Source organism: Vigna umbellata, chromosome 5 (assembly GCF_029865625.1).
Source record: "Vigna umbellata cultivar VRB3 chromosome 5, Vumbellata_1.0, whole genome shotgun sequence".
NCBI classification, from domain to species: Eukaryota; Viridiplantae; Streptophyta; class Magnoliopsida; order Fabales; family Fabaceae; genus Vigna; species Vigna umbellata.
Window position 1 is genome coordinate 25089187 of NC_142169.1, and position 72089 is coordinate 25161275.

A 72089-nucleotide genomic window follows, 5' to 3' on the forward strand; every position below is an offset into this window, starting at 1 on the left:
AATGGACAAGAATTTTTGGAGGTGCAGAAGAAACAGTGAAATTGTAGGAAGAATTGCTCTTCTATATTTTAAGGTTATTGAATAAATTTTTTATTTTTTTACTTTAAATTAAAAATAACAATTATTAAAATACCCATATATTTAAAGAATGATTTTTTCTATAAATAGAAATTTTTTTGTTAACTAATAAGAAGTTAAGTTAACAAACCTGTGTGTATATACATATATATATATATATATATATATATATGGGGTTTGCTAATGTTTTTTCAGGTGATATATTTTAATAATGTGTACCGGGTTTTAGTAGACAAAAATACTCTTATATATCATGTATTATAAGTTTTAAGATTAAGGGTATTTTAATAATTTTTATTCTCAAAACTAAAAAAAAAAAAAGAAACCTCTCAAACCCTTACTCACCTCTATCATTCTTCTCCACCCTTTCTCTTTCATCTCTCTCATTTCAACATTTTCTTTGTCATTCCTACTGTAGTCCCAATTGAAAAAAAATCAGAAACACTTGTCATTAAACAATTTGCCTTTGTAAAGAGTTAAGGTTCATTCCAGATCTCTTCAATTTCACCGTCTTCACTAACCTCTATAATTTCATCATCTGCATATGTTAAATCATTATCTCTAAAAAAACTCTCGAAGCCAAAAATTAGATAAAATTATATGCGACAAAAATTATAAAATGAAAACTCATTATAAAATCATTTTTTGTAAGAAATTGTTTAACAAAGAGTATTTATGATTTTTTCCAAACCAATTACCAATTCCTTTGATGTCATTATGCTTGTGAAAATTAGATAAGACAAAAATTATAAAATAAAAACTCATTATAAAATTATTTTTTGTAAGAAATTATTTAACAACGAGTATTTCTTATTTTTTCCAAGTCAATTACAATTACCAATTCCTTTATATGTCATTATGATTGTGAAAATTAGATAAGACAAAAATTATAAATGAAAATTCATTATAAAATCATTTTTGTAAGATTGTTTAACAACTAGTGTTTCTGATTTTTTTCAGTTGGGGCTACCATAGGATGACATAGAAAATGTTGGAGTGAGAGATGTGAAAGAGAAATGGTTGAGAGGAATGAGGGTGAGTAAGGGTTTGGGAGTTTGTTGTTTTTTTTTAGTTTTAAGAATGAAAATTATTACCTTAAAACTTAGAATCCATAATATATGAGAGTATTTTTGTCTACTAAACCCGGTACACATTGTTAAAAAATACCAACTGAATGTACGCAAGTTAGCAAACCCATATATATATATATATATATATATATATATATATATATATATATATATATATATATATATTTAAAGAAAGAATTCTTGTACATAGAACTCTTACAAAATTCAAAATAGAATTGTTTCACAATTATTTATAGTCTAAACAAAAAGTCTTAACTCAATGTCCCTAAAAAAGAGAGCATAAAAGTGCAAATAAATAATATCCACATTCTTGTAGAAATTGAAATATAAATTTATAAAGATTATAATAAAATAATGAAAAAAACAATTTATTCTTACTAGCGTGAATATAGGTTAATTTGTCGATGAAATCCGATTGAATGTATCACGTTTTTGTTATTTCTTTATCTGAAGGACTAATTATGTGGTTGGTGTTTGCACGTTATCATTTTCTATCCTTCTTGATTGAGATAATGCTATTTATATAGAAAAAAATAACAACATATTTTGTAATTACAAAAATACCTAAACAAAATATAAAATAAGATGAATAATTAATGAGAATTAAAATAAAATATAAAAAATATTTCACTAATGAAATATTATGTTTTGCAACCACACAGTAGAAAATTTACATTAAAAATGAAGATAGTAAACTATTTTCACAATAATAATTAGTTTTCTTTTATAAAAGGACAATGATTAATTATATGCATTTGTCATATGCAATTATGCATTTCCAGTCCACATCTAAAGTTTTATCCTATAAAAAATTATACAAAAAAAATTAATATTATTTATAGATTAGACTAAAACATTGTAATTTTTCACATGCGTTTGTCTATTGGATTTGAAAATAAAAAAATGTTTTGGTTCCAAATATACCTTTTTCAAGTTACTGTTTTTTGACTTAATTTGTTTTATATTTTAGAACAATACCTTAAAATTCAAAAAGATATAGTTATTACCATTTGAAAGAAAATCAAGTCTGGTGTAACAGTTAGTTTCAACTTTCAATCTCCAATTTAAAAGAAAAAGTTAATTTGTATGGTCTGTCTCCAGGAGAAGGAAAATGAGATACTTTCCCTATCACCAAAAAGCAAAGGCACAAAAAAAAGTTAGTTGAAGTCCCAATTTTCCAATTTGATTTTCCTCTGCAGATTCAATTCATAGTTGAGCTCTCTCTATCGATTCATTTGTTGCATTTTCCGAGCTGATTAGGTGAGTTACATTTTTCTGCTTGAGATCTTTCCTAGACATTAACCATGTGGGCATGTTTTGTTTTGTGCTGAACTCAAGAGACTAAGCATATTGTAATAATCAAATTTAGTCAATTTAAATTTCGTTTTAGCTTTTGTTTTATATTATAGCTCGTTGGTTGGGTGCACCAAATCCTTAGCTTGAGATTGATTGCTGTGTTTGTTGGCAATGGAATGTGCCCCCAATTCGTGAAGTTTGGTTTTTGAAGTGGTGCTGTTGTGGAGATCCGGGAGTTGTTTCGTCTCTTATGCCCCATGAGGAGTTTCTTCCCTGCAGAATCCTGTAAAGAGACGCATCCAAATGCTTTGAATCCTCAGTCTTGGCTTCAAATTGAAAGAGGGAAACTTCCCAAGTTGTCATCGTACCCTTCCTCTGCCTCAATGTGAGTTTTTCTCTCTGAACGGGTCCTTTATTTCAATTGAAGTTTTCCCTTTCTGCCAATTTAATTAGGTGTTTTTGTTTTTTGGTGGGGTTGGGATGGGATTTTGTTTGCTTTTATGTACTTTAGAGAATCTCTGGTCAAGGTCCCTCAGCCAGCTGTACGGCCTTTCTATAAGCCTGCTGATTATGTGGAAGTTTTGGCGCAAATCCATGAAGAGCTCGAGTCTTGTCCTCCACAAGAGCGGTCGAATCTGTTTTTGTTACAATACCAGGTCTTTAGGGGCCTTGGGGAAGTTAAACTGATGCGTAGAAGCCTTCAGGGAGCTTGGCAGAAAGCCAACACTGTTCATGAGAAGATTATATTTGGGGCATGGTTGAAATATGAGAAGCAAGAGGAAGAACTAATAGCCGACTTGCTTGCCAATTGTGGTAAATGTGCGAAGGAGTTTGCACCTGTAGATATAGCATCTCATCTTCCATTTGATGTAAATGTAAGTTCTGTGGGGAGAATGACCAATGAGAACTGCATTTCTCAAAATGTTACTTTTACAATTGGTGATGAAGAGATAGTTTGTGATAGACAAAAAATTTCTGAACTTTCGGCACCATTTAATGCTATGCTAAAGGGGTATTTCAGCGAATCACGTGCTGAGACTATAGATTTGTCTGAAAATAATATCTCTCCATTTGGTATGAAGGCAATAAGTATTTTCAGTTTGACTGGCGGTTTGATTGAGGTCCCCCCAAATCTTTTATTGGAGATATTAGCTTTTGCAAATAAGTATTGTTGTGAAAGACTTAAAGATGCTTGTGATAGAAGACTTGCATCCTTGGTTTCCTCCAAAGAAGATGCTGTAGAGCTCATGGAATATGCTCTTGATGAGAATTCAACTGTACTTGCTGCATCCTGTTTACAAGTACTTTTGCGTGATCTTCCAAACTGTTTGAATGACAGTCGGGTAGTAGAGATATTTGTTCATGCTAATAAGCAGCAGCTAGCAGTAATGGTTGGGCCAGGTATATTTGCACTTTTCTGTTTCTTAAGTGAAGTTTCTATGAACCTTAATTCTAGTTCCGACAAAACAGTTCATATCCTGGAACGGTTAGTTGAGTTTGCTGAGAATGACAAACAGAGAATCCTGGCTTTACATCAATTGGGATGTGTAAGACTCTTACGGAAAGAATATGATGAAGCACGTCTTCTTTTTGAAGGGGCCGTAAACGCAGGCCATATATATTCTGTGGCAGGTTTAGCTAGGCTTGACTTTATAAAGGGCGACAAGTTTTTATCTTATGAGCTGCTGAGCTCGGTCATTTCATCTGTTACTCCACTTGGATGGATGTATCAGGAAAGGTCATTATACTGTGACAGTGACAAAAGGTGGGATGACCTTGAGAAAGCAAGTAATTTGGATCCTACACTTGCATATCCTTACATGTACAGGGCTGCCTCTTTGATGAGTACGCAGAATGCTCAAGCTGCACTAGCAGAAATCAATAGGATTCTTGGGTTCAAACTTTCACTAGAATGCTTAGAAATACGATTTTTTACCCATCTGACTCTTGAGGACTACAAAGCAGCTCTATGTGATGTTCAAACAATTCTTACTTTACGTTCAGATTATAGAATGTTTGAGGGACGTGTTGCTGCATCCCAACTCTGCACACTTGTGCGTGAGCATGTTGAACGTTGGACAACTGCTGATTGTTGGGCTCGGTTATATGACTGTTGGTCTGCAGTTGATGATATTGGGTCTCTGTCTGTTATATACCAGATGCTTGAATCTGATGCGGCAAAAGGTATTCTGTACTTCAGACAGTCATTGCTTCTCCTCAGGTATGTTATGAAATTTTTGAAGGCTCTTGGAGTCAGTGGTCAGGGACTTAGTTTTGCTAGAAATCATAGTAGGTCCAAACCTCCATATTTGGTATCTGTCATTAATTTTTCCAGCCTTGAACTTAACTCACTGTCACGTGTATTAGGAACCTAACACGATACTTGGTGTTTTATGCTGACAATGTTGAATCATATTGTAAATTTCATGACTAAGAACATGACATTGGTAGCTACTTTTGATCTTCTGGCTTTACTTGCACATGGAAATCTGTTTTTTTGAAGTTGTACATCAGTGATAATAAACTCAACCATTAAGGAGGAAGTATCCATAGAACATTATATTTTACTTTGAAATACACGTTATCCCTGTAAAATTGTGTCTGTAAAGGAAGCTTCTCTGGTTTCTGGGTCTTTATCTGTCTAAATACTGACTTTGATATGATGCCTCTATAAATCTGATGTATTTATTTGACTTAGGTTGAACTGTCCTGAGGCTGCTATGCGGAGTTTACAGTTAGCTCAGCAACATGCATCAAGCGAGCATGAACGACTTGTATATGAGGGGTGGATCTTATATGATACAGGTCATTATGAGGAAGGACTCCAGAAAGCAGAGGAGTCTATTAGTATCAAAAGATCTTTTGAGGCATTTTTCCTGAAGGCCTATGCATTGGCTGACTCTAGCGTAGATCCATCATGCTCACCGATTGTTATCTCACTTCTGGAAGATGCCTTGAAGTGTCCTTCAGATAATCTGCGCAAAGGTCAGGTATGGTTCTATTGTACCACTTCTACAAAATTATTTCACTAGTTAGAAACTATGAAGAGAAATGGAAAATTATTAGAAACGAATGAGAAAAATGAACAAATTTGTTGAGTAATTGAGAACAGGAGAGAGGTGGTCTCTTGGAGGCTTTCCCCTTCATAAATGGTTTCTCCTTTAACACACAAATTGTCATATTTACTTGACGAATCCCTCTAATCTGATTTTAGCAACAACCACTTCTAACTAACTAATGGACTAATTGGCTATCAATTGCCCGTATGCAGTCCTCTTTATACATTCTAGCAATACATCCCAATTTACATTTGTTTGCTAAAAGACTTCCAATGGACTTAACTATCAACTGACTCCCACTTTGGCTATGTACTAACACTACTTTCTCTGCATTTTGTGTTGGGGCCTTATGTGTAATGGATGGCCTTAACAAGGGTTGACCTTGAATTAGCTAGGTGAAGCTGGCCAACCAAGTGTTGTGTTAAGAAGTGAACTTTAAGTCTAATTTAACTCCACAAAATCTAGTTGTAAAGTGAGGTTGATTCCACAAACATCAAACTTCGCTTGGATAGACTCTAACCAAGCTCTGATACTGTGTTAAGAAGTGGACTTTAAACTTAACTCAACCCCACAAAACCGGTTTGTAAGATGAGGTTTACACCCACTTATATATTGTGAATTGGCCTTATCTCTAGTCAGTGTAGGACTTCCAATATTTTGCATGAAATCTAATATTGTAGTCTGAAAAAGATATATATTTTATGCCCTTTTTGGTGTTTGATTGGAGTAGCCTTTCAACAACCAGCTTATCCTTGATTGTAGTGGCTTTGGCACCCATAGAGGAAGAAGTGTACTCAGAGATTCCACTTTGTTTTAAGGAATAAAATATGTAGGCTGAAGAAAGCCTTGTGTAGACTTAAGTAGCCCCGTGCTTGGTTTATGAGACTTATTCACGCTATGATTTCATTGGGGGTTTCATTAGAGTCAAGGTGACTATACTCTATCAAACATTTCATAGAAGGGAAACTTACTCTTATCTTGGTCTATGTAGTTAATAATAATATGATTGTTGCGGGATGATGAACATGAAAAATTGATCTTCAAAGAAAGGCTTGTTGCTTAGTTAGATACGAAGGATCTCAAAAAATTAAGGTACTTCCTTGGGCTACAAGCCATCTAGTGGGAAAAGCCATTTTTTATCTCTCAGAAAGTATGTTCTAGATCTTCTCAAAGATACAAGTAAAATTGATTGCAAGGTGACTATAGATCTATAGAACAAAACCATATAATTATGAGTGATGATGATAGCTTTGTAGCAAATAAAGGTCAATATAAGAGGCTTGTACGAAAGCTCATTTACTTAGCTCACATCTAACCAATGGTCAGTTAGTTCATGCATGATCCAAGAGAGTGACACTTATAGACTGTGAATCCTTCAATATCTGAAGCCAGGTCTAGGAAAGGGATTGTTGCTCAAGAAAGATGGAAAATTAAATATGGAAATGTATTCATTGGTGCAGACTATGCAGGCTCTGTTACCAATAAGAGGTTCACCTCAAGATATCACATGTTCTTAGGTGAAAACTTGGTGACTTGGAGAGGTAAAAACAAAATGTAATTACAAGGTCCGGTATGGAAGCTGAATTCAGAGCTATGGAACAAAGTGAATGTGAAAAACCTGTGATCTTTATTGTAATAATAAATCAGCTATTAGTATTGCTTATAATACAATTCAACATGAAAGTATAAAACGCATCAAGATTAATTGACACTTCATCAAAGAAAAACCGGATAATGGTCTTATCATTACTTCCTACATCCCTTCCAAACTTCGGCCTGCAAAAAGGCCTTTCCACACAATAGTTTCTTAATCTCATATGCAAGTTGGGTATCCCTCTGCAACAGATTCCGGTGATTGTTTGATGTAAACCTCCTCTTTTAAGTCACAATGCAGAAAGACATTCTATTGTTCTTGTGATGCAATATCCATTGATAAGAAAAGACAGACAAAAAGTATTTTGGTAAACAAAATAATCTGCCACCATAATCATGGCCAAAAATCTGGTCATAAGCTTTAGTCACAGCTTGAGCCTTTAATTTTTCCTTCCATATGTCTGTTAGGGCTCATGATGACAATGAAGTCCCCTTGACAACCAACTGTATTTTTTTCGAGAAGTGCCTAGAACAGAATATAAGATTGGAATTTAAGACTGTCATCTCATTAATTATGGTCTGTCTCCATCCTCGACAGGAAAGTGTTTCTTGGACAGTTCACTATCTAACTATATTTTGATTGTCATTGATCACTTTCAAAGTTGGCTTTTAACTGTGCGGGTTCCTTGGCACCAAGTAATTTTATCAAACATCTTTGAAACATCTTGCAGAGAATAATTTTGATTCTAAGTATGTCTTGGGAATTAAAAATAGAAATACAGGTGCAATACCAAAGCCACACATAAAAAATAACATACCAATCTAAGAATTTTACATTTTTGTTTTTCATGATATAATATAAATATGTGAGATTAATATTACGAAATGATGAGGAAGTTAATGAGGATGTTACACATGATACAAGTAAGATGCTAAAATGGAGAAATACATCGAAAATTATTATTTATAATCATAATATGCTTACCAAGCTCAGATATAAGTTTTGCGGCTGTACATTTGGTTGTAGTATGTGGTTACGAATGTCGGGCTTTAAAGGGCCGAGAAAAATGTGGGAGTAGAAAAAATTGAGAATGTTAAGATGGATGCGTGGCCATAAGATAGGATAGGATTTGAATGATTGTATGCAAAGAGACATTGTTGTGGCACCAACTGAGGTAAAAATGATAGGAAATTAATTATGGTGGTTTAATCATGGACATATAAGACCACTGTAAGCACCAACTAAGAGGAGACTGTGTGGTTTTTAATCTGTGAAAAAGGGAGAACTAGACTGATATTAGAGGAAATTGTTACCAAGAATTTCATTGTAAAAAATGTCTCTAGAGATTTGGTCTTTCACACAGAGTCATATGACATCATGTGATGTATGTAACTAGTCTTACTCCCCGGGGTAAGGCTTTTGTTCTTACTGCTGTTGTAGTTTCTCATTTGTTATAATTGGGGTGCCTGAGAACGCAAAGTAAATGAAGCCTGTGATGTAAGAGTCAAATGCATTGAATTTCTGCAGTAAATGAAGCCTGAGAATTCAAGTAGGCATAAACAAAAATTAATCAGAGAAGAACTTGAAATAAGACAGAGATGGAAATGTTACAATATAGCAAATTGATAAGTCAATGAAGATTCACCATAAAGATTGTCATCTTTGATAAGAACCTGAGTTGGAGACGTCAAGGAAGATTCGCCACAAAGAAATCCATCTTTGATGAAAATCAGAGTTCGAGACGTCACAATTTATCAAATTGATAAGTCAAGAAAGATTCGCCACAAAAAATTCAATCTTTAATAAGAACTAGAGTTCTAATCCAAGAACCAAGATAATCATCTCTCAATGAAAAACCAATTTTCATATAATGATCATCCAAGGTGTCTATAAATGTTTAAGCCACCTAATAAACCCTAAAAGAAAACTCAAACAACGAATCAAAAAATAACTTGAAAACTCAAAAATCGACTTGGACTCGTTGCCCAATGAATTCACTCACCTAGCGTGTTAAATTAAAAGAAAAATACAAATAGATTTAATTGCATATAACTATTCTATAATTGTGCTCCAAGCCATTATTTTCATGTTCTTCGAATTCCAATCTTCACGGAGCATCATAAGCCTCAGGTAGATTTGTTCTTCCAAGCATTTGCTCTTTGACAAGCATTTGCTCTTTGACTTTATTATAGGTCCTTTCAATTGAAAAAGTTCTTTCTCAAGTTCTTCTACTATAGGATCAAGGGATAATCTTCTATCACTCCTTCCTTCTTGAAGCAAATTTGTTCATACCACTTGAAGATTCAGGAAATAGTCCTGAATCACTTTCCTTCTTCACTTTGATAAGAACTTGTTTGAACAGGAGGTCCAAACTTGATAATGACGGGAAGTACAAGATATTGAGGCCCAAAAATTGCAAGCTTTATTATTGATTTAAATAGGAGTTTTCCTGTGTGAATTACTAGAGAGAAGTATTTTCTAATCCTCACGAATTATTATTACGATTTACACAATTTAATTAGTTTTAGGGATTGACTCGCTACACCCAATATAGTAAAGCATATAATCTCTTTCCTATTCTATATGCAGAATGTATAGTCTATATACTAGGAACATCCAAACATTGAATTGATGAACTATTTATCAGGCTTAAATGAAAATGCTTATTTACCCCAATCTCTCTGCATTCTAATTTCTGGATTTGTACATTCTTGTATTACGTGGTTATAAGTTTTGGCCAGTCTGTGGAAGTCCAGAATAAGAACTATGAAGCGATGTTGTTTTAGCTGAACTGATGAACTCGTAAAAGTTTTCGGCTATTATACTTTTACAATTTGCAATATCAATATGTTTCTCCAACTTTGAACATAATTAATTAGTTGATTAACGACTTGCATTTTCATTTCCATTTAATTTTCAGGCACTGAACAATCTTGGAAGTGTTTATGTTGACTGCGGTAAATTGGACTTGGCTGCTGATTGTTATATCAATGCCCTTAAAATTCGACACACCAGAGCTCATCATGGTCTTGCGCGTGTTCATTGCCTCAAAAATGACAAGGCTGCTGCTTATATGGAAATGACCGAACTAATCAAGAAAGCAAAAAACAATGCATCGGCTTATGAGAAGAGGTCTGAGTATTGTGATCGTGAACAAGCAAAGGCAGATTTGGAGATGGTCACTAGATTAGATCCTCTTCGGGTGTATCCTTATAGATATCGTGCTGCAGGTTAGTGTTTTACCTAAGGATAATAAATATGCAACATCTGGGCCTTTTCTGCTCGAGTAGATGAATGCAACCATGCATCTGCGTGAATATTTACGTGCACAAGTGGCATGTTTTAGGATCCTTGTTAAACATTTTTATTTGCCAGTGATATAGTGTATTTGAAAGAACAGAGATTCCAGTTTTAAAGCATTTACTACATGTTGAGTGTTGGTTATTGTGATGTTATAAAGATCCGTTCCTTTAGTGATTATCTTAAAATTTCCAAATATTAGATTTTGTCCATTATTGTTGTCATTGTTTTGGCCGCCATGTTTTAATGTGAAATAGATAGATTGCTGAAGTGTTTTGGTATCTGTGGTTGCAGTATTGATGGACAACCACAAGGAAGAGGAAGCCATAGCCGAACTCTCGAGAGCAATTGCATTTAAAGCTGATTTGCACCTCTTGCATCTACGTGCAGCATTTCATGAACACAAAGAGGACGTGTTAGGTGCGCTAAGAGATTGTCGTGCTGCGCTCTCAGTGGATCCAAACCACCAAGAAATGTTGGAACTTCATAATCGAGTCAATAGACACGAGCCGTGAGTTCAAAACATGATCACATAGTAGATGGAATCAATTGCACGTTCAAAATATGGCTGCACTGAAAAAGTTAGTCATGCCTTCAGGAATTGACATTATAGTGATGACCACCATTTGATGAGCTGAGTCATGAAAATCAAATTTGTAACATAGAAAATATAGTTAAATATTGTTATCTTGTCTATAGTAATGAACGTGTCAACTATTACCATTTTTTTAGCCCCAGGGGAGTAGTCCCAATTTTGTAATTGTTAATTTTTTTTTTTTTTGGGGGTATATTAACGTGTTGTTTATCTCCCATTTGTTTCTCGGTTAAAATGGTGTGCAAGGCAATATATTAAAATATTTATTTGCTGCATTATAACATGGTCTTTAACCATTGGTAGTAGTAACATGGATGAAGTATTCTTAATCCATAGAATTGAATTCTTTTTTTTTTCTCTGAACAACCTACTTTTATTTACTTGGAAACTTAGAAAAAAAAAATGTAAATAAAGCCATGAGATTTACTAGCAAGCTTCACCTATGTGAGTCGTAGGTTTTTTTGGTTGATTTTCTTTACCTTTCAAAATTCAAGATACTGTGGGTTATTTCTATTTTTCGAGGATATATTTCATAATTATCGTTCTGCCTTTATAATATAATTGGGTTGGTAGGTATTTAATATTATTTTCGAGGATATATATATATTATATTTAAAAAAGTGACCATAAATGAATTGTTATGGATAGAATATGATCATTTTCATCCTTATGTTTAAAAATAAGTTTAATATTCAATTCTATATCTATAAAGATAGTCGTTTAAATTTTCGGTGTTATATTTACTGTACAAATACTAACTTTAGGAAATTGATATTAAGTAGATATTGAAAAATATTTTCAAATTTTTTTACAAACAAACTCAATTAAATGTTTATGAGATTATCTAATATTTTATAAATGCTACAAGAAAAATTAGATTTACTGAACAAAATTCATCAATAAGCATAACAATGTCAATACAAATAAAATTATTGACACCTCGTTAATAAATTTTATCATTGTTGATAATTATCGAAAGAAATATTAATTGTTAAAAAAAATCACTAGTAAAATTTGTCCTAGATAACACCATTTAGTTTTCTTTCCCTTCCTTTTCTTTTTCTTCATTTTTTTTTCATTTTTTTTCTTTTCCATCTGCCTCTATTATTGTCGTTCATTATGGTCACCAGTGTCCTTCATCGTTGTTGGAGTTGTGTCCATCACCTTCATTGTTGTTGGAGTCATTGTTAAAAATTAACGTCGATTGTGAAGAGAACCCATTGTTAAATATTTACATACTACTTGAATTTCTGTATTCTTGTGGAGACATACAATGACAACAATACAATGACAAAGAATACAAATCCTCTAAGTCAATTTCAATGTGTTCAACTAAATGATTTGAAATAACTAATGTAGACAATCCTAATACAATGAAAACATATTTCAAAATCATACAAAGTATAATGCATTTTCTCAATGCAAACAAAATTTCAAAAGTTATCAAAGTAAAAAAATATAAAGGACACCCAGAAACCTACCATGATAAATATAATCTAATGAAAACATTGATAATAACACAAAAATCAAATCAAATCAAAACATGTTAATAGAGTTACAATGAAATTTTCAAAGTGTGACACAATTAATAATGAGATAACGAGTGACAAAAAGAATACAATAGACCATACATGAAAGAATACAATAGACCATACATGAATTGTTATGACAAATACAAATATAAATGTTTACAAAAAGGAAAAAGGAAAAAAAAACGAAATATTCACTATAATTACATATTGATCATACTATGATCAATGTTTTTGAAACATTTATAGCGATGTAAGTATAACAACACTTCAAAAGCAATCATCATCATATCATATGTTTAACATTATTTACAAAAGTGTCATAAAACAATTTTACACAAGATTATAAAAATTGATTTCATACTAGTATTTTACAACATTCTTAAAATTATTTCATACTAGTGTTTTACAACATTCACTCTGGCGGGATATAATTAAGCTATTACTGCTCTTTGGTTATAAATTTTAAACTTTAGTGAGTAAAGAACTTACAAATATGAATTATGTTAAATTGGTCTAGCAAATGCATTGATTCTACCTAACACTATTTCGTTTTACATGCAATAATTTATGAGGAGCATGTATATTCCTATGCAATAATTCATTGCGTGATTTTGCATGTAGAATTTTTATTTTATAGACGTCTTTAATCAATTTCTTGAATTGAAGTTTACATGTTGTAGTTTATCCTTGTGCTAGAACTTTTCGGAACATGGTTGACTTTGAATGACTCCTACTAAAATACTAAAAGTATTGTGGTAAGGATAAATTTGTTGTTTTAAAATTATTTTCTTATTTTGACAACACCGTATTAAACATATTGTCTTCAATAAATGGTATTATGTGTCTGAATCATCTTAAAATAAATTTCAGTTAAACGTTTTACAACTTGTATAGGGTTAAATACATGTGTTTGAAATTGACGATAATTAAATTAGGTATTTTTTTATTTCTTTTATAAAGTAAAATATTTAATGTTAATAAATAATAAAGCATAAAATTAAATATAATAAATAATAAATAATAAATTCTTCTATTAAGATATTTTTTATTTTCTCTTCTATTGTTTTTTAAATTTCTCATAAATTATACTCATCTCTCACTCTCATATGCTTTCTTTTGTCTTGAAAAAAAAAAGATAGACACAAACTCATTATTTTTACTCTTATTTCCCTTATGTTTTCTTTTATTCTTAAAGAAAAAAAAAAGATAACTTTCTCTGGTTTCAAATGAAATATTAATTTAATAGTTAGCATCTTTTTATTTTATTTTATGAGCCTTTTGAATATAAATTTTTATGGATATAAAAGGAAAGATCATGTACTATGTGTTTTTCCATAATTGAATTTTAATTATAACTTGATTATACCATATATTTTTCTTTTAGTAATCACGTCTCTCCATTTTTTATTAGATTATGATAAAAAGTATTAATCTTAAAATATTTTTAAAAGTAAAAAATAGGTAGATTAATGAAAAATAAAAAAAATAGATTCATTTTTTAAAAATAATAAAAGAACGTTGATGGAAACATTTATATTTAACTTCTTCGTACTAATAATAATCCAATTATTTAATTAGATGAATCTTTCTTAAAGTTCAAAAAATTACTGGTGATTTATTTCGTATTAGTTACTTGAAACATAATTATATTTTCTACATTAAAGATTATCAAAATAAGATCACAAAAATAAAATAGGAGATGAAAATTTCTTCTCAACTGTAAGAACCCATTTAAAACCCACAAAAAACCCCATTTGAGTGGAAGCCAAATGTCAAGGAAGAGAGCTGGAAATCAGAGAGTGGAAAACAAGTGACAGAAAGAGGTTGGGTGTTCGCTAATGACGGTAGGAGTAAAATTCTAGGTTTTCAAAAGTTCACGCCACTTCTGCATGCACCCTTCTTCCCCAAAGCTCTGAACTTTCATTTTCTCCTCCTTCTCTCTAAGATTTCTTCATTCTCCCTCTACAAAATCTTACTCTTTTCTTCCTCCGATCATCAAACAAACCACACCTGAGTACTCCCAGCGTCGAGGGCGTTCATTTGAACCGATCAGTTTTTGATTCCGAGCTGGTAAGTTCATCTCTCCCTCAGCTGTGTGTTTTTTGTCGCATGCAAACCCAGATTTTTGGTTGCATGAGTCGATCCTCTCATTATGAGTATTTCTGGTCTTGTGTTTGATTTAGTTTCTTAATGCGTGACTGTAGAACGCTAAGGTCTCTGGTAGAGGCGAACCATATGCTACATTTGTGAACGTTCGGTTACGCTTAGAGGTAAGGGAAGCTTATATAATTTGATTTAGATTCTTGCTTTGTATGGATGCATGTTCGTTAATATGAAATATGGTTGTTACTGCATTGTTGGCTGTATGAGTATATGAATCTAAGAGATGAGAAACTGGAATGATATTGTGTTGATGATTTGGTTGATGATGAAATATTGTATGTTGTTTAAAAGTATTGATGATTAATGAAAGCCATGAAATGGGTAGGGATGTTGTCGAGAGTCAGTATTGACCATTCAATTATACTTGAGTATTCGGTCTTGGACCAAGCGTTTGTTTTAGTAGCGTTCGTTCTTCATAACTGTTTGGTATTAGACCAACGCTCGTTCGATATAGTGTTCGATTTTCTTGTGGACTCGGTTGGAACTGTATTCTTTCATTTGGAGAGAATTCTAGTTTAGGACGAGCGTCTTCGTTTTGTAATATTCGTACATGAGCGTTCGGCCAAGGGTAGTCGTTCCTTGGTATTTGGTTATAAACTTCAGTATATCTATATTCATTTGTATATTTCGTTCGATCTTGAACACTAGTTAAATGATATCGTATATGTATTAAGCCTTTATTCTATAAGTTTAGTAGTGTTTGGTCTCACACCAAGCGCTCGTACTAAGTAGTGCTCGGTCTTACACCAAGCGCTCGTAATAAGTAGTGCTCGGTCTTACACCAAGTACTCATACTAAGTGGTGCTCGGTCTTAAACCAAGCGCTCGACCTTGATTTAGTAATATGATTTTTAAAATAAGATCATTGGACCAAACTCAATAGCGTTCGATCTCTACAGTGCTCGGTCTTCGACTAGCACTCGTTCTCCTTGATGTTAAACTCATTAATAAAGCTAAGTATTTATATCGTTCGGTTTCTTCATATAATTACGTCCGTTATTATTATTTGATGTCCTATAGTATCAGTTTCTAATGGTGTTCGGCCTAGAGTGTTAGTACTCGGCCTAGGCTTTACGATGTTCGGTTTGAACTCTCAAGAGTCAGTTCATTAAATTGGCTCACTTGGTAAATAACGTTCGAGTCTATTAGCCTCTGAGAACTATTATTGTATTCGGTCCCTTTCACAATAAGTGAGTAACTCTCTCGATTTGATCTGTTTTGAGTTGGAGACATCTCGGTCTTACTTCAAGTGTTCGGTCTTGTTCCGGATTAAAAATTAACGTTTGGTATTTGGTATCCTACGAGATCTTTATTCAACTTGGTTCAGCTGAGGTTTTAATAATGAAAGATGATGGAATATGATATGGATGAAATGACTTTGGTTATGAAAGAGTGTTCTGGAGAGGAATATCTCATGATTTGATATTGGAATGGTAAAGTATGAATGTGGTCAGACTAAGCTGTCGTTCATCCTGACATTCTAATGGTCACCGAGTCTCAAGTAGAGAATGGTGGCGCATGTGGTGAGAATAGCAGGAGGCCTGGTTGCGTATAGCTTGGGGTTCCAGCTATCAGACTAAACTCATGTGTAGACTTGGGTTTCCAGCTATAGTGAGGGATGAAGGGCTAACCTCGTGTGGCGGCTTAGGTTTCCAGCTATGGTAATTTTGATGGTTTTCTAGATTACCTTTCCATGAGTGCACGAACGTCGTAGCTACACAGAATTCATACAGTCCAGACAGTCAGAGTAAAAAGAACCGACTTTGCATGCATTGTTATATGATTATGGTTGGGAAAAGTATGATTTTTGTACATAATGGTTTTTATTAGACTTGTGTTAAATATATGTTGATATTTGAATTAAATTACATAAGCTTACCCTATTTCCTGTCTTGTCATGTATTCCCGTTCGTTCGTCCTTGTCATTGCGATGATCACCTTATGGGTGAGAGCAGAAGGAGAAGAGATTGCTGGAAGAAGCATTGGAAAAGACGGACGTAAAGGTCGAAACTTAGGACGCTCGGTCAGTTATTGGCCTACTCTTTTGTAGGAGCGTTCGATCATTCGTTTACTTTATCTTTTGATTTGACCGTTCAGCATAGGAAGGGTTATAAGTCGTTCGTTCTATATTTGTAGTCATTTGCACAGTTTTAACTCTCTGCTATTTTTGTAAGGTCGTTCGGCCATAACCGTACGTCCTATCTTTTGTAAAAACTGAGCTATGATATTATTATATGTGATATTTCTATTATATAGTTTTACACTGTATTTTTGGAATGTTACACCAATAATATAATTATTTGTATTGAAAAAAATTTAAATATTTTAGCTCTGATTCAATCATGAGTTTAAGAATATAACAAACAATAACTCTTATATATATATATATATATATATATATATATATATATATATATATATATATATATATATATATATATATATAATGTTTTTTATAATTACATAAATTAATTATATATTTATTGTATTAATGATAGTAATTAAATATATATTTTAAATATATTATTTTAATTTTTTAAAATTTATTGTTCAAAATCCTTCACCGTAAGATTTAGAATAAAAGACTTTTGATATCTAAATATATTAATGTTTAGATTTAAGAATTACATTTTAACTTTTTATTGTTTGTTTTTTTTAATTTTGCCCCTAATGTCTCGTCTCATGCCACTACTTTTTAACTAAATTATTAAACACGTTTATGGTTTATGGATTATTCCGATATAAACAACCTTATAGTCATACTTTTATAAAAAAAAATCGAAAGTATTTTAATATAAAAAAATGGACCTTACAACAGTTAGGAGGTTATTGAACAGGAAAATACCAATTATAAGAACTTAAATGTTTCCTAATTTAATATCAACCAGTACTTTTCAAAACCCCAAAGTTCAAATAATTCATCACGGGGGAGTGGTTGTAGTTTATCGACTTTGATTGTCATAGGAACCGTGGTTCATTGATAATTAATTAGAAATAATATATAACATATTTAATAATAAAATAATAATTATATTATTTATTTCATAAGGTAAAAGATAATTTCAACTAAATAAATCAGGTAGTAAATATAATTAAACCGAAAAGGTAAGAGTTTACCTTAATTTTGACAGAAAAGAACGAAAAATAGGTGATAAATGCATGTCTTCAAATAAATATAGAATATTAATATGGTATTTTGTGAGATAGACTGATTTCTTCCAATTTCTAAAATAATTTAATTTGTAAAAAGTGTGGGTATAATTGTTTATATATCAACATACCTTGATGTGATAGGATGACGTAATAATATGACATTACCGGTGCAGTAAAAAAATGCTAAACAATGAATTTACATATGTTATTTATTATAAATTTAATTAAAAATTATTGTGGTGACTTTATATTAACTTTTAATTCCATGATATAAGCAACTTGTCTCCATTAGGTTGGGAACATGTTGGGAAAGTGAAAATAAAAAAAAAACAAAAAAAAAAAGAAACCATCCTTTCAAAAGAGCAGAAAGAAAAGACCATTAATAATGTACCAAACATAAAAGAACCACTAATTATAAAGGTACGAAATTAAAAATCACAAGTCTACTGATAGAAAGTCTAGTAGTAGCTTCGAGAAGTTTCATCATATTTTATTTCCTTAATATTCAATAGATTTTTCTTGGTAGGTGTCGTGAGGATATTTTGTCCACGTCAACTTCACAGTATAATAATACTGGCACAGTTCAAGAACAAGAACTAAGAACCACGACTTCTTATTTTTTAATTCAAGAAAAGTAAAATGTCTCAAAGAAGGTGTGGTTGCATAATATAATAATCTGTTAAAAGGGATGATATTCTGAGTGAGTGCCTTAATATGATTAAAAAAACACAGCAAGTTGGACTTATGATTATGTGAACTGGATTTTCTGCATGGCTGAGTCACTCTCTCACATTCCAAGGATTTAGATAGGAGTAGAGTCTTGATGTGTCACACAACAACACATCTTAGTTCCATGTTTTTCCTAAGTTATTTTTTCTTAATTATATTATATTTATTATAAAAATATATATCATTCTTTCAAAAAGTTTCACATATACAAGACACTGTCAATTAATTATTTATTTTTCTTTACTTACAATATTTTAACTCAAAATATTAGGTAATGCTGTTGAATCTAATTTGTCTGACCTAAGTACTAAGACTCACTTTGAAAATGTAAATATTTTAATCCTTAAATTTCACACATTGTACGTATATTTAATGTTATAGGTACTTTTCGTCTTTTAAGATATATAGATATTAGCTTTCCTTTTTCAGTTTTATGTTTTAAAAACAATCTGAAATAAAACATCATATAATAACTAAAAATGTATAGAATATTATTACAGACATCTATTTTCCGAATCATTTTTAATCATAAAAATATTTATCTTTTTATGCTAAATAAAGTATTACCTTATATATCTTAATTTTTTCAATATATAAATTTAAAAAATAAAATAATTACATTATGTAAATGATATAAAATAAGTGGTGATGGAAATAAAAAAACTGTTTTATAAAATAACAAAAAAAAATTATTAAAAGGTTGGCATTTATGGATGGACAAGTAACTGGTTATGATAAGCAGATATTTTCCCGACCAAAGACTGATTTTTTTGGGGTGAAATTGAAAACCTAGGATTGGTTTGATCCACACTTTAAAATAATGGATTGAACAGGGTTTTTCAGCAACAAAATATCCTTGTAAGAATTTGAGTGTAAGCATATAGGTTGAGAAGTCTTCATTCAAAGAAAGATAAAGGAAAGAACAGAAACTATCGTTTGAAGGTGGGAGGAAGACACCAATAATTCATCTGCCAAAAACTTAAAATAATCAACAAGTGATACAAAAATAGTAGATTCGAGAACATTGTAGAAGGTTCATTGGGTTGATTTGAAAATATTAATAGATTTAATATTCCGTCCACACAGAGGACCTAAAGAATATTAAAATATCACGTAAGAAGAGAGAAGCAATGCGCTCTAAACGATACAAGTTAATTTTTTAACGGGTGAGAATAATATTATTATAGTGAAGAAGATGATGATGTACAATTATATATGAATATAAAATTACAGGTTGGAAATTTTAGTGGTGAAGAAGCTTCTGGATTTGTGGTCTGCAAGGATGTCTGGATCTGCATGGCTGAGTCACTCACTCACTCACCCACTCGGATCGAGGAAATTGATATGGAGTATGTGTGTGTGATTTTGGAGCCTTATCACCCACTACTTTGCTTCTCGATAACTTCATTAATTAACTAATTAAATATTTTATCTTCACCTTTCTTCTTCTTTAGTCTGCTTACAATTGTGTCTTTCTGCTTCCAACTTTCAACCCTCCAAATATTTTGCTTTTACAATTTTGGTTTAATACCCAATTTTGTTTCCAGTTTGGTTCGGAAATCTCAATTTAGTCTCTCTTTATAAAACTAATTGTAATGGATCCTTACTTGTAATTATGTGAGTCAAATTAGTCCCTTCCGTTAAATATAGGCAAACGGAGTTAATGGGCTGATGATGTGGCAGTAGTTACTGGTTAGGTGTCTAACACGTAATTGTGTGGGTGCTTACGTGGTGTTAGGGCAGCTGATTTTAAAATTGGGTTTTAATTAGAAATTGGGTTTATTTAATTGGGTTTATCTACAACACCATCTCTCCAATCTCTCGCCTCCCTCAGCAAAGAGAACACTGTTGAGTCCGAGTCTTGTTTCTCCTTCTTCCCTATCATTTTCCATCGCCTTTTTTCTTCCATATCACAGGATTAGGGTTTTCAAAAACCCTTTCTTCTTCTCTTCGACGTCACTCCTACAACGGGGAAGAAGGGGTTTTCCGTGCGATTCGATTTTCTTTCACTGTGAGATGTTTTCTTCTTCTTCTCATTGCAGTTCAGTGATCAAATGGAGTTCCATAGTGAAGTTTCTCTTCTTTGTGGTTCTGTTCTTGTCGCCAAGCGACGCAGTATTGGGGGATTCGGACGAATCTGCTCTCCTTCGTCTGAAGGCATCGTTTTCCGACCCCGCCGGCGTTCTCTCCACATGGACCTCCGCAGCCGGCACTGACTCTGGCTACTGCTCTTGGTCTGGTGTCCTCTGCAACGTGAACTCCCGAGTGGTCGCCGTCAACGTCACCGGAAACGGCGGCAACCGCCGCAACGGAACCTCTCACCCGTGCAAAGGTTTCTCTCAATTCCCTCTTTACGGATTCGGAGTTCGGCGAATGTGCGAAGGTAGTAAAGGTTCTCTCTTTGGAAACGTTTCTTCTTTTAATTTCATCAGTGTGCTCACGGAGCTTAGGGTTTTGTCTCTCCCCTTCAACGCGTTGGAGAGGGAAATTCCCGAAGCAATTTGGGGCTTGGAAAAGCTAGAGGTTCTCGATTTAGAAGGGAATCTAATAAGTGGATATCTTCCGTTTAGAATTAACGGCTTGAGGAAGTTGAGGGTTTTGAATCTTGGGTTTAATAAGATTGTGGGGGAGATTCCTGGTTCAATTTCGTCTCTTGAGAGTTTGGAGGTTTTGAATTTGGCTGGTAATGGATTGAATGGTTCTGTGCCTGGTTTTGTTGGGAGGCTAAGAGGGGTGTATCTTTCGTTTAATCAGTTCAGTGGGGTTGTTCCGCGAGAGATTGGGGAGAATTGTTGGAAGCTTGAGCATTTGGATTTGTCTGCTGTTGCTGAGGGAGGCGAGAGATTGGGGGAGATGGTGTTGTAGATAAACCCAATTAAATAAACCCAATTTCTAATTAAAACCCAATTTTAAAATCAGCTGCCCTAACACCACGTAAGCACCCACACAATTACGTGTTAGACACCTAACCAGTGACTACTGCCACATCATCAGCCCATTAACTCCGTTTATATTTAACGGAAGGGACTAATTTGACTCACATAATTACAAGTAAGGATCCATTACAATTAGTTTTATAAAGAGGGACTAAATTGAGATTTTCGAACCAAACTGGGGACAAAATTGGGTATTAAACCTACAATTTTATATAGTTATCCATCTAAACATTGTGTGAATTTTCTGTTTTCTTTCTATCTCTACAACATCTGTCACACCACTTGCTTTGATCCTTTGGAGATAAATACAAACTAATATACACAAAATTTGTTATAACATAAGATGAATTACAAACAAGAAAAATATGGCTATATATTTACATGAACTAAAAACTTAACCCTCTGAAAAATTTATGGCTGAAAAATAATTTCTTTTTGTTTCTCAACATTTAATATTCTTTCTATACATTTGTGTAAAATATATGCATGTTCTTGATTATACATTGAAGTGCAACGATCTAGTTTTACCTTGCAAAACCTTTCCAATATTATACATTATAGAGAAAAAGTAATTGGTGGGATTGTATATTTCAGAAGTTGTAAATACATCTATACTAAAAATTTAAGTGAATTTTGTCGATATTTTTATAAGTTTACTTATAATTCATGTTAAATATTAGTCTTTTGGTTATTTTTTATTTATTTTAATTATAGAAAAAAATTGTCCTTTTTATATATTTTTATGGAATTTAAGAACAATTTTTTTCTATTATGTTTTTATATATTTTTTATAATTTTCAATAAGTTATACATATATTTATTGTGTTAGATGTAGAGAGAGAAATGGATGAAATAGAATCCACACAACTTTTTAATTTAAACCAAGAAAATTTATTTTATTGCTTGAAAAAACTACCTTAAAAAATAAACGAAGTAATTAATTACTTATCTATATATATTAGAGTGAAATTAAATTTGAATTTACAAACATGACAAATTCCATTTCTTAATTGGCTAAGGTAAGGATTGATTGTGTAATTAGGATTGTTCTAGTTTAGTTTCGTGTTGGTATTTTTAGAAGAAATCGAAGTAAATATATGGATAGTTTTTTGGAGCATGCTTGGAAGGAGAGTTTCCAAAGATTGTTGTTTGAGAGTGATTTTACTTTAATTTGTCATGAATTTTTGAATCAATTGGTATTTTTTGGAGTCTTAGAGGGAATGAGACTAATGTTTACAATTTTGTGAGCACTCATTTTCATGAGAAAAATAATTATGTGATAAGTTAACAAATTTAGCTTTGATTTATAAATAACAATATAAGTGATTTAATGTTTTACTTCTACGTATTCATTTAATTTTTTTTAGGTTTAAACCTCGGTTGGTCCTCAATTTTGTATGGAAATCTCAGTTGTGTCCTCATTTTTGCAACTGTCTCAATTGGGTCATATTTTTTGTATAAATGAGCAAATTTTACCCTAACTGTTAAGTGCTCTCAGATGGCGTTAAATTTAGCTGATGTGTTTATGCTGATGTGCATTATTTGATTAGATGAAATTTTTATTTAAATTAAAAAATTATGACGTGTCAAAATTGAATTAATTTATGTTAAAATAATATGTTAGGGATTGAAAAGGGTCAGAAAATGAAAGAGTAAATTGAAAAGGGAATTAGGGATCTGGACATTAACCACTGAACGTTCTTCATCAAGTCAGGCCACGAGCCTCCCTGCCGGCCGCCGGTCACGGTCGGAGCTTCGCCGGCGGCAATCTCTCTTTGTCTCTCTGTCTCTCTCTTTCTCTCTCCGAAGTTCAGATTCTCTCTTTCGCTCTGTGTTGGAATTGGGTCTCTCCCATCATTGTTGTTGTTATGAGTGATGGGTATGCCCTGCCGCTGTTCCACACCTCACTCGATCAGTAATTCAATTTTTCTGAGTTTCTATCCAAACTTTGTCTTACTAACCATGCCACCAATCATTACAGACTTAACCCTACTGCAAAGAATGAACATTGAACTTCCAGTGCAGGATTAAGTTAACAACCTCCTCCACTATAGCTGTGCAAGAATTCCCTGGTCTGAAAATTACGTCAGTGTTCCTCTGTTGCATTAGCCTCAACTTTCCAACTTAACTGGAATCGCCCGAGCAAGCATCCCTCAAAGACTGTATCCCCCTCTTTCAATTTCCCTTTTGCACACATTCGGAGAACACCCTTGTTTCGTCATCTGTTTCAGACACTCCACCGCCTTTTGGAATTCACCTCTTTTTGAATACCCATCAGTCAAAGTGGTGAAACCCACCGCGCACCCTCCATGTCACCCTTCTTATAAAAACCATGGCCGACGATGCCTCCGATGGTGAACAGCGGTGCTGGTGACGCCTTGGACCGCGACTCGCAACGGCCGATTGGATGGAGGCTGAGGCGGACGCGCATGAGCGGAGGAGATGAGAGCTTCAGGGGTTCCTCTAGTTCCCTTTTGGTTTTAAGTGGAGGATGCAGAAACCATTTGGTCTGGTGGGAGAGGCGAAAAACCGTAATTGGTTTCGGATTGGTAGATTGCAGTTGATTGTCTTCGTCTTCTCTAGGATTCCAATTCCTCTTCTCCCACTGACCAAATTCCTAATTCTCTTTCTCTAATCTTATTTCAGTAAAAATGTTTTAATCTGAAGAATTTGACCCTCGATTGAGGGAGAAAGGGTGTATGTATGGAGAGTGAGGGTTTGAGGGTGGAAGTTGGAAGGAAGCAGTTTGGGCGGAGGAGCGGAAAAGATGAAAGGTGATCAGTGGTTGGAGGGAAGAAGAAGTACCATCGCCACGTGGATTTGATGATTATAAAACACATCACCCATTCAATTTAATGCAGAATGCCACATCATCAAAACATAAAATACAGTTGAGCTAAATTTAACGTCGTCTGAGAGCACTTAATGGTTAGGGTAAAATTTGCTCATTTTTACAAAAAATATGACCCAATTGAGACAGTTTCAAAAATGAGGACCCAACTGAGATTTTCATACAAAATTGATGACCAACCGAGGGTTTAAACCTTTTTTTTAATAATAAGTATACTTTGTTTACCTAAGTGAAGTGTAGTTTTTGTAATGGATTTGGTGGGATCCATACATCACTAATGCATAAAACACATTTGACTTCGTCCAATATGTCTCAATTTCAACAAAACCGAAACTTATCAAAATGTGGTGACATTTTTTAAACTTGGCAGCGAATGATCTTTTCTAACCTTAATCAAGTTCCGTCAATGATGCATGAAGAATCGATGTACAACAGACGATTTAGCCTTTTCTCCTTAATGCAACCATGAGAGGGTTTCTTCTATCCAAGAAGAAGGAATAAGTAAGAAAGAAGAAGGAAGAAGGAAGAAGGAAGAAGGAAGGGTTTGTAAGAATTTCGTTTACCCGAAAAGAAGGAAGAAGGACATGTTTTTTCTGACAGTGAGTGAGTGATTGATTTTTTAGAGTCATGGTAAGAGTTTCTTCTTTTCAAATTAGAAAATGAGAGAAACAAATTTGAGAATTTGGAGGCAATGCTTTAGGTTAGACGAAGTTAAGGAAGTGACAAAAGTTAAAAAGTTAGAAATTATAAGAAGGAAATGAATTTCACTTTTTATTAATAACTGATTTTTTTACTTACAAATTGTACATTTATATGTATAAACCCCTAACACAAAAAATAGGTTTAGAAATAAATAGCAAAATCTCTGTTCTATTTAAGATGTCATATAGGGTTATGTTTTAACTTTTTCATGTAATTTTATAATAAATATATATAAGTAAAATAATTAAAGATTATGTTGAATTGTAAAAGTATAAATGATGAATATTATCTTGAAATTTGGAAATGAGAAGAACAAAATATTTTAAAAATGCTATACTTAAAAAATATGAAGAGTATAAAAAATGTTATTAGTTATGTGAAGTTAAGTTATGAATAATGATTAGATTAGCAAGTTTTGGTCTCATGTTTGTATTAACATACTAATGTATGTGTTGATCAAAAGGTCAACTTTTAATTATAATGACCAAACAAACCAGTATCCTTTTTGTAATCCAATCATGCTAATTCCATCATAAGCCATACACCACCATCCTTCCTTACAAGTAACACTCTAAACCCAAACTCATCACATGTCATCAACTTTCCATTAATGTGATAGAAAAAAAAATCAAAGATAAAATAAGTGCATTTAGCATAAGAAACACATGAAAGTAACGAACAAAAACAACATGTTTTGATTAAATTAATCAAACTTTAAAATACAAGAAAAACAACATGTTTTGAAGAGAAAAAGAACAATACTAGAAAGAATAAAAAAGTATAAATAATAAAAATAGTTATACTCAAAATAAAATTTCACAATGCAAATTATAAATATATTTCTCAAAAGAATTTTATTTAAGTTATTATAAGCACTATTGTTATCACTAGAATTTGGAGAGTCTTAGACAAATTGTTATATAAAAATGAAAAATCTTATTTTTGTGGATATTTTTAGGAATGAAATGACATCTAAATATTAGATATATATTAGATAAGTCTCTATAAAAGAAAGAAAAATATAGAAATAAAATATAAAATTATAATAATATAAGAGTAAAAAAGAAAAAGATATTTCCTTTAGTAAAATATATATTTATAAATCTTTGAACCTTACATATAAGATTGAGTGACAAAAAAAATCTTCCTATTCTTTATTAAAGTCCCTAAACTCCATTGTTAACATTTGTATGTTAACTAATATACATGTTCCATAGTTTATTTTTATAATCATATCATACTATTTACTTTTAAATTGCGTGAATAAATATAAAAGAATAATTTTACTTATTACACTAATAGGGATAAAAAAAGAGCTCATATCAGTTGTAAAAAATGGATAACTTAAAAGATAAAAACAAAAGTCAAGGGATTTTATTAAAAAAACAAACAAATAAATTATATATTTTTAAAGTGATATTTTTTAAAAGTAAAAAGCTTTTTTTATATAATGAACATTAAGCGTAAAATTTAATATTGACAAAATGTACTAAAATTAATTAAGCAGTTTTTTGGTAGAATAAAAATGTAGGTAAAAAATATAAAAAAAAGGTAATTTTGAAAAAATAAGAACCAAAGAGAGGAGAAATAAAAAAAAAATATCTACTTTTAAATGATATATATTATATATGAAAAACTCAAATATTTATTCATAGAAATCCTCTCATAATGATTTTTTTTTTCTTTCTAAAACCAAATGTTTTTTCTATTGAAATGTAAAAATCCACATTATACACAATTATCTATTTTCTATTTTCTATTTTGTAATAACATATTTCAAAATTGATTGAAAGAAAGTAAACAAATTTTTATTTTTGATAAAATAATTTTGCCACACAAAAGTAAGCAGTGAGGTGACATTAGATTTTTTTTGTGTACGGACATCCTAAACAGATGTTTTTTGTCGGATTAAGTGGCAGAGTTAAGCTTACCTTCCTCCACCAATAAAAATTTATAGCACTAAAATTTATTTCTGACAACAAACAAATAGGGTTTTTCTTCATCCATCTGCTTCCCAAAATCCTTCCCATAAATTGTTTGTGGTGTTGAACCTTATTGTTTTAATGAACCAACCAAGTGGTTCTCACATCTGTTACGATGGGATTTGTCACTGTTTGGGATCATATATTATACAAATATCAATTTATCAAAATTCAATCAAAACCGCCTTCCAAGTCCAACATGTGAATCCAGCAGCATTAAAAAACCAGACATCCCCACCACCACGCCCTTCTGTTTCCCTATGTAACTTCCAGAACTTTCCCACCCACTTTCTCTCTCTCTCATCCACTTGCTATTTGCGGAAGATGGTTAAATAAAACAAACCATATTGCTTCCAACAAGTCTAGAATCTTCTAATTTACTCTTTTGTTTTTATTTTGCACATAATAATTTCATTTTCTGATACACTCCACTCTTAATCTCTCTCTCCCTACATAAACACTCATGACACTTCATCACCTTTCTTCTTACATAGGCTTGTATGTGTTTGACAAATAAACACCCTATCCTGTTTTTAACTGCTCAAACGACTTTCCAAACAAGGAAACAGAGTCCTCTGCATTCTTGCTTCACAAACCAAACTCCAAACCTTCACTTTTTCTCTACTTTTCTCTCTTTTCTAATTCAAACCCCTTTCACTGTCCTCAATTTCTGCCCCATTCGGATTACGCTGCACTATATCTGCTTTATCTCTTCTTCTCTTTCTTTTATTCTCCTCTGTTTCCATGTTTTTTTTTCTTCTCTGCTTCATGTCAAATTCATCCATAGTTTCTACATATGAACAGACCTCACAAACATTAACCTGAAGCCAAGAGGGAATTGAATTAACATATCCGACCGTACATATCGAATTTGTTTATTCTTCAAAATGAACTATTTGTACCCTGTGAAAGAAGAGTACTTTGAATCTCCACCGCCGTCCTCCTCATCGTCGCCAACGTCTCAAACAGGAGGTGATGAGTCAGCTGTGGTTTCTCTTCCTAGGCCAATGGAGGGGCTTCACGAAGTAGGGCCACCTCCATTTCTGACCAAGACTTATGATGCCGTGGAGGACCCTACCACTAGCCACATAGTTTCATGGAGCAGAGGTGGTTCCAGCTTTGTGGTTTGGGATCCTCACGCTTTCTCCAGAGACCTTCTCCCTCGATACTTCAAGCATAACAATTTCTCCAGCTTTGTAAGGCAACTAAACACTTACGTAAGTCTTCTGTTTACCACCATCTTCTTCACTGTTTCCTTCTGGTTTTATGGGAAAGTGCAGTTTCACAAGTATTTTCATGGTGTTCTCTTATTAGAATTGTATTTCTATATTTAATGAAAACTTCTTGTAAGTCAATTAATTGAGAAAATTTTTCAATTTCATTGAAAAACTGTACAAGAAATATCTATGAAACTGTATATTGAATGGATAAGTAATACTCCAATTAAGAAACAATCTTTTTCTTTGAATGAAAGATAAGTCTATCTCTCTCTCTCTCTCTCTCTTTTGTGCTAGCTCTTTGTAGTGGAATATAATTTCACTGTTCTATCATTTTAAATTTTATTTCTTCCTTGTCACAGTGGTAAGTTTTCATATTTTTTTATTATTAAAACGGGCTACAAAATTTATTATATGTTACTGTAGTATTTAAATATTCAAAGTCAGATGTTATCTAGTGGGTTTTTTTCAAGATTTCTAGATCTCTCTATTCTCCTATCGCTCTCTCATTCATTCTGCTGTGGCCTGCCACAGTGGTACAGTTTGGCATCAAGCTCCATCAATTTGTTCATTTTCTATCATAATAATTATAGCAGTTATGGTTTCAATGTATTGAGCGTGTATTGTACTAAATATGGGGTTCAATTTCATAGGGTTTTAGAAAGATTGATCCCGATAGGTGGGAGTTTGCAAACGAAGGATTCCTGAGAGGGCACAGGCACCTTTTGGCAAACATAAGGAGGAGAAAGCAACCTTCTCAGCCTTCCACTTCTCAACAAGGACAAGGTCACTGTGTTGAAGTTGGTCGTTTTGGACTTGATGGAGAGGTTGATCGCTTAAAGCGTGACAAGCACGTGCTGATGATGGAGCTTGTGAAGCTGAGACAGCAGCAGCAGAATACGAGGTCGTACCTTGAGGAAATGGAGGAGAGGCTACGAGGGACAGAAATTAAGCAGCAGCAGATGATGTCTTTCTTGGCTAGAGCTTTGAAGAACCCCACCTTCATCCAGCAGCTACTCCAGCAGAAAGAGAAGAGGAAGGAGCTTGAAGAGGCAATGTCGAAGAAGAGGAGAAGACCGATCGAGCAAGGACCAAATGGGGTTGGAGAATCAAGCATTGGAAGGGAAGGAAGAAGCAGCGTTAAAGTGGAGTTCCAAGTGTTTGGGGAATATGGATTTGGAGTCTCAGAGTTGGAAGTGTTGGCTTTGGAGATGCAAGGTTATGGTAGGGGAAAAAGGGAACAAGAGGAAGAGCCCGAGGCACTAGAATCACAGGAGAGGTTGGAGAAAGAGCTCGATGAAGGTTTCTGGGAAGAACTGTTCAGTGAGGGTTTTGAGGGTGAATTAGATATTCCAACTTCACAAGACCCAGATGACGAAGAAGATGTCAATGTTTTAGCCAATCGCTTTGGTTACTTAGGGTCAAGTCCTAAATGAACCGCATAGGATCATGATGAGTAAACCTTGAATTGGTTCACTAGGTTCAAGTAGTGTGGGTTTTTCATTAACAGGAAGCACTCCTATGGTGAAGGGCATCTCATTTGGCAGGATATACATGGAAAATGATTTACTTTTTGGTGTTTCTAACCCCCATTATATGATCATGTACTTTTGTAGCACTCGGTGGAACCTCAAGTTTTCTCACATTTCGATCTCTATGTTTGATTAGGTAGGTTGCAGCTGTTGCTTGGACAAGAATCTGTGGTAGTGATAGCGAAAGTTATTTACTCAAAGGTTCAGTTTAATGTTTTGTTTCCATTTTAACCACTGAAAACCCCACTTTGTAATGCACCTATAGCAACCCAGCAATGGTTTTTGCCTCTTTGTTGTTTTGATTATATTACCTTAACGAATGTAGATTATTCAGAAGCTGTAGAATGGATACGAAGTAGCTGATCTCCAAGAATCATAACTGATTGTTGCTTTTGAACCAAGATCCAGTTGGTGGTTAACCTTGTCGGTTTGATTTTTTCCCCTTCCTATACTTTTTCATTGCGTGAGCTTCCTCGTGTGGTTAGAAATAAACCGAGGCCACCCGACCAATTTCATGATGTTACAATTAGGTCTTTCAAGATTCCGTTTCACGTTTAAAGCTTAAAAAAACAAAGTAACAAACACAGATGTGGAGCTCTCACTCATCCCACAGAAACGTGTCAAGAGTCTAGGGCATAATCAAATAATGGAAAGTGATAACTTTTAGCTCTAGTTGATGCATTGACAACAAACCTTTGGATTCTTGTCCTGGTGCCCTCTCTCTACTTACTACTGCTAGGTATTCAATCGCATGGCTCCAAATGTCAATTAATATCCTTCTGATGCTATTTTTTTTCCCTTTTTATTTTTTAGTATTGTGATTGAGAGTTATGAAAATGCTAACATTATAACTTTTTCTATATATTTTTTTTTTGCTATTTGTTGAGTCGTGTTTCATTTCAACTACTTACAGTAAACTGACTCGATTGTTTATAGAAATAATTGCTTATTGTAAACTTAGGATAAACCAGAAATTCAATAGTTAATAACAAAATTAATATATGAGTTTGGAGTTTACTCAGTTTACTAGTTAAACCACAAATTTAGTTGCATCTTAAAGGAAATATAGGAGATTTTAGTTATAAAGAAAGTACATTATAAGGATTACAAAATTAGCATACAAAAAATTGAAATGTGAATAGAGTATGCTTGTTATAAAGAAAATACATTATTTGACTTTTTTGATATAATACTTAAAAGTTGTAATGTAAGCCATTATCTCATTCATAAATATTGATGGTTAGCCATTAATTTCTAAAACGTGGGATTGTCTTTCATTAACCATACAAAGAATTTTGATGATGGTTATATCTGGTGAGAGTAATGGAAATGTACAGTGTTAAGTAGGTTACTAAGCATAAATTTTCACATTCATTATTTTCTCCGTCCGACCTCCTTCAATAATTACTATATAAGTGTACTTTTCAATGGCAAACAATGATCTCATGCATGTGAATCATAAAGCTATATCCATAAAATTAAAGGTCATTGCGTGCACATGTTAGTAGAAGCTGTATTTATGTGTAAAATTATAATTTATTCCAAGATATTATATTCTTTTAAACCAGTCTCCTTTTTAGAGTTTACATTTCTCTGTTATAATATACAAATAAATGTTGACCGTGACTGCTAAGAAAATTGAATAAACATTAATTCCAGGTAAATTATTGTTTCTAAAAGTTTTAGTTTATTCATAGTGAAACCCTATTTAATATGTAAAATTAGATCATTATATTTAAAAAAAAAAGAGTGTATTTATACTTACAGTTACTTTTAAAAGTTTGAGACGCTTATGTAATGCGAGGTTAGGATATGTTCCATTCTGAAACTATTCTGTTGGTAGAGAAATTGACAAGCATTCATTTGAATGGTTACAACTGTCTTCCATTTTTTTGTGAAGAAGATTGGGGTTTCTTTAAAATAGAGTAAATTGTAACGGATAAAATTGCAAAATTACAATTACTGAATAAAAAAATAATGATTGAAATTATGATAATTGTTAAGGTAATTTTATTTTCTTATTGATGCTATTGTGCAGCAGCATCTATATTACATATATAATTTCTTTTAGAACTAAAATTAATAGGCATATTTATATTTGAAACTTCTAGCTCAAATGATGGGAAAAGACTAGATTTATCCAAAGTTCCTGTGGCAACCTAGATTTCAAATATTGTTAGTGATAGATTTTTTACCTGCGCTTTGGTTTATCAAATTTATTACATGACATATAATATTGTATATCTCTTCACTTGTTTCTCCTATAATTTCTTGAAAAATTATCAAGACTTCTCTGTCTATGAGATTAGATTAGTATATCCTTTCAATATGTAGTAGTCATGTGTATGTCATCAAGACACTTAATATCCATATATTACCCTTAATAATAATTAATGTAGTAACTTAATTCCTAATATAAACAACTTCTTGACAAATTTAATAAAGAATCTATGCAATATTGTGGTTCATACATTCTAGAATGTCAATATCTTATACCTGGTATTCCTCATTTGCACGTGTATGAGTATCCTTCCTTAAAAAAAAACATGTTTTAGCACAATGAATTATATGTAATATTTTAAATTTTATAGAGACTATCTTCCACGGAGATTTTATTTTTTCTTATATAACAGTTTTATTTTTAATTTACAGAAATAGCATACTCTTGCTAATATTTACATAGATAATTTTGTAAAAGTTCAACGTTCCGTATTGTTCGAAAAATGTTGAAGGGTTAAAAAGATTTTGAAAACTGTTAAAGGATATATTAACTTTTAATATATTTTTAAAATTTTGCTTTTAATTTAAAATTAATAATTAATTAATTTATTTTAATATTATTTAATATGTTATATTATATTCAATCAAATTTTACATTATTATTATTCATATTTTAAATTGTTTTTAGTTTTATTATTACAATTATAATTTTCATATTAATTATTAAAAAATATGTTAAACTTCACAATTTTAAAAAATATGTTAAACAAAATTAACATATTTTTTAAAATTTTGTTTATTGATTTAAATTTTAATTAATAATTAACTTATTTTAATATAATATTTTTGAATTTAACAAATTTCTTAAATTAATTTTGTTATAAAATTTAGAAAATATTTAATTTATTTTAATATAATTTAATATATGTTATTTTAATAATTATTATGAAAATATAATTGTAATAATAAAACTAAACAAATTAAAAATATGAATAATAATAATGTAAAATTTGATTTAATATAATATAACATATTAAATAATATTAAAATAAATTAATTAATTATTAATTTTAAATTAAAAACAAATTTTTTAAAATATGTTAAAAGTTAATATATTCACAACGATTAAGCCTGTTTTCGAACAATTTTTTAAAATCGTTAAAGTTTTAAACGGTTTTTGAAAACAGTTAAGAATTTTTAATAAAGAACAAAATCAGAATTTGATTTTCAAAAAATCGAATTCTAACATTTGTATAAATTTTGAAATAAGAACTCACAGTTCAATTTACAAAAACATGTGCCATGCGTGTATATATTAGTTATAATATGGTATAAATTAAAAATAAAACTGTTATATAAGAAAAAAATCCTTCCACGGAAGCCTGTTATATTGTCCAATCAATATTGACCTGTCGAAATACCTGTTGCTGTTAGTAGAAAGGTGCCAGTCACATATGATAGATCCTTATTTAGAGTATGTTTTTTTTTTTAAATAAAATAAAATAAACTACAAAAAAATTAAAGTTATTTTATATATAAGTTAATTCATAAATTTTTTCCATATAAATTTTAAAAATATGATTTTTAACTTGGGTTATAAATTAATTTTAGTTTATATTACTTGATTCTTTCTTTAAAAAATGAGCATGAAAAAATTATTAAAGTAAACTTTAATTACATATCTTCTCATAGTATTCTCTAATAAGGTGTCCAATAACATAGTATACATTAAACAAATTCCCATGCATTGGTATTATTAAAAATTAACATTATTAACCGACAAAAACTTTATGACAGATGTAAGAAATTACTTTGTATTAAGACTCATGAGTTGTGAGATATTTTATATTAAAGTTAATATTATTTTATTAACTAATTTTTTTAAAATTGAATTAGGTTTAATGTTTACTTTTTAAAATAATATTAAAATTTTGTTGTTTTTTCCGATTTCTATTAGATTATTCATTGTATCTAATCTTATGTTCAAAATTAATATATCAATACAAAATTTCACCTTACAATATATATATATATATATATATATATATATATATATATATATATATATATATATATATAAAAGTGAGGTAAATTTCACAAAACAAATCAATTTTATAAAATGGAATTAGATTTAAAATATTTTTCTTAAGAATAATAATAATTAAGATAAGTTAGCAATATAAAAAATCTCACTGTCTATGCACTATGTATTTTATACTTTAGGTTATAAGCATTGTTAATTTGCCAACCTCTTTTCTTTCTTATTTGTTTTGTGGTGAAACTTAATGCCTGGATGTTGATATTATCATCTCTCTCCATCTAAATGTTGCGCACTAAAATTGGATCCCTTTAAGAGAATAAAACTAAAAGTGTAAAGTATTGGTGCTGTTCTCCACTTGTGGAGAAAATTTAGTGTGTAGAGTGCAGAAGACTGGATCTATGTGACAGAATAAAAATAAATTGAGAATAAAACATGGACCATATTATAAGAACATGTATGAATATCTTGCCATGTACTAGTATGAATACCACACAATTTTATGTATTGGTGGATTCGTTATTACGTAGCAATGATACCGAATGGACTGGTTCACACACTTGGATGACACAATTTATACAACAGGAGGAATATCATAAAGATGCAAACATTTACCTAAGCTACATGATATTTCATATTCATGCTTAAGCTCATACGAAACCACGTGGCTTTTCTTTTTTTATGCTACAATCTTCCTCTATGTGTTGAAGATTGCTTTTCTTGTCGTTTTCGTTCTGCATTTGGTCGAACAATTACATGCATGGCAGAGACAATAGAAAAGTACATATTTGTTAAAAAAAACATTATAAAAAAAATCAAAAGGAAAATGATTGCTTAGCTGATGTATTTCTTTCTACTTTGAGGTCATTTCATCACAAAACAACCAAGAGAAGAGATTGGACAATTCCTTAAAATTTGATATTATGTTCCTGGTTCTAGGATTGTGATGGTTTTTTTTCGAAGAGAGAAATTAGGATTGTGTCTGCTTTGTAACTGCTTATAAATGGAAGACACGATAATTGTTTTTTTTTAATGTACAATCAATGTTATTTTTTTGTATTAGTTTGATTGAATATTATAATTAGTATTCTAGAATAGCTTATTGCAATATATCAAAATATATTTTATAGTTTATTGTAATCATATCAAAATATATTTTATAGGCTTTTTATTGAAAAGAAATATTATATATAGTAATGTGTGGAAAATATGTGATTCATTTAATGACAATGATATACAAAGATATTTCTTTCCACTATGTGTATAAAACATTAGGATGTATGAATGAAAACAATAATTATAATTCTTATTAAACATTTTACGGAATAATAATAATTCAAATATTAAAGTCTATTGTCTTGAATAGTCTACTTATTCAAGTATATTAATTATTAATGAGACATCTTGAGGATTTGGAACCTATAGTTCGTTTTATTTTTTCATATTTCTTATATCTTACGGGTGTAAAGTAAATTTTAGAATTTGATTCAATTTGTACATAATTGTGGTGTTATGGCCCAGGTCCAATCACACCCCATAGATTTCCACCCAATTGGTTTTCACCTGGTTACTATATTAATGTGACAATGCAAATTTAATGATATTATCAAAACATTTAAATTACTCTTAATAATATTAAAAGAGTATTCCTATTAATAAATACAGTGAACCTAAACAAAAAGATGAATTATTTATATTAGAATAATCTCTTAAAAAAGGTTGATATTGAAAAAAAAAGAAAAAGAAAAATAAATTGAATATTTTAGATCATGAGTCTTTGAAACATTTTTGTCTCTCAATGTAAAACAAATTTAATGATTCAACAAATGATATATAGCTTAGAAGAGAAAATTGTTCTTCCCTCCATCCTCATGTTAGAGTAAAAAGCACTCTTCCTTAACGTTTAACACCACACACTTTGTTCCTCTCACTTTGTTGGTCTCCCTCCACTTGTCTCTAAATCGTAGGTGATTTCTTCCTCCAAAAGCCATTCTTTTACATTTTATTCCACATTCTATCTTTTCTCCAAAAGTTTGGTGAAATCTGATTACCATTAAATGCAAAGCCATTAGTGCAATGTTTTTTTTTCTTCTAAAAATAATTAGGTCAACAAAAAGAAATGAATTATTAATATATACAAACACACATATATTAACTACTTAAACTTTGAGTTGAGAAAGAGTGATGCGATGCTTCCATGTGTTTTTCTTCTAACTCGTGGTTAATGTATTCTTCTTCAATCCTCTTTACTATACTTTAAATGTTGGGTTTAAGTTTATCTCTTTCTTTCATGCTTTGTTCCACCGCTTCATGGTGTGGCACCGCTCTTCACGCGTCGTCTTTTTATTTTTCCTTTGGATCCTCCAAAACTGTGTACTATCACCGTGATAGATGGAACACTCGTGCATCCTTCTGTCGTCGACGGTGAAAGCGGTAACGTTGTCCCACAGACGATGATAATTACTAAATCCCTAAAATCTCTCAATTTAAAATTCAAATGAACTCTAATTTTTTAAAATGAATCCTCAATTTTTCTTATTGATTCCTAATTTTTTGTGAATAAATCCTAAAGTCTCCCAGTATGAAGAAACTTGTGGTCACCAGGGTCTAAGAGTGTTGTTCCCTCCACCACCACCAGATGCTTCCTGCACCATTCATACCTAATTTGTCTTTCTTATAAAACGGATGTCAACATCCATTTCGCCTTCAACGAATGTTGATATCTGTGAACGGATGTTGACATTCGTTTATTTTATATTTTATTTTATTGTTTTTATTTAAAAAAAAAAACTTCAACGGAACGGATGTGTCATATCCATTTAATAAATTTAAAAAATATTTTAATTATTATTTAAATAATAATACATAAATTAAATTAATTATTATTATTTTATTAAATAAAATAAAATTAATTTATAAATAATTAAGTAATAAATTTTAAAAAATTAAATAATATTTATATATTAATTTAAAATACAATAAATTAAAAGACTAAAAACTAAAAAAAAAAACTCAACGAATGTGATGATGCAGGGAATAATGTGGGATGATATAGAGAGTGACACTCAAGGTTTAATTAAAACAATTAAAAAAAAACAGACGAAAAAAAATAAAAAGACTTATTAATATTTTCATTTCAAAAATGGACCTCGAATGATTAAAACAAGGATAAATTAGTAATTTTGGAAGTGAGGAAGAATTTGAGGAGGTGCAAACATAAACACTCCGCGTTCATGAATTGTCAAATGGTGTCAATTTTTTTTTCCAATGACGCAGTACTTTCAACAGATCTTGAGCATTAAGTGGCCCCAAGTTGCAAACTGGATACATGCTTCGCTAATGAAGAAATTGCAAAACGTTGAGTTATTTTCTTACGTGATGGAGGAAATGGAGATATGGAGGTGCACGGTGAAAAAGGTGCGCAGAGTATGAAAAGGGGGTGAGTGAACGGAAATAAGAAGTGGAAAATTAGGGTTTATAATATTTCTTTTAATAAAGAGTATTAAAGACATTTCACTAATGCTACGGGAGTATAGAAAGATCTTCAGTTCACCAAGGCCCATTACCAAATTGATGACAAAAATTATAAGCCACGTCTTTATTACAATTTTTATTATTTTGTTTCACTATACTCAAGTATTTTGGCTGTTTATGTTATATTATATGAATTTTCTAGTTAATATATAATGCCATTTATACCAAATACATGATTTTGTTTAGAAAAAAATAAGATATGTTTCGAGTTTAATACTAACGCACACTCACAATAAAACAGAAATATATATTTGCAAACAAAAAGACGTGTAACGATGTGTGGTAACAGTTCCCTTGAATTTATGGGTGAAAGCCGTCTTACTAGCTTTCTGCCCTAATATGATTATATGGGCCGACATTTGTAAAGCCCATTTGGTAGCCCATCTACTTCATTACTGATGCCAATTGGTCGTTTACTCAATTGACTATTCTCTCAAATTAGTATGAAATTTATAAAATTGACTTTGAATGAAATTGTTTTGTAAGTGAAGTAATTCACTTTTACTCTAAAAGCAAGTTGACTATGAGATTTAGTGTGAACGTTTGTACAACTTTTAATCATACCAACATTTTGAGAAAATCAATTTCAACGAAAAGTAAGTTTTATACGAAGGTTGAAAATTTCAACTTTTACATTTTATCCCTTCTAGTAACAAAATCAAGTTTTTCTTATTTATTTATTTATTTAGGAGATATGTTTTATTTATACTATTTGTTACGGATTTTTATTTCTAAGGAATTTATATAAGATTTCGTTGACCATTAACATTATAATTTTTATTATTAACATGATTTTGTCTAATCAAATAGTTATTAATTATTCTGAGTGTTATGATTGATGGAGATTTAAGATATATATTAGATAGTATGATGAAGATTATGTTAATCACTGTCAGTACAGTATTGTTATATCTCCTATTTGAATGGTTATGAAGTGGAGGCATCAAGACGTATTATACATTAAATATTAATAAAGTTTAATAGAATTGAGTATAAATTTATTTAAGTTAATTCAATTTGAGACTTAACTTAATTTTTGACTTACAATATTCAATTTTATTTAGGTAAATTTAATTCGACTTTCATCTTAAGCCGAATTGACTTCAAATATTCAATTTTATTATTAACTTATTTACTTTAGACTAACTTTACATAACCAACTTAAATGACCCTAGTCGTAAACTATTTTAATTCAATTTAGACATAACTTAATTTTGAGATTTTAAAATCTAAAAAATATTCAAAATCTAAATCCAATTAATAGAATGAGACTTAAACCCTAAAAATATGAATTTGAATTAAAAAAACATATTTAAATAAACTTAAATATAATTTATATTAGTATGAATTGAATTTGACAAATTTAGATATTGTGTTTACCCATAATTATTAATAAGTGTGAGGAAGGGTAGATTGGGAAAGGTAGTTAGAAAAATTGATGGGGGGAATCTTGAAATAGAGGAACCCGTGAATAAGGTATGGCCCGCATGGAGATCAACTATTCCTTTCTACTCATAAATTCTCTCTCTTTCTCTGCACAATATTGCAGACAACTTCGCACAGTACTCCAACACTGCATCAAAATCTAACACTCTTACTTTCTACCTCTATAACTTCATTTAGTGACAATTAGTTTCAACGTAACAAAATCTAACCAGATATTAAAATTTATAATCTATCTTTGTTCTTGTTTAAGTGGATCATTTGTGTTGTTTCTTGCGGAGGAGGTCTCCACTGTTTTCAGTAGTTTGGTAGCTAGGCATATATATGTGGAAAATTAGACGGTCCATATTACCTATCTCAATTATTAATTAAGGTGTAGTTTATATATCTATTAGATATTTAATTAAGATGAAACTCAACACTAACATTCACATCTCAATTATTAAGCTGCGGTTAGGGTCTAACATCTTTTGAGTGACTTGACTTGGATTTCAGACCAAGAGTAATTCTAATTCATTTTCCAAAAACATCACATTATTTGGAAGCTTTTGCAATAGTCGTCATGGAGTAATTTTCACTTACACGTCAATATGTTTTTCCATGCGTGTGTTGTGTTTCACTCCGCATATGTGAAGTAAACGTTGATTTGGAACATCTTCTATACTTTATTTTATATAAGAGAAAAGTTTAAGCTTTAACAGTTTTGTAGAATTGACTATGTTTGCCGATGTTGATGTTGACTTGCCTCATCAATGTAATACTAGAATTTGGTTTTTTACTTTTACTTCAATTGTAACCTAATACACTACATATATATAAACGACAAATTTTCCTTTCGAATATTTACTCTAGCTGCATATATCTATTCTCTAATATTAAACATTTTTAATTGAAAAAAGAAGAAAATATAGTTATGGAGTGATTAAAAGCAGAAACTTTCTACAGAAAACGATAAAAGTTAGGCGCCCATCTCAAATTAGGATCTAAGTTGAGTAGTCAAAATATATGGGCATGCTTCCTCGAGCCATCATTATCTTGAAGCCAGTATTCAGAGTTCTCAACAAATTAAATTAACTAACTTGCATGTCGATTTCTCAATTCCCTGCAAGATTTTTGGGAGAAATTAATGCAACTCAGTATACCTACTCTGAAAGAGCTCATATCTCACTCACTAGTCAAAAAAACAAGATAAACTAACCAGTTTGGTAGATTATTCTTTATTGTAATGTCTTCTCGTTCAACATGTTTAAATTGAGTTTCAAGTTCATGCCTACAAACAACAGCTGAATTACCTCGTCTCTAATTTTTTATTATCAACGGAATTGTTCATTGATTTTATTATTATTAATAAAAGATAAAACAAAACTGAACCCAAAATAAACTTATACCTACGAAAGAATAGGTCAAGGAAAAAGAAAATTCATGGATAAAACTAATTAATCCATGAGTAAAATAAAAATAAAACCAATTAAATTAAAAATAAAAATAAAAATAAATCTTTCATCCAAAACCTTTCACACGATATCCAAAATCCCCATATCTTCAAAAAAGACAAACTCTCCAATCTCCATAACTTCTCATTATGAGCACTCGAAAAATCCATGTTCTCAGAGCCTTAAATCCATTAGTGAGCTTAATGTTCGTAATACTCTATGTGTCACGTGACTTTATTAGTTTTTATTGTTTTAAAAATAAAACTGGTTTATAGAACCAGTCTGTACTGTTCCGCTTTTACTGGTTAGTTGGCATACAACGTGGTTTTGTTTACCACAAAATATGCAGATACATTTCATTCAGTTTATCCATTCTGTTATTCTCCTAGGCTTATATAAGCCACGCTCAATGCATTAATAAAAACAGAGTGTGTTGTTTCCTTCAAGCGTGATTGTCTTTACTGCATTTAACAATTGGTATCAGAGCTCCAAAAGGGGCCTGATACAGGGGTGAGAGCGTAAGGAGTGGAAACACTGTGAGTGTGAAAGTGCAGACAGTGAACCAACCATGTCGTCTGAAAAGTTTGCTCAGCCAGCCATTCCAAAGTTTGATGGCCATTATGATTTTTGGGCCATGACAATGGAGAACTTCCTAAGGAGTAAGGAAATGTGCCATCTCATTGAAGAAGGTATTCCAGACTTTGTACCTGGAACTGTATTGACAGAGGCGCAACAGAAGATTATTGAAGAAGCCAAGCTCAAAGACTTGAAAGTCAAGAATTTCTTGTTTCAAGCTATTGACAGAGAAATTCTTGAAACTATTATTAATAAATCAACTTCAAAAGAAATATGGAGCTCCATGCAGACAAAATATCAAGGGTCCACGCGAGTAAAAAGAGAAAACCTTCAAGCACTAAGAAGAGAGTTTGAATTACATACTATGAAAGAAGGAGAATCAGTTGACAACTACATAGGTAGACTTCTCCATATAGTTACCAAGATGAAATCAAATGGTGAAGAAATGAAAGAGAACACCATTGTCAGCAAAATACTCAGATCTTTGACATCGAAATTCAACTATGTTGTATGTTCGATAGAAGAGTCAAATGACTTGGATGTTTTAACCATAGATGAACTACACGGCAGTCTTTTGGTGCATGAACAGCGCATGCAAGACTTTCAAATAGAAGAACACGTTCTGAAGGTCACACATACAAATGACAATGGATCTTCTAGGGGCAGGGGCGACAGAGGTGCATTTAGAGGAGGAGGCCGCAACAGAACAGGACGTGGAAGAGGTAGACAATCACTGAATAAATCACTCATTGAGTGCTTTAAATGTCACAAACTGGGTCACTTCCAATATGAGTGTCCAGATTGGGAGAGACAGGCTCATTATGCAGAACTTGATGAAGAAGACGAAGAACTTCTATTAGTGGCATATGAAGAACTTCATCACACCACACATGAGGACGTATGGTTTCTAGATTCCGGCTGCAGCAACCATATGACGGGAAGCAAGGAATGGTTTTCTGATTTTGAGGAAGGACTATGCAAAACTGTGAAACTTGGAAATAATACAACAATGAAAGTAGTTGGAAAAGGATGTATCCGAGTAAAAATACATGGTTTTACTCAGGTAATATCAGATGTTTATCTCGTCCCAGAGTTGAAGAATAATTTACTCAGTTTAGGCCAACTTCAAGAGAAGGGTTTATCCATCTTAATCCAACAAGGCAGCTGTAAGATATTCCATCCAGAGAAGGGTTTGATTATACACTCTAAAATGAAGAGTAATAGAATGTTTTACGTGACAGCATGTGCAACACCCAAAGAGTCAATGTGTATGCAAACGAATAGCAGTTTCGATCAAGAAACACATCTATGGCACTGTCGGTTTGGTCATCTTAGCTATGGAGGGTTAAACACACTTGCAAGCAAAGAGATGGTCACAGGCCTTCCACTACTAAAATTCCAAAACAGAATTTGTGAAACATGTCTCATTGGCAAACAGCAAAGGGAGCCAATACCAAAGAAATGCTTATGGAGAGCTTCAAAACAACTTCAGCTCATTCATGCTGACATTTGCGGTCCTATCACACCATCCTCGAATAGCAACAAGAGGTACATATTAACCTTCATTGATGATTTTTCTCGCAAAACTTGGATCTACTTTTTGCAAGAAAAATCCGAGGCTTTGACTATGTTCAAAAGATTCAAAGCAAGTGTTGAAAAGGAAGCCGATATGTGCATCACGTGTCTGAGGACCGATAGAGGAGGTGAGTTTACATCAATGGAGTTTGAAGAATTTTGCAAAACTCAAGGAATTTCTAGACAATTAACCGCTGCCTACACGCCTCAGCAAAACGGAGTTGCTGAAAGGAAGAACAAGACAATCATGAATGCAGTACGGGCAACACTGAATGGGAAACAAGTTCCTAAAGCGTTTTGGCCTGAAGCAGCTAGATGGTGTGTGCATGTACAAAATAGAAGTCCAACCTCAGCAGTGGAACAGAAAACTCCCGAAGAAGTCTGGTGTGGTAAAAAGCCAAGAGTAGATTATTTTCGAGTCTTTGGTTGTGTAGCTCATGCTCACATACCCAATCAAAAGCGAAGCAAGCTCGACGACAAAAGCAAGCGCTGCGTGTTCTTGGGCGTTAGTGATGAATCCAAAGCTTACAAATTGTTTGATCCTTTAACAAAGAAGGTCATCATAAGTCGAGATGTCATCTTTGAAGAAGACAAAAGCTGGGACTGGGAAGGACCAAAAGAAACGTCTAGCACTGATGTTCTGGACTGGGATGAACAGATGTTTGAAGCTAGAAGAGAAGATTCAAGATCTGCACAACAGGAAGGAAATGGGAGTATCACGATCGGGGTATCCTCGAGCGATCCAAATGACAACTCAAATGAAACTATTCTTCCACTAGGAGAGGACGTTGATGAACGTGCAACACAAGTCCAAGGGAGGGCAACGCGACAGAGAAGAGAACCAGTTTGGATGGCAGATTACACCCATTTTTCTGAAGAAGCTGATCTCATGGCATTAATGTTGGCTGAACATGGAGGTGATCCTCATTCTTACAAGGAAGCTTCTCAAAGTATAAAATGGAGAGAAGCAATGAATGCAGAGATCCAAGCAATTGAGAAAAACAAAACATGGGAACTCACTGATGCTCCAACAGGAATCACACCTATTGGGGTCAAATGGGTTTTTAAAACAAAACTCAATGAACATGGGAATATTGAGAAACACAAGGCTCGGTTGGTAGCAAAAGGGTACTCACAGCAGTATGGCGTGGATTACACTGAAGTTTTTGCTCCCGTAGCAAGGCTTGATACCATGCGAGTACTTTTAGCCATAGCAGCCCAACATAAATGGGAGGTATTTCAACTAGATGTCAAGAGTGCATTTCTTCATGGTGAGCTCAAAGAAGAAGTGTACATACAACAACCCGAAGGTTTTGTTAAGGAAGGCAAAGAAGATAAAGTATATAGATTGAGAAAGGCATTATATGGTCTTAAACAAGCTCCAAGAGCTTGGTACAGCAGAATTGAGGCATACTTTGTCAAAGAACAGTTTGAAAAATGTCCTAGTGAGCACACCTTGTTTACCAAGAAAAGTGGAGACAACATCCTAATAGTTAGTCTTTATGTAGATGATTTGATTTATACTGGAAGTGATAGAAGCATGTGTGAACAATTTAAAGGCTCAATGATGCTGGAGTTTGATATGACTGACTTGGGAAGAATGAGATACTTTCTCGGCATAGAAGTAATTCAGAGTAAAGCTGGTCTCTTTATTTGTCAACGTAGATATGCTCAAACAATATTGGCACGATTCAACATGGCAAATTGCAATTCAGTAAGAAATCCTATTGTTCCTGGGACAAATCTATCAAAAGATGAGGAAGGCATTAGAGTGGATGCCATGCAGTATAGACAAGCAGTAGGTTGCCTCATGTACTTAACTGTAACTCGCCCAGACTTAATGTTTGGAGTAAGTTTGATCAGCAGGTTTATGGCAGATCCAAAAGAGTCACACTGGTCAGCAATAAAACGACTTCTGCGATATGTAAAAGGGACCACAGAGTATGGGATTTTTTATAAAACAGAAACAGGAAACACAAGTCTTATAGCCTATACGGATAGTAATTATGCAGGGGATTTGGATGATCGCAGAAGCACCTCAGGTCTAGTATTGAAGATTGGATCTGGAGCTATATCATGGGCCTCTAAGAAGCAGCCTATTGTCAGCTTATCCACCACAGAAGCTGAATATATTGCTGCAGCTTCTTGTGCTTGCCAATGTATTTGGATAAGAAGAATTCTAGATCAGCTTGGAACAGAAGAACAAGAAGCAACCGGCACAATTATACTTTGTGACAACAGCTCTACCATTCAGCTGTCTAAGAATCCAGTCTTTCATGGGAAAAGCAAACACATTGCAGTGAGATTCCATTTTCTCAGAGATCTAGTAAGGGATGAAGTTGTGAAGTTAAGTTATTGCAAATCAGAAGATCAAGTTGCAGACATCATGACAAAGCCAGTGAAACTTGACAGGTTTGAGAAGCTCCGAGACATGCTTGGAGTAATGCGAGTCAGTGAAATAAGCTAGATGCATATGCATCTAGCTTAAGGGAGGGATTGTCACGTGACTTTATTAGTTTTTATTGTTTTAAAGATAAAACTGGTTTATAGAACCAGTCCGTACTGTTTCGCTTTTACTGGTTAGTTGGCATACAACGTGGTTTTGTTTACCACAAAATATGCAGATACATTTCATTTAGTTTATCCATTCTGTTATTCTCCTAGGCTTATATAAGCCACGCTCAATGCATTAATAAAAACAGAGTGTGTTGTTTCCTTCAAGCGTGAGTGTCTTTACTGCATTTAACACTATGGATGTATTGGTGAGCCCTAAATCAGCGGAAGATGAAAAACCTTCAAGGTGAGCAGCGAAGGAAACTGTGTATAGCGTTGGTCTTTACGAATATCGAAGGAAACTACAACATTTTGTCGCAATACTAACTGAAAAACCCTATTTGTCTGTGTCCTTCCTTTGAGGTATTATTTTATAGCTTATATTATCCATTCATTTGTAGCTTTTGTAGCTTATTTTTGTTACTTCAGTGTGTTAATAAGTTAAATTACTTAGCATATAGTTCTGAAGTGGAAATTTAAGAATCCTCATATAACTCGTCTTGTGCTTCACAAACTCAAACTTGCCCCCCTTTGTGACAATATATTGTTTTCATTTAATTTGAAGTGATTTGAAACTTTTGGTTTATGTGCACGATCGAGTAACTTTACGAGACACACCTTCACAATTTACTTTTCGGTGGCCTTCTTCATACGACACTCTTCATTATTCATTGTTCACCATTAACTTGGTATTGTTCATTCATTGAGTGACATTATTCATTCGCTGAGCAAGTTGACCAACTCGTTGGGTGATAATTAAGCTTGTGGGGCAATGGTTAATTCTTGTTGGATGAGTTTGTCAATCCTGATACATGAAAATGGATATTTAATCATGTTTTCGCAAGAGTTTTTAAAATTCTCTTCCTCCCATACTCATTCTTCACCTAGAGTGATTGGTAGGGAATTGAGAAGCTATCCCTTCTCCTTGGGTTTCAATCTTAAGACTCTTGAATTAATGCATGGTTGTTTGTTGAGGATTCAAGAAATTGGAACTTGATGAGTTATCATAGGCTCAAAGTTGTTAGGGATGACATTTGAGTATGTTGGTGAGTTGATTTTGACTTGAATATGGAATTAAGATATTTGTGAATGCATGAGAATCGGGTGGATGAAATATAATATTGACAATTGTAAATATTATGTTACATTTCCTTGCACACCAATTGCTTTGATTAAAATACCAAAATAAGTTTCTTGTATTTTTGTCCACTATAATGTCTAGTTGAGTTATAAAAGAAAAAGTTATCATGTGTCGCATAAGTCACTTAGGAGAGAACAATATAACCACTTATTACTTGTTACGCTGCGATCGATGCACTTATCGTTGATTTTGCAACCAACAAGTTTTTTACGTTATTGCTAAAAACTTGTGTTTTAACACAAAAAATTTGGACATTTGTAACTGTTGTACATTATGTTGTGTATTTTATCTTTTAATGTTATTTTATATGCATTTGTCTTTAGTTTTTATTACTTTTCAGTTTGACTTAATTGACTAAATCAAACCAAATATGCATATTATGTAGAATTGTTTGTTTGAATTAAATATTTTGGAACTTAAAAGCAGGTGGTTACGATGTGTGGAAGAAAGAAATAAACTAATGAGAAATGAAATCTAATCGAAAGTCCTGAAGATTCGAAAAGCTTGGATAAAAGGAAGTGACATAGGATTCCAAAGGATAAATACAAGAAGAAATCTAAAACTGGATATGCATGGTCGCACAGGTCTAATTGGTGATGGGGTTTATTTCCTACACGCCAAAGTTTTGGTTCATGGAACAAATGGTTTTGGGCATGAAATAAAGTAAGGAGGTTATTGATTTTAGTGAACCAAATGGGTAAAATGGCCAATTTATTTCCCATCCTTGCATAGCTTTAGACATGGGTTTCGAATAAAGAGAGATCCAAAAGAGGTATGTAGTGTAAAAGAAAAGGGACATTTGCAAATTCCATTTCGTTAGTGGGGTTTCCTTTCTTCACCACTTTGTGTTTTCTCTACACACAATGGTACAATTCAGAGGCTTAAGAATATAATGCCAAACAATTATTTTCTGTTAAATTCCACCACCAAAATCATAATGTTAAGGAAACTGTACGAATCACCCACAAAAAAAACCTATCTTCAACACTTGTCAGTTATTATTCATCATCAATATTTAACACGTGACACAACTCAAAATGAATTCATGTATAGCTATATTTGATAAATATTATAGTTTAATCCGTTTTTATGCTAGATTAATTTTCTTACAACTTCATGTAACGAATATAGGTCCTACTATGAGAATGATAATGTCCAGATAATTTAAGTTGTGGGAATCATTTTTCGCAACCTTTTCTGGTTACTCATTCCACTCTTTTTATCCAAAATATAAATATGTGTATCTTTTTTGAATAATCATTCCCTTCGTCTCAAGGCACTTTTGGGATTTGGGTGTCTTACTAGTTATTTATTAAGGTAACAAAACAAAAAGCCAGAAAGTGCCCACGTCAAAAATAATACTCTTTATTACTTTTCCCTACACCATTTTCATCCCTTATTTAACAATGAAAAGGTGAATTTTTCATCTCTCCCTTATTCTTAATAAAATACAAAAATAATATAATCTTAAAAAGTATTACTAAACATACAACGTTAATAACATCGTTAAATATAGTTTTAATATATATGAATATTGGCCAAAAAATTATTTTGTTCTAATTTTTAATACATTTTAGTTTCTAAACATAAAAATAATAAACATAATTCTTTTAACTAAATACATTATATTTTTTTTACGTGTCAAATACATTTTTAATTGATATTAAAACAAGAATATGTCAAATAAGGTAAAAAAAAACTTAAATATTAGTATAAAATGCATTTATTACATTAAAAATTTAATATAATTAAGTTAAAAATATTATATTTATTAATTTTTAAAATTTAAAAATCAAAATATACTAATTTTGAATAAAATAAATTTCAATTTCACGTTAATAATCAAAAATAAAAAAATATTTAACTTTACTTCAAAAAAAATTAAAAAAAGTTAATTTAAACAGTGTCATGATATAAAACTTCTGTAATTGTGTTTCATTCAAAATTTATACACGATCTTCCTCTCTTGTTTTTTTATTGTACAATGAATACCATGTATTTAAAAATGGTTATCAGTTAACTGTAATTTCAGATGAATATTAAATTAGTTGCAATGTTAACAATTCAAATTTTTGATAATATATTTACATCTAGGAAGATTTTGCCTAACCACCATTCTGACATGAGAGTTAGTCTTCCAACTTTATTCATGGAAATATTTTGTGGAAGGCACAGAAAACAAAAAACGTAAAAATGGTATTTAGGAATATTATAATTTTAACATGAAAGAGAAAAATAATAAAGAAGAAAAGGAAGTAAAAAATGAGATTGGTGAAGATACTTTCCAGTATTTGCGCTGCCGCAGTGCCACTCTATCATCGAGCTCTAACTCTATCTCTCTCTCTCCACACTTTCCACCCTTTCGTCAATTTTATATAAATAAAAAATAAAATAAAAATGATTTTGGAAGTGTTTTGCATTTTGTCACCTCCCTACATAGTCTGCCACTGTCATCATCACCCTTTCTTCTCCTCTCTATTATTTACAATATCCAGACACATAATGCAACCTGTATTTCTCTCTTCATCTTCTCTCCCCAAAGAGTCTCTTTTTTCTTCAAAAGAAAAGAAGAAAGATGCCAAGTCCTAATTGGGAATTGAGATTGTATTAGGAAATTAAATATCTTCTGCTTTTGATTGCATGCTGGATTCTCTTGATCAATTCCACACTTACAAAGAGAGAGAAAAGAGAGATGTGTCTGAAATAGTTGTGCAGAGTTGCTCAGACAAGCAATCCATGGCTTAGATAGACAGCGACTTGGAAAATAACCCACCACCCCCATACCACCACCACCACCATCATCATCATCTAACCTCTCTTCACGAGATTAATTTACCTTTCTTTTTACCACAAAGAGAATCAATTTTATATTCCTTTCTCTTTCTACATCTCTCTGCCACCTCACTACCATGCTCCCTCCTCAATAAGTTTAACAATTTTTGCACTTGTACCTCAGCTACCTTACCATCTTCTCGGTCTGTTCCGAGGTGCAAAAGTCGCTCCTTCTCGAACCAATATAGCAAATAGCTAGGATTTCGAAAACAAACAAATAAACCAAGACAAGACAATATAACATCGTATCTCGCTTTTCTTCTTTTTCACTCCCACCCTGTTGGAGGTTTTCTTCAAAGGCACTATGTTCCCCACGGCTATTTCCAATTCAACTTCTTTGTCCGAGGATGCCAGTGTTTCTTCTGGTACAAAACTTCAGGACCTGGGAGGACTCACTCACGCCCTTTCTAACATTTCTCCTCAACAACAACCTCAAAAGATCAAGAAAAAGAGAAGCCTCCCTGGAAATCCAGGTACACTTCGTCATCAATTCATAATTAATTGTCCAGTTCTTTGACGCCTCTAACATGCATATCTACCAACGAGCTTGCTGTGGTGAGCAAAGACAAAGACTCATTTCATAAGAAGTTGAGTTTGAATTTTTTGTCAATTTTTAAAATTGTTTGGGTTAGTGATCTGTCAAGACTTCGTAAATAATTAGCATAAATTTGTTTCAGTTGATCAGTTTAAATTAATACTAATTGATTATGGTGCTTATGTTTCAGACCCAGATGCTGAAGTGATAGCCTTATCTCCGAAGACCCTTTTGGCTACCAATAGGTTTGTTTGCGAGATCTGTCACAAGGGTTTCCAGAGAGATCAGAACCTGCAGCTTCACAGGAGGGGCCATAACCTCCCCTGGAAGCTTAAGCAAAGGAGCAGTAAAGAGGTAAAAAAGAAAGCTTACGTTTGCCCTGAACCTTCATGCGTTCACCACAACCCCTCCAGGGCCCTGGGGGATCTTACAGGAATCAAGAAACACTACTGCAGAAAGCATGGTGAGAAGAAGTGGAAATGTGAAAAGTGCTCAAAGATATATGCGGTTCAGTCAGATTGGAAAGCTCACTCAAAAACCTGTGGTACTAGAGAATATAGATGTGACTGTGGAACCCTTTTCTCCAGGTAATAATTATCATGCTATTAATCACAGATACTCTATTTCGCTGACAGTTTAACACGATCATGCTTTGGTATTCATGTTTTACTTAAATCGAAACCGATCCAGTCTACCCCTTCCTTCTTTGACTTCTTAAATTTTCATGGGTTTGGTTTCCGTTTCCATTCAATCACAGATTTAAAAGAAAAACATGTTTCATAATATATCAGAAGGCATATCTTTAATATTTTTATTTTCTAGTGGTACTTTGGTTTTACACGCTAAGGGTAAGCACTCACCATGGAATATAAGAATGGCATTCACAGGTAGCATGGAAGTGGGACAACATGCTTCCGTTTCAAGAGAGATTAAACCTTACTTATCTCTGAATCCTAAAACTGCCAAATGAATATGCCGCAATGACCAAAAAAAGCACAATTCACGTATCTTCTGTTTTATCTACTGTATAGTCTGTGACTCAACAGCAATCTTGAATCTTTAATTATTTTTCAAAAAAAAAAAACATGTGATGCATGCCCATACATGAAGGGCAAGATAATGATGATATATTACTATTTCTGCATTATTATCTCCATGGAAAAGTTTAGTTCTTTAGACTATACAAAATTTTCAGTGTGTCAGATAGTGCTCAATTGCCTTCTAGAATGTGTAATCTCTCTTTCCCTCTTTATGTACATTTGCGCGTGTGCAAGTGTGGCTGCATACTCAGAAAATGATGGTGGAGTTTTATTTTTGTCTACTAAAAAACCAATATGAAAGACACAATTGGTGATGATTTCTGACTTCCTCCTTCTCTTAATATTGTTTTATTGAGAAGGCTGTGCATTGTTTCTCTCAATTTTCATCATTGTGAAATCTGATAAAACTGCAAAATTATCAGATATGCCAAGTTGCTTTCTTTATCCTTGCTTCATCAGTGAGTAATATACACCCGGGAATCGGGATCGACTTCAATTCCATATTTTTCTGTCATGCATTGCATGAAAACTTGTCTTCAAAAAGGCTCTAAAACATCAAAACAATATAAGCACCCCCGACAAGCAATAACCATCAACACTAGGAGCCAATATATACTTATAAATTATACTTTGTCTATGTATTTTTTTTCTTCATGCACCAAAAAGCATAAGCGTGTGTAAGTCAGTATATAGTCATTTCTCTCTCCTACTTTAATTTTGACCAAATGAGGACATAGTATCTCATTTGGTCCAAAGCCTTTGACACTTCATTCCCTGTGGACTCGCTCTCCCATGCATGATATCCCACAACTTTTTTGCAAACGGGACACAGTATTCCATACTCCAAAGAGGTAGTAATAGATCTCCTAAAATAAAATCTTCCCAGCATTTTTTGACTTGTTAATGTATCTCTTTCAGAAAGCCTTGTTAATGCTATAACTTAAAATAGACACTACCATTCACATTCACATTCCTCACTTTCAAATAAAATCCAAAACAATGCAATAGTTCTGCACGCCTTCCACTCACCGGTTCCTGTATTTTTCTAATGCTTTATGTTAGATGGCAACTTTAGCTCACTCTAAATTAATAAAATACTCTGATCTTGTTATTGGGTTGTGAACATAATACATAATTTCATGTTTTATGATGTGAAACCGCAGGAAGGACAGCTTCATAACTCATAGGGCATTCTGTGATGCATTGGCGGAAGAAAGTGCAAGACTATCAGCAAATCAATTAGCCGTAGCAGCCACCACCACGACAAACCCATTCCAATCCCTCTTTCTTTTCCAAACTCAACAACAGAACTTCCAAAACCACCATATGACCAGCTTCAACCAATGGGACTCGTCTCAAGAAAACCCTAACCCTAGCAACATTGCCACTTCCCTCCAAATCAAGCCAGAATCTCAAACTTTCCACAACCCCACTCTCTCTTCACTTCTTCAACACCAAGAGCAGCCACATCCCAACAAGGGCATGATAACCTCACCCTTCGGGAACCTCCACGTGTCCTCACAAGCCTCCAGCGCTACCACGTCAGCATACATGTCAGCCACTGCGTTGCTTCAAAAGGCTGCATCCGTTGGAGCCGCTGCCATGACGGGCCCAGGCCCTGCTGCTGTTGGGCCTCGGAGCGCAATGGGTCACATGACTCAGCTCGGAACAGCGAGCCAACTCGACCCTCTGGTGGTGCCGGATAGCTACATGAGAGGATTCCCCGGTCGTAGCCTCAAGAGTGACCGTCTCACTAGGGACTTCCTCGGACTCACGCCAGAAGCTAACGGCGGAGTTGACGGCACCGCGGTTGACGTTAGCACGAACGTGAAGGATATGCTGACGTTCGCAGGGGGTGTAGAGTACCACCAACCGCTCCGTCAGCATCACCACCACGGGCTTCTCAAGCCCCAACAAGGCTTCGGTTTCCTTGAGACAACCACTGCCCCCGAGACGTGGGGGAATTGTTGACACAAACAATATAATAATTCCATGTCACGAGGGTAAAATAGGCAACACACATTGCCATAATAACCCTCACCCTTGACTCTTCAATCGTCAATCTGTTCTGGTTTTAACACCTTACATTTTTTTTTCAACCTTCTTTTAGAGTTCGGGACTTTAGTTTTCATTGTGTTCTCTCAATTCAAATCAACTCACCGTGCTTTAGTTCCAGTTTTCATTTTCCTGAATATTAATATATTTGGCGTTTTGATAGTTAAATTTGGTTGCATACGTAATTGAATATAAATCCTGTTTCTGACACTTGACGAAGAAGTAGAATGAATGAAGGGTTCTTTTGTTGAAGATGTTAACGAGAATTATGTAGTTTTATTTGATGAAGTTTAGTGTGCTGGTAATGTTACGTGGATGATACATTGGAAAAGTAGCGACAAAGTGTGTGGTCTGTGTGCGTGCATGAATGTGTTGGTGGCCTGGCCCTCTTTGTCAGTATTCAACAGCCAAGATGTCACATGCGATGCAAATGCAATAAAATTACTGTTTAAGTTTTTTGTTGTTATGCTGCCTATGTCCTATCTTTATCTCCACACCCTTTCATCTCTGAGTTACTCCTCCCTCTCTCTCAACATTCCGATTTCCATTTTCTTGATAATTAGTTGCATTACCATGGAATTAATTAACTTGGAGCTCCATCATGAATATTATCCAATCTTAATTATATATATAATTAAATGATACCTACCATAATCTTCTTTTTAATATAGATACAACATGTAAGCTTTCTTCTGCTTCACTTTTATTTTCTTATTAATTTTATAATAAATATTGTCATATAAATAATATTTCTTTTATCTTTTCAGTACTTGTTTTATTGGCAGACCGTTGAAAATGAAACAGTGACGGTGGAGAGAAGATGAGGCAGATGAGCATGTCACTTATGTCGGGATAGTACTTACGTTAGAGACTTTATGTCATTTTCTCTTCTTTACACTATGATTATCGATATGTACTCCTATTTGACTAATTGTATGTATATGTGTGTCTGTATATATATAAAAGAAGATTGAATACATAATCTCAAGAATTTCAGTGACTGAAAGTGGAAGATCATGGAACGACCAATACAGAGCACAGATTAAGATTCGTTAGGGTTATTGGGAAGCAAATTTGTTTGTCGAGGTTCAACAAAAGCAGACAATAATGAAATATATGTTTTCTGTTATTGACTTTGAGATTAACAGTGAAAACCCTGCATTTGTTATGCGAATTAACACTATGTGAAATCCTGTGCGCATGCTTTGTTGACTACGATGGTGGTAGCTATAGGCTGCTAAGTAGTCCTTCAAGCTCACGAGTTAGCTCTTAGTTCTGTACCTTTTTCTCTTTTCACCTTCTTCACAAATACAATGCTACAACGTCTTGGTTGGAAGATATTGATTTTCATCTGAATTGTATTTTTAGTTCATTAGATTTTTCTTTTTGGTTTTCGCTTTAATGGATTAGATTTATAGTTGAAATAATAAAAGAAAAACAACATAGGAATTGATGCTTAACTTCTGGTGAAGCATATGTATAACTTGCACTATTAAATCAACATTGCTCATGACCCACTGATATTTTAAAAATTTCAAAACCTAAACCATATTGACCGGATTTGTAGTCAAACAATGATTTGAATCAATTTGTCTTTTTCTTCAAATTGGTTTGGTCTACAGGTTGTTGATCCTGGTGACCCTCAATTGAATACTTTTTTTATATCGTAATTATAACGAGTTTAGTTTTTTAATGCGAACAATCATGATGAGCTTACTTAAAATATCTTGTATATTACTACCCAACTATGGTTTAAAATATCAAGTTGAAGCAGATTTGAAAGATGTTAAGTATTTAAGATTTTTTAAATATGATTTAACTCAGCTTAAAAAAATTGAATTAAAAAGATGCTGTCATTGTGGAATTTTAATTCCAAGGATTATAAAGTAAATATTGAAAATGACGAGTTATTAATTTAGGAAACAATTGATTGTACGGCAAAACTTTCATTTAGTTTTTGGCAATAAGGTCAAACCACATATCCATTCTTTTAGAACGAATATTTTGGTAACTTATATATATAATTTTCTTAAAATATATTTAAAAAATACATCGATATAGGTTAACGAATATATATTATTAGTAAGTAAAAACAATTTTGTAATACTTGATAAAATTGTTGTACGTGATTTTAAATATGAATTTAATTTTGAGCGGAAAAGATAATTGAGTGACACGTAACTATTTGCAGTGCTGGCATGGTATCACGGGTAAGTACTTTGCATTGAAATTGCAGAAGGGACGTTACATCTTTTGTTTTGAAGTTGGAAGTTGGATATAGAATGAGTTTGAAGAGATTTGTGTAGCAGTGGACCACTTTCGGCTTTTATTTACTTCATTAGACTTATTCAAGAATAATTTTCTACACTAGAAATACTGTGCATGGAGCGAAATAGCCCACCGGAGCTGAATTTGCTTGTTGGTTTCTTGCCGCCGCCTCCATTTTTTCCACTGCAATTTGTCTCTTTCGGAGTTAAATTTTAGGTAGGGTTTTTAATTTTTTATAACAGGGTGTCTGACAAAAGGGAAAGAGATGACAATCAGAGAAAGGAAGATTGTTAGCAGACTTATTGTTACTAACATCAATTTGAAGTTAATGGTTGAAGTTGTGAGGTCTATCAAAAGAGATGATTTATTGAAGAGATATAACATTAATAAAATTTGAGTTTAATTATATAAGACATTAATATTTAACACAAATCTTAAGATAATAAATTAATAAGTTTTTATTTAATTTTTTATTTTTTTTATTTTTATTTAATGTGAGATTTGGATTTTATATTTGAATCTTTAATATAAATATGTTGTTTGAGATTTACAAACTAAAAATGAAAGATAAATAATAGTGTTTGACGTCTTAACACATCTTATCCATTTAATACACGTCAAAGTCAAGATTTATATAATCTAATATTTTGTGTGATATGTTTATCAAATAAAGTTAATAAGTCGTATCTCCAATTATTATTATGTGTTTTAAATCTATCTTCTTATCCATTTAACGCAGGTAAATATCAATTCTTATCCAATTCAATCTTTGTGTGATACGTTTATCCAATAAAATTGACAAGTAGTTTTTATTTTTGTAATAAAATGCACATTCAATTATTGACATATATCTTAAGTCAGTCTATCTACCTAATGATTTGTTTTCCATAAACTCACAAGATCACAATAAGTAAGAGTATTGAATAATTGGACAAAGCATCCATGAAATTGTCTTCTCAAGTTTTCTTACACAATTCATTTATAACTTGTAGTTTCTTTAAATTAAATTGTTTTACTAACTAAAATTCCAACAAATAATTACATATGAAATGACATAATCATGTGTATATCATAACATAATTTGAGAGGACAATCCCAAAAAATATAAAGGTTTATCTCAAGAGACAAAGTGAACTTTTGCATGTAAGAATACATATGACTATCAATCTTGTTTTGTATTCAGTTTAAAAAAAATAATTTCTAGTTATTACTTAATTTGTAAATTAATTTTTCTGTTCAAACAAAAAAAATGTAATCTTTTCAGTTTTAATTATTTTTTTAATTCTATTCTTATTTTTTAATGTTGTTCTTACATTCAAAATTTTATTTATATTTCATTATTTTAATTAATTTAAAATTTAATCAATTAACTAAGTTATTTAAAATTTAAATTGTATTTTATAAATCTTATATACGTGTCCATGTTTTAAAATCTATTCAAAAAAAGAAATTCTACCTATTATAATAACAATTAAAAAATATATATTTGTTACATTTTAAAAATTTCTATATTTTATATTTTTATATTCTTCCAAATAAAATTTCTATTTATTTTTAAAACACGTATAGCTTCTTAGAATTCCACGGTCAGGGTTGAACTGCAACATGTCAATCCACAAATTATCACCTAAACTATCATTAAAATTTAAATAATTAAATAGAAATAAATTGAATACTGAAAAATATCTATTTATATTTAAATACAATAAAAATAGTGAAATTCCTTTCAAATATTTGATTTACAAAAATTACAATTACTCATGTTAGTAAATAACAATAATTTTCAAAATAACTCATCACTTTGATAATTAAGTCCCTTAAATTATCTTATTTTTCATTCTTAATTTACCATAGATTTCAAAAAAATTATTTCACAAAAAAAAAAAAACAAACAAATTTTTTTAATATCCTAGTCACAATTTCCATTATGTATACCTAGTTTATATTTTTTTTCCTAAATTTTTCCCACCACTGCTTTTAAAAGAAATAAAAAAAATCAAACAATTAAAAAAACATGAAAATTTACATAGAAGTCGATTTTCGGAACTGATAGTGTTGTCAAAATGGGTTGTAACCCGCAAGCCAACCCAGCTCACCACATGTTTGAGCCGGGTTAGGTTTGAAAAAAATGTAATCTTTTTTATGTGGGCTAGTTTTCAACCCGGTTCACTTAGAACTCAACTCATCGGATTGAACCTTTGGTGAGACCAACCCACCTAATTTAATTTAATTATTTATTATTTTGTGTTTTAATATTATTAGTTAACATATATTTTATTATTATATTGTAGATAGTGATAAAGAAGATGTTTCAAGAAAAAAAATATATTATAGATTTATCTATTCAATACTCTAATATTATAAAAATTATCAATATTAGAAACTTATTTATTGGTCTTTTGTACATGATTTTGGATTACACTTGGATTATATGATATATATTTTTTTTAATTGTCTTATGATTATTTTAGTATGACGTTTATTTAGATTTAAATTAAAAAAATTATAATTATTTTATTTTAAGAAAAACTTATAATTAAATATGTTTAACTCATCAATCTGTGATGGATTAGAAAGGGTTTGAATATTTTCGACTTGTTAACAAGTGAACTGAGTTAAATTGACTCATAATCAACTCATGTGAACCGGGTCGAGCCGGATCAACTGTTTGACTGCTCTAGAAATTGACAGGAAAAGTTTAATCACACCACAAAATCATACTCCATTTTCGTTTGCCCGGGAAACAGTTTCTATATGTAACAATGTTTAAGTTTAGTTGGATAAATAAAATTTGAGAGAGGGAGATAAAAAACAAAAGTAGTCTTATACCGGGAAAAATTCTGATTTCTCTCCATGCACACAGTATTCAGGTCTAATGAGGGAAATAATAATTCAATGAGTCTAATGGGAGAAATAAAAGCCGAAAAGGTGGCCCACTGCTGCTGGAAAATTTTCGAGTTTGAATGTAATTATGTGAAAGACAATTACAGGAGGATATGGCACCAGACGGATCCTCTTTCTTTACATTCGATTTTGTTGGAAAATGCCATCTATCTACTTTTTTTTTTCTCAATCTTATTTATATTCATATTTCTATCGCATTTTTCACTTTCTTAGGCTGTCGGAGTGGAATTTCAACCCAGTAATGATTGTGATTTGGTAGGATTTTTTTCATCTAAATGTTTGGAGCAGAATTCGCAGTACAGGCGCTTGTGATTATGGTTTTGAAACATTATTTGTTAATAATTTGGGGGTAATCTCTGTCCGCTGGAATCAAATAATGAAGATTGTCCAGCTTATGTTAAAAAAGTGATGCTGTTTTGGATGCCAGAGGTTGGTATCCACATCTTTTGTCTCTGTCTTAGCCATCTAAGAAAACATGCTGCCCATTATGATTTAAAGTTCACAAAGTTACTTTTCCGAATCATTATAAGGAGCAGAACAACTCATGTATGTTATGTTGTGCTATCAGTGCAAAATTCAAATCCTAGCCCGTGAGTTTTTTAGCCTATAAAAAAGGATGAAGTATCATCTAACCAATCAACATAATTATTTGAGTTTAATTAGAGTTTTTAGTTCGAGTTTCGAATTTCATTGCAAATGAAAAAAGATAGTTGAAAATCTTCCATTACAAATGAGTTTTGTATGATTAAGTTTAATTTTAAAAAAGAAAAATTCAGAAAATCCTTAACAAACTACGATATAGCTAAATTGGAAAATAGTTGGCACATATTAATTATAGGCCAAAGCATCAGTCAAACTCCAAGAATTCTTTTCCTGGTTGCTTTTTCTTTAGGGAAAAAATGGAGAGTTTCGAAGAATTGGAGCCTTTTGTAAAGAGGATCAAAATAAAACCTGCATTAATTTTCAAGCGTGAATGTCTATGTATCTATGTGTATCTGTGCAGAGTGTGAAGGTGGTCCATGGCGCATATGGGGTACTCAATTAAAAGGAAAATAAAGGAAAAGGAAGAGGAAAATAAATAAATAAAGGGAAAGATTAATGTCAACGGTTGCTCAATGGAGCTTTTGAATTGAAAGTTCTGAATCACAATTCCCAGCTATCTTTCTTGTGTGCCCTTTATCATTTTCTGTGCAAATCCCCACATCGCAGCCTTTGATCAGCAACTCTATGCAAATGCACTTCAACATAATGCAATAATTTGCTGTGTTTTCCATGAACAACTGAGTTATCAACTTAACCTAAAACTATCAAAACACCTTGTCGATGGCACTTAGTTGGATGTCTAGCTTTGCCTACCTTATCTCTGGAAATATCCTCAAAATGGAGTTCTATTTTGCAAATGAAGCGAAAGTTGGACATAACTACTAAAACTCAAAAGATTCTTGAAAAAAGGCTTTAAAGTAACGGTTCCACGCTAGATGAATTAACCTAGAGTAACAAAAAGAATGGAAAAAGTTTGTAGTGATTAGAATTCAGTATGTTCAGTGGAAGAGAGGTAGGGAAAAAGAGCCTGGGGATTAACGAAAGCAGAAGGTTTTATGGTATATATATATATCCATCTATCTATCCAAGCTTTTAGAAAGGATAGTTATAAGTTGCAGGGTTAAGGTACAATACATCCCATTTGCCTACTAAAAAAACTGCCTCTTTTCATATCCCTCTGCGCCACAAAGAGACAAACCAAAAGCCTCCTCTTTTTCTTCTCTCTTCTTCTTCTTGCATGTCATCTTCCACTACCAAATCTCATTCAACTGTCCCTTTTCTTTTCTAATCCTAATAATTACCAATGCCATACTTTATCTTCGCTGTGCTTCTTCCTTCCAATGCATATCCCATCTACTACACAGATATGACAGAAACACAAGTTGTCATGAAATGCCACTATTAGTAGTATCTCCGATGCTGATATTTTTGTCCTGCACCTTTACAAACTAATCTTCAAAATAGATCCAAAACTTCTTTTTTATTCAATTCACTTAGTAGAACAGTCATTTCTTGAGGTCGTATCATATGTATTAGTTACAGAAAATAATTGTTATTAAACTTCATACAACTCTTGTAGATAACCAGAGGAATGTGTGCAACAATTTCTACTTCATTGTTTTGTGAAATCACCAATCTTGTTGGATCTCACCTCTCCTTTTGATTGATTTTGTTATTACGTAGAGAGCCGAGAATGTAACTTGGAAAGACTTCTAAGAAATTATGTTTGTAAAAAGTACTCTAATTATCTATTTAAACTTAACTCAACTACGTGTGGAAACAACAAAAAGATAGATAGCCAACGATGCAGATTCTTCATAATTAACATATTTTACTACAAGTATTTTGTCCCTCACATGAAATCAGACAAACTTTCTACAACGCTTACTTATATTTGTCCATCACATTTGTTTTCCTTGGTCTACCTTGTTTGTGGTTAAACATCAACAATTTCAACGAAAAAAGCTCCATTTGCATCGAGGGTCAATCAGTTTGGCACAATAAACTACTTTAGCGAAGTCTGAACATACAATTTTGTCTTAACAAGTGAATCTTGGTATAAGAAGCAACATAGTAAAATTTCAATTTGTTTTAGTTACATTGAATTCAATGCATTAATCGGATATCGTGTATACAATTGATTTACTGTTTACAACATTGTATGCGTTAGTGATATTACTGAACTGTTAACAGTGAAACAGAAAAGTACGGGGCAGACAAAGAAAAGCTTCCAATTTCAAATATGCATCAATTTGCTCTTCAGAGATACCTGGTGGGCCAATCCATCCATAAAGTTCACTCCACTAAGCATCATGTATTTTACCTGAACTTTCAGCTTTGCACATTTCTTTGCATACGAAATATGTTCGATTACTCTGATAATTCCATATCGTTTAAGAGTTAAGGACGATACCAATTTAAATACATTTTTTTTTCACCAAACACTTCTAAAGTCGTGCATGTAATGTAACCACTCAGGGAATTGAATATCTAATGTAATCAACTTTGATTGGCTTTTCTTCTTTTTCCAATTTGATTAGTTTGGTTTATCCAACTTATATGTGATTGTGCGAAAATCTTTCTATGCAATACTGCATATTCTCTCTGGTGTACGAAAGAGCAACTAAAGTCTCAATGCACATGCAGAGCAACCAATGCAAAGATTCATACCCTGAAATGATGACATGATAGAGAAAACTGAAAAAGGAAATATGCCATTGTCAAAGTATGCATTGAGGTAATTTGTCCCTCTCAACACGGTTCAAAATTGTCTAAATCAGCTGATACAAGAAAGCATAAACAGCTTGCTTGGTCAGAAAAACAGCCAGAATTTGAATGCAAATTGAAAAGGACATGTATACGGAGAATGTCATAAATGGTAGGTTAGGTGTTCAAAAGGAAACATAATGAAAGACAAAATGCCAGAAGAGAAGCTAAAATGAACAGAATATGAGATGACGTGTATATTAAGACTTAAATAACACAATTCTTTCTATGCAGATGTGGCATATATGAGAAGCATTCTATTTGCCTCTGTCCTTACTAATTCTGCATTATGGTTAGATAAGTTGAAATAAGAACTGGAATGAACTTAGCTTCTTTGAACTCGTAGTAGTTGTGTGTTTGATTTCACATGGTGAACCATCTGAATTCATTTTTCGTCCTATCAAAACACTGATTTCAGAAAAGATGTAGACATTTGGTTATTGCACTGCTCATTTGTCACGAAAGTTCAAACCTTGATCAGACTAAAAGTAATAACAAACATAGTTTTTGCACTAGAATAAAAAATTTGCACTTTTTGGATCATGTTTTATTACATCATACAACACAGACATTCATATTAAGCAGTCTCTCAACTTTGTGTCATTTTATGTTAAAAATTGAGATTTTTTACCTATCATTTTATAAAGCTGTTTTTTTGTCAGCGTTATTTTGTAAGGTTTAATGTCAGTTTTTTCTCTTAAGTTTGGTTGTAGTTTGCCATTCAATTAGTAGTTTCATAAATTTGGCAAACTATATGCATGATATATTTAAAGTATTGTCTTGGTCATTCCATCGTAATATTTTGGTTTAAAATAAAAAGGATATGTTGGTGGGTAAGAAAGAGGATATATTTATAAATTATTTTTTATCAGTTTTAAATAGAATTAAATCCTTTTGTGTATAAAAGAAAAATCCCTTTAATTGAGATTAAGTGGACAAAAGTAACCTAAACTAATTTTAACTGTAAACATTTCGACCACAAATGTAATTATGTTGCAGTGTCCTTGAGTTCAAAACTTTATTCTTTTTATTTCATGATTGTCACACATAAATTCTAAAAAGATGAATAAGTGAATTAAGAAAGAAAATAATTATAAATTATTGTTGACATTGTTACGCTGAGTAAGATATTTTAACATTTCATCACAAGAAACAGGTAAATTTTGTTGATAATCACGAAAGTTTGTTGATAAAACAAAATTATGGACAGTTTATTAACCGTTAAAAATTAATTTTTTAATATTTTTTAATAATTACTGACAATAAAAAATATATCAATAATTATTTATCAGTAATTTTTTTATCACCTAAATTTATTGATAATTATTTGTCCTAAATACTTATTAATAATTGTTGATAAAAAAAATTATTGACAAATATCGTAATTTAATTTTATTTATATTATTTTCTTCAATTTTTTCTTTTGCTTTTTTTTCTTACTTTTTTTCTCTTCATCTTCTTTGTCTTTATTTAAATTATAATAATATCTAGTGAAATTAGATAAGAAAATTGACATAAATTTTAAAATTTCAGTTTCTAAGAAATTTATTGACAGATTTAGAAAAATCCACTTTGGAAAAAGTGAACTTTTGTGTATCAATTTTGTTATAAAGATTCATATCCTTCCTCACAAATCTTAAAGTAGGATTTACATATATACTCACTCTGTGACACTTATATATTTTGTAATTTTTTAATACCTTGATTATGTAGCTAATTACGATGAGAAACATTACAAAAAAAATTGATCACAAAAGCATTATTTTCAGACTGACATATAGTGATGAAAAAACAAAGGGAGCAGCGTTTTACCATATAAGGACAAAAAGAACAAAGGAACAGTAATGAAACTTTTTGTTTTCACCGTAGTACACATTATACCAACTATGTGGACAAAAGAACCACACAACTTCCTCAAACATTACAAATATTTCACTTCCTTTTTAACCAAATTTCTAATAAGGGAAATAAATACTTCACCAAAGGAACCAACACTCATCTCCCAACCCAATAATACAGATAAATACACAAAATTTCTACGTATTATTTTTTTTAGTGGCTTCTTCCTCTTTTTTCAGGATTGAATTATTTGCAGAAGATTGATCTTCAAGTGCAACCTCTAGAAAATCTAGCCAAGACTTATTGTATTTTAATTATTATTTATACTATAATGTAAATTATATAATCATTATATTAATATTTCGTGTAGTTATTTCTCTTAAAATCAATGTGTTAGAAGTTTCACATCGACTAGAGATAAGACCAAATTATAATATATAAGTGAGGTGCAAACCTCACCTTACAAGCCGGTTTTGTGGAGTTGAGTTAGGCTTAAATTCACTTTTTAAAGTGGTATGTTGCTGATTTTAAAGAAAATGACTTCTAAGAATGAATGACTAACTAAAATCATAATAGTTAAGAACAGATAAACTACACTTTTTATATAGTTGGATATAAATTTTGGTGTTTATATGGTTTGAATAATTGTTAGTATTTATCTTTTTATGTTTATTTATGAATGTTATAAAATATATTATCTCAACATAAACTTTTCTTCATTTTCAAGTTGAAAATTACATCAAAACAGCCAGTATTTTAAATAAAACTACGCATTTTACGTCAATTATTGTAATAACTAAAAAAAAATACTCATTTTGTATGGGTTATTGTTACCATCCACATAAAAATGTTGTTATATATCTTATAATTTAGATACCAAAACATTAAATTTCATATAAATTATTACTTAATTGACATAGAATATTCTCACGGTTAATATCGATTGAGAATACGACCAACGTTTAGTCTAAAGTTTCTGGGTCGAAAACTATCTTAACTTTTAATGTCTCTAATATGTTATTAAGTCAACCGTAAAGGGGGTTAGTGATTTAATGTAATCTTATTTATTTTTAACATCATTTTTATTGTATTAAAGTTTATGGATCATAATAACTTTTATTTTCTTAGATAATGTGTGTATTAATGATATTTTTTTGACATTTTTGTTCACAAATTTCATGATTCTTGATACATCTATGTTACGGTTTTTGTATGTTTATATTGCAGAAGGTTCATATAACCTACATTATTATATAAAGATGTTTATTGGAATGAGTTAATCCGTGATGAACTTGATTCAGTCCAATTTATACTGTAATGAATTTAATATGAATAATATGAAATCCATGCTTATATTTGTATTATAAACAAAGTGTGTCTTCACTTATTAGTTTATTTAAAATCTAAAATTAATTATTCTAAAAATTGTGTAATTTTATTAATTAGATTGATATTTGAAAATTACACCATAAGGAAATAAAGATTCAACATCTTGATACTAAATTGACCAAATCCATCTAACTTGCTTTTTAGTAGATTGGATTGTATTGAGTTTAATATAATAACTAAAAAAAATTAAACATAATCGAGTTTGATATTTTTAGTGATTGAACTCATACTTAACCCAATCAGTGGACACTTCTAATTTTTTTAAAAAAATTTTTGTGAATAATATATTAGATTCTTCGGTTTATAATGCTTAAGAAAATTGTTAGATTACTAAGAAAATTCCTTATAACAAGGAGAACATCCATAAAGAGGGAATCGAAAAGCAAAACACTAAAATAGTAAAATTTGTTTTTAAAATTATAGAAAAGTTTTTAAAATCAGAAAATCAAATCGTATTAATTTCGATACGATTTTCACTTACTAAAATTAAATTATGTCAAACAACACAATCATTGTTCTTCATGAAGTCCATGAAGCTGAATGGCAACGGTGCAGTTTTAATTGGGCCTCGAGAACAACATAAGGAGTTCCTAAACGAAAGGTGCACCTACTTTCTGTACCCCCACAATATCAACTTATAGACCCATTAACTTTTATATTTCAAAATATACATTTCGAAATTCGAAATTCGAAATTCAAAATGAAAAATACAATCTAATGCCTTACCACTATCCTTATCTATGTGTTATATCATAGATCATAAAAAAATAACTTTTAATTGTATATAATTTGAAAGAAATTTTTTAATCACACAAATCATAAGTTAAAAAGTATGGCTTCCGGATTATGCAAATGGAAAAATACTCCTAGAATACTCATTGATTTTTTTTTCCTTATAAGAAAATAGCTTCTAAATTATGCAATCTAAATTTTTTTCCATAAAAAGAAAAATCCAAATGTCAAAAAAGCTTTTAGATTAGATAATTTGGACGTAAAAAAATACTTTTATGTAGTTCAGAAATTCTTTTCATGAAAACAAAAAACCTTGAGAATTGTATAATCAGAAAATATGTTGTTATATAAAAAATATGGTTTCCAGATTCCACAATCTGTGATTTATCTTTTAATGACAAAGTTGAGAATTTTAATATTTATAGGATGTAAAAGGAAAATATAGGACTGTATAATGAAACCCTCGTGAGTGGTATGAACCAAAACAAATAAAGGTCAAATTATTAGTTCTCATAGACAGAAAAAAAAATGTAGCTATTTTGGGTTTGCTCCAGCAAAGTAGTTAAAATAATTAAATAAATAAAAATAGGAGGAAAACGTAGAAAGAAGAAACGAGAGATAATTAGAATTCAAAATAAATAAAAATAATAATAATAATAGGTTTATATTAAAACGGAACAAGAAATGGAAAAGGAATTTGATTCTCACCTAACAATTTAAATTTCATTATACTAAATTGTTGTATAAATAAATATATCCCGATAGTAAAATAATTGAAAGTAAATCATTCGAACTAAAAATTGAAAATTAAATAACATTACACGAAGTTAAAAAAAATTGAAGTATAAAGAAGATTGCAATGTTTGAAATGAATGAATAATCTCGTATTGTGTCAAGCAAAAAGTATTATTATTTACATTTTTATGTGCTAATAAAAAAACTTATATTATATACTTCATTAATACATTAGTTACACGAACGAAATATTTTCAATTAAATAAATATAAATAAATGATTATTACTTCACTACATGATTAGACGTTGAATCATGAGAAAAACATTTTTATATGTGATATTTATTTATTGCAAATTTATAACGATATCAACACATTAACACATTAATGCTTACAAAATTTTACATTCAAACAATTAATTATTGACATTAATAATAATTAAAATTTGCTCGTTATTTAAATTTATTGATAAATTATCAATGATTATTATGATGAAATTTACTGATGGATTTTTTTGAAGTTAATGGTACTTATTGATCACAAAAATTAGTCAATAATTATCTAAGTCAAAATTCGTTGATACACCAACAAATTTTGATGGTTAGTAAATATCAAGATTTGATCTTTTTTTTTTCAATCTCCTCTTCTTTGTGTTTCTTTTTTTTTTTCTTTTTCTTCCTCTCCTCCTCTCCACCTTCCCTCCTCCACTGCCATCATCATCGCCGTCACCTCTGACCTTTCATCCTCTCCTTCTCATTCTTTTCTTCCTGTTTCTCCTCTTCCTCCTCCTCCTCTTCATCCTCTTCTCTTCTTCCTTTTCCTCATATTCCACATTAATCGATTTAGTTGTCATGGCTTACAACGTCGTCAACACTTCCATAGCCATCAACTTTGGTTTCTCATCTTCCTTTTCTTATTCTCATCTCAATTTTTATTTTTTTACAATCATAATAATTATACTTATTTTCATCCTCTAGAACACTTTTATTCAATTTTTGCATACATACATACATACATACATATATATATATATATATATATATATATATATATATATATATATATATATATATATATATATATATAACATTAGAAGTAAATTGAGAATATTATTAAAGTTGATTATATAACATACTTATGTTTAGTGATTTTTCTACATAAATACAGAACAGAATTTATTACGTCAATAATAATACTCAGCTTCACATACTATAATGTACAAAGGAAACTTTTATACAATATTATTAATTTAATACTGAAAAATTAAATTGTAATTAAATTTACACTATTGGAAGGTATGAATTTATTGGTCGTTTGATTTTAACATATTACATTTTTTTAATTATTAATAAGAAATATGTGTGCATTTTTTTTCTCTCTCTACATCACAACTTTTTAACCAGTTAATGAGTTAAGTTTCACGGTAATTTTTATAAATCGTATTGAAACATATGGTAAGAACAACTTTATATAGTTTTTAAACGTTATTTTAGAGTATATATGCCAGTCACATATCTTTAGGAAACTACATAAACACACCAAAAAAAAAATTAAGCAGAAAAATTCACAAAATACAAAGAGTAATTAAATCATAAATATATTTGATAAGATATCTAAAAATGGACTTCCCCTATTGTATTTCGTGATTTAAATGTGTGGTTAACCTTACTTTCATAAAGCTCATTTTATAAATAGATATATATAAATGAGTAACGCGACTCTATAGATAGAAGTGATGACCCGTTAAACTACTTAACCAAAATTAAGGGCATGAAGAAACATAACGCGATGCATAATTCACTCAAAGAACAGTGAAAAATGGGTTGGTTTTCAAAGATTTACACTGTTGCGATCTCTTTCGTTGGTTTCATAATCTGTCACGGCTTGGCTCTCTCAATCAGTTTATATGACAAGGAATGCGTATCTGAACAAGTTCTACACGATGGTGACACTGTTTCTGGGAATTTCGTAGTCATTGACTACGATATTTTTTGGAGCTCAGACCATCCAGGAATCGATTTCAGTGTAAGCTAGCCACACGCTTCCCTATTTCATAGTTTCAACGATGTGCCAACAAATTAAGTGCCTCTGAATCCATTTCTTAAATCGTGTCTCTCGAAGACGTGTATATGATGATGCATATTTGTTGTGGTTTCTCTTAAAATGTATCACAATATGCAGGTTACATCTCCGACAGGGAGTTTGGTGTACTCTATGAAGGGAACATCAGGAGACAAATTTCAATTCAAAGCCGCAATACATGGAATATATAAGTTTTGCTTTCAAAACCCTGCTTCAACACCAGAAACAGTGTCTTTCTACATTCACGTTGGTCACATCCCAAATGAACACGACTTAGCCAAAGATGGTCAGTACCAACAAGTTTCAAGACTCAAATAACTTTTCATGTCATGTTGTAATAATAAGAAGGTTCAACTGATTCAAATATGAACAAGCATTTTACTAACATGTTTGAATAAGTGTTATTACTAACATGAATATGTATATTTTTTATTGAATTTGTTTACTGAGTTTTGGTTTTGGGTTCAGAACATTTGGATCCCGTTAATGTGAAGATTGCTGAGTTGCGAGAAGCACTGGAGTCTATTATAATAGAGCAGAAGTACTTGAAAGCACGTGATACTAGACATCGACACAGTAAGTTAATCTCGATTATTAATTTGATGGATGCAAGTTGGTGATTGTAATTTATTGGACTAATTTGTTGCATTAATTTTGTAATTGCAGCGAATGAAAGCACCAGAAAACGTGTGGTTTTCTACACAATCTTGGAGTATATTTTGTTCGCTGCAACCAGCTTATTACAAGTGATATACATTCGACGTCTCTTCAGCAAATCATTTGCTTACAACCGAGTATAGGTTTATATATAATGACTCTCGATAGAACTCTGAATTTTTTTTTTTCATTCTATTCAATTATCTTGTAACTCTTCTATAATGTACAATTGACATCGTAATGTTATTATCAAGTTATCTACAATTTCCGTACTGTCAAATAGGATACTTTATTTTTTTAATAAATTTACATACCCTTTTTCTATAATACTCTTATTAAGTTAACTTCATATAATTTTATTTTTTTTGTATAAACTACACTTGCATTTGATAAAGTTTAATAAATATTGAAAGTATCATGATGTTATTATGTTGTATGACCCGTAAAATACTCCTGACATAATTAAGGCTACCGTCATGACACACAACTTTTCCAGTAAAAATACAACGAAGGTTTCATTAAGAAAATATGGTTTCTTAATTTACATTAAGATTGGCGTATCTAATTTCAATAATTAAGAAAAACAAATTAAGTTCTATTTAAAAAAAATAGTGTTAGTATTTCTTTGAGCATTTTATAACAAGTTTGTAAGAAACCAAAGGGCATAAATATTCATAACATCTTTTAAATTTGGATGAAATCCAGGTAAAAGTTGTAATGTAAGTAACATGGTGGATTTAAGTCACAAGCTATTATTAAAATTTTGTGGTTCTTCTGAGAATTATATTACTCATTATTACTGAGAGCATCGATGCAACGTGCTTCTGCTTTATTACTGGAAACGTGCTTGTGGGATTAAAGATGGTTGGAATCTTTCTGTAAGGAGAAATAAAAAAAGAAATTATTATATAGCCCGTGATGATGTGTGAGATTTTATAAGTTAATAATTTATTGAAAGTTGATAAAATGAGTATTAAAAAGAAAAGATATCCTAAAATTAATTGGATTGTCCATATGTTACAGGGCTAGGAGGCAGGCTACACTAACAACTTAGCCTGAATCAGACACTACAGAACTTAGCTGTCACAAAAAATCACTAACCTTTTACAACGCATGCAAAGCCTCACTCAGAATCATCAGAGGAATACACTCTAACCAATTACCGATAAATATTCAACCATCCATATCTTGTTACATCAATGCATCTTTTTTCCTCTTGAAACATAATCTCTCCAAATATTATATGTAATACAGACAATACTACTTTTTCATATCTGTTTTTTATATACCCCGTTTCTGTATAATTTTATTTTTCCTGTCATAACCATTTTCTTATGTCAAATATCTTTTTTCAGTTTCATTATTTAATTTAAATCACTTGGAGAAACTAGAGAGATATTGTACAACTTATGTAAATATATGAACTTTGATGTACTAAAATTTTTATGTAGAATATGTTTGTGTTTGGTGAATGTGAAAAAGAATGCATGGGTGAAAGGACATTAAGTATATATTTTTAAAGAGAAAGGAATTTATGAATAGGTTGGTAGTGTATTTTTGGGGAATTTATGAATAGGTTGATGGTATGTGTTATGTGATTTATAAAGAAAGGAAGAAAAAGGAAGGGTGGTTGACCCGTGGGAGGGTAGAAAAGGAAAAGGGAAAGGAAAAGAAAGTGCGTTTGTTGTGTGTGTTGGTGTTTTTTTCTCGATGGCTGGGAACTGGGAAGTAACATTGAATTGACAAGAGAGGATTGTGCAATGCAATGAACACACCACTCAGAGAAAGAGAGAGAAAAGAAATACAAACATACGCATGGAAATTGTAAAGAAGCCTTCCTTCTTTTTCTTTTGCTCCCAAACCCAATAATTGTAGGCCCTGTCACTTTTTGTCCCTCTTGCTCTTCCTCTTCTCTCTCTCTCTCTCTCCCTCTCCTTCTCTTCTCTTCACCACACACTCTCTAAATCTTCAACTTTGAAATTTAGTTTATACAACCCTTTTTTTTAATTTATAAATCTTACATTTTCTCAATAAATAATGATTATTTTAAGTATATAAGTAATGTCTTATAATAAATTTTTATTATTGAATTTGATTTATGATTTGAGGTGTTTGTGTATATAATTTGTTGAAAAAAAAATGGTTGCTATATCACATGGATACATAAATTGAAAGTGTGAAAATAGAGAAAGGATCCCCTGCCATTTGGCCTAGGTAGCTACTCTCTCATCTCTGACCCTATATAGCTAGCTAAGACAACTCCTCATCAATCATCATGCGTCTGCTCCTTCTTCCTTTTTAGCCTTCTTAGCTGTGTGCCTTTGAATTCCCTCTTCCTTGACTCTACTGTGCATGTATGAAGCTTCCTTTAATTCACTGTTACACAAGGTGGGATATGTCTTTATACTTATTAACCCTCTTCTCTTTTCATTTTCAATCCATCTATCTATCTCTCACTCACTCTATATATTCTACTCTTGTTTTCCTTTCTCTCTTCACCCTCCAGTCCCCACTTTCAATCCTTCCTTCCTGCTTACAAGTGTTTAAATGGTATCCACATACCATGCATCTTCTTCCCTTTTCTTTCTATCTAAATCTAGGTTTTCCAGCCCTTTTCCTCCTCTTTCCTCCTACCCTATATATTTTGTCATCGAGTTATAGGTTGTGCTTCGAGTTAACTTGTTCTCATTCATCTAAACACTTGCCATTTTTTGTTGTGTCCACTTGCTTTTGTATGTGCAAGTGTGTGATCGCTCCTTTTAGGTGGTTGTCTATATATCTTTTAGTGGTTCCAGAAGAGTGTTGTGATGTTTCTTTTCTTCTTTTAAGCGTTCCTCACATATGCACCCGCAGAGAGTGGAGTTGAGCCGTTACATACTACACAGTTGGGATTAGAAGTTCGCAAAGGAAAAAGTGAAGCTGCCAGCATGATCTAGCTTTGGTTAGAGAGCAGACGAGTGCTAACCCTGACTAGGTCATGCTGTGACAGCCTCACTCCTTCCTGTTTGGGGACCCAGTAGATTCTTCAACGTCTGAAAGACACACAAGGATTAAAAGCAAAAGGTGAGTTAGTAGATAGACAGACTCACCATGAGAAAATCACTGTTAGCATCGTATATTCCTTTTTCTGAGTTTCTGTTCTGGCAGGCGTGCGTTATTAATTTTTCCCTTTTTCTTGCTTTGTCTTTTTCTTTTTTTTCTCCTCTTGCCATTACTTCTTTCACGCAACTGTTTCACTGTGTCCTGTGGACCTAGCTTTTAATCTCAAGGCCGCAGATTGCTCCTTATCTTTACTTAATTAGGGTTCCTAGAACCCAAGGATCGATATTGCTTGTGTCATTTAAGTCTCCATTTTATTGATTGGGAATTTCTTTACAATGGCTTGAATTTC

The 72089-nt window shown here is 31.8% G+C and overlaps 4 protein-coding genes and 1 long non-coding RNA gene across 6 annotated transcripts in view; all 5 read left to right on the top strand.

Moving 5' to 3' along the window:
- Positions 1-2216: 2216 nt before the first annotated feature.
- On the top strand, positions 2217-11294 carry LOC124823908 (ETO1-like protein 1). Of its 2 annotated transcripts, XM_047296231.2 has the most exons (6): positions 2229-2429; positions 2663-2850; positions 2977-4686; positions 5164-5455; positions 10039-10348; positions 10713-11294. In XM_047296231.2, the coding sequence occupies exons 2-6, from the start codon at positions 2723-2725 to the stop codon at positions 10931-10933; spliced, it is 2661 nt and encodes an 886-aa protein (XP_047152187.1). In that variant the 5' UTR covers positions 2229-2429; positions 2663-2722; the 3' UTR covers positions 10934-11294. The 2 variants fall into 2 exon arrangements, with proteins under 2 accessions (XP_047152188.1, XP_047152187.1); XM_047296232.2 differs by lacking the exon at positions 10713-11294 and having other exon boundaries at positions 2217-2429; positions 5164-5450; positions 10039-10212.
- Positions 11295-27372: 16078 nt separating this feature from the next.
- LOC124823911 (heat stress transcription factor A-7a-like) lies at positions 27373-30689 on the top strand. Its single transcript, XM_047296236.2, has 3 exons — positions 27373-28277; positions 28931-30010; positions 30135-30689. The coding sequence occupies exons 1-2, from the start codon at positions 27948-27950 to the stop codon at positions 29711-29713; spliced, it is 1113 nt and encodes a 370-aa protein (XP_047152192.1). The 5' UTR covers positions 27373-27947; the 3' UTR covers positions 29714-30010; positions 30135-30689.
- Positions 30690-48805: 18116 nt separating this feature from the next.
- On the top strand, positions 48806-53253 carry LOC124823912 (protein indeterminate-domain 12-like). Its single transcript, XM_047296238.2, has 3 exons — positions 48806-49627; positions 49880-50276; positions 51893-53253. The coding sequence occupies exons 1-3, from the start codon at positions 49459-49461 to the stop codon at positions 52698-52700; spliced, it is 1374 nt and encodes a 457-aa protein (XP_047152194.1). The 5' UTR covers positions 48806-49458; the 3' UTR covers positions 52701-53253.
- Positions 53254-67755: 14502 nt separating this feature from the next.
- On the top strand, positions 67756-68841 carry LOC124823894 (transmembrane emp24 domain-containing protein p24beta3-like). The gene is made up of 4 exons (XM_047296204.1): positions 67756-67984; positions 68141-68327; positions 68510-68617; positions 68708-68841. The coding sequence occupies exons 1-4, from the start codon at positions 67778-67780 to the stop codon at positions 68839-68841; spliced, it is 636 nt and encodes a 211-aa protein (XP_047152160.1). The 5' UTR covers positions 67756-67777.
- Positions 68842-70665: 1824 nt separating this feature from the next.
- The window catches only part of LOC148197992 (uncharacterized), a 3276-nt gene continuing 1852 nt past the window's right edge, over positions 70666-72089 (top strand). Inside the window, exon 1 of the long non-coding RNA XR_015786496.1 lies at positions 70666-72089. This exon is cut by the window's right edge and continues 367 nt beyond it. This is a non-coding gene — a long non-coding RNA (uncharacterized LOC148197992).

Bases quoted from the DNA above. Each gene is read 5' to 3' on its own strand.
- LOC124823908 (XM_047296231.2), top strand. From the start codon at position 2,723: ATGAGGAGTTTCTTCCCTGCAGAATCCTGTAAAGAGACGCATCCAAAT. The intron at 2,851-2,976 runs GTGAGTTTTTCT...TATGTACTTTAG, and splicing joins TACCCTTCCTCTGCCTCAAT to AGAATCTCTGGTCAAGGTCC. The intron at 10,349-10,712 runs GTTAGTGTTTTA...CTGTGGTTGCAG, and splicing joins TTATAGATATCGTGCTGCAG to TATTGATGGACAACCACAAG.
- LOC124823911 (XM_047296236.2), top strand. From the start codon at position 27,948: ATGAACTATTTGTACCCTGTGAAAGAAGAGTACTTTGAATCTCCACCG. The intron at 28,278-28,930 runs GTAAGTCTTCTG...TCAATTTCATAG, and splicing joins TAAGGCAACTAAACACTTAC to GGTTTTAGAAAGATTGATCC.
- LOC124823912 (XM_047296238.2), top strand. From the start codon at position 49,459: ATGTTCCCCACGGCTATTTCCAATTCAACTTCTTTGTCCGAGGATGCC. The intron at 49,628-49,879 runs GTACACTTCGTC...CTTATGTTTCAG, and splicing joins AAGCCTCCCTGGAAATCCAG to ACCCAGATGCTGAAGTGATA. The intron at 50,277-51,892 runs GTAATAATTATC...GTGAAACCGCAG, and splicing joins TGTGGAACCCTTTTCTCCAG to GAAGGACAGCTTCATAACTC.
- LOC124823894 (XM_047296204.1), top strand. From the start codon at position 67,778: ATGGGTTGGTTTTCAAAGATTTACACTGTTGCGATCTCTTTCGTTGGT. The intron at 67,985-68,140 runs GTAAGCTAGCCA...CACAATATGCAG, and splicing joins ATCCAGGAATCGATTTCAGT to GTTACATCTCCGACAGGGAG. The intron at 68,328-68,509 runs GTCAGTACCAAC...TTTTGGGTTCAG, and splicing joins ACACGACTTAGCCAAAGATG to AACATTTGGATCCCGTTAAT.